The 72089-nt window shown below is 44.7% G+C and overlaps 1 protein-coding gene across 3 annotated transcripts; it reads right to left on the bottom strand.

The window, feature by feature from the left end:
- Positions 1-15600: 15600 nt before the first annotated feature.
- On the bottom strand, positions 15601-57142 carry ST8SIA3 (ST8 alpha-N-acetyl-neuraminide alpha-2,8-sialyltransferase 3). Of its 3 annotated transcripts, XR_011362388.1 has the most exons (5): positions 43766-43944; positions 31935-32057; positions 30752-31309; positions 21571-21930; positions 15601-15662 (listed from the first exon to the last, which is right to left on the bottom strand). XR_011362388.1 is itself a non-coding variant. In XM_069964804.1 (4 exons), exons 2-4 carry the CDS (start codon positions 32042-32044, stop codon positions 21648-21650), a joined length of 951 nt encoding a protein of 316 aa, XP_069820905.1. In that variant the 5' UTR covers positions 32045-32057; positions 57042-57142; the 3' UTR covers positions 19258-21647. The 3 variants fall into 3 exon arrangements, 2 of the variants coding, with proteins under 2 accessions (XP_069820905.1, XP_069820904.1); XM_069964804.1 differs by lacking the exons at positions 15601-15662; positions 43766-43944 and adding an exon at positions 57042-57142 and having other exon boundaries at positions 19258-21930; XM_069964803.1 differs by lacking the exon at positions 15601-15662 and having other exon boundaries at positions 19258-21930.
- Positions 57143-72089: the final 14947 nt, after the last annotated feature.

A 72089-nucleotide genomic window follows, 5' to 3' on the forward strand; every position in this document is an offset into this window, starting at 1 on the left:
CACTCTAAGGTTATGTTCACACACAGCATTTTGAGGGTTAAAAGGCAGAATTTTGATTACTAAGTTCTAAAAAAGTTTTTTAAAAAATGGCATATTGATATCTGAACAGTCCTAGGCCGCGTTCCCACCTTTACTGTATGTCACCACATGCAGCAGATGCCAGACTCTCATGCGGTAACCATGAGATGGGCATCTCTGACGAGGGCGACCGCAAGCTCGCTGAAACGCGTTAGATGTTTTTTTCTTTACATCGGCCTCCGTATCCACCAAAGTGACGTCACTGAACTGTGGATTCCTCCCGATCTACTCCACTACGTCGGGTGTAAGGTAGCAGCGGAGCCACCGGCCGGGGCTCGCTCCCGACCCCGATTGAAAGGACATCTACATTCTCCTCCAAGCTTTCAGGATCATTTCTCGGGCATTATTGCAGAGTATACACATGTGAACTATACATCGTCACGGCACTGAACAGGTAGGAACTACGAACTTAATCTACTAGCCATATATCACTCTATTGTAGGCTGTGCAACAGCTGATCTATATACCTAGAACAAACAGCTGCTTTCTATATAACCACCTAAATTTATCTGCATCTATTCTTTCTGGCCACACTACTTTCATACTACACATCCCCCGGGTACTATAGCGCTTTAGATCATATTGCTATTTTGGTTTAAAATTTTCTTTGAGGATACGGAGTCTTCAAGATCTATATAGCCGCATATTAGTCACCTTTCTGCAGTGCAGCGCCAACGTATGTTTAACTCCACGGAGTATACACTTTTTTTTGTTAAATTTTCACATTGACCAATGATTAGAGCCGTCTGCATATTGTCTGAGGGAATAGTGGTAGGTAATAGCTCCAGGCGTCACATTTACCACCGCCACACCAGACCTGACCAATACCACCGTACTGTGACTGGATAACACCCATACCAGACCTGAGCAATACCACCATACTGTGACTGGATAACACTGCCATACTAGCCCTAACCAATACCGCCATACTGTGACTGGATAACACCCATACCAGACCTGACCAATACCACCATACTATGACTGGATAACACCGCCATACCAGACCTGACCAATACTAACATACTGTGACTGAATAACACCGCCATACTAGACCTGATCAATACCACCATACTGTGACTGGATAACACCGTCATACTAGCCCTGACCAATACCACCATACTGTGACTGGATAACACCCATACCAGACCTGACCAATAACACCATACTATGACTGGATAACACCGCCACACCAGACCTGACCAATACTAACATACTGTGACTGAATAACACCGCCATACTAGCCCTGACCAATACCACCATACTGTGACTGGATAACACCGCCATACTAGCCCTGACCAATACCACCATACTGTGACTAGATAACACCGCCATACCAGACCTGACCAATACTGCCATACTGTGACTGGATAACTACGCCATACCAGACCTGACCAATACCACCATACTGTGACTGTATAACACCACCACACCAGCTCTGACCAATACCGCCATACTGTGACTGGATAACACCGCCATACCAGACCTGACCAATACTGCCATACTGTGACTGGATAACTACGCCATACCAGACCTGACCAATACCACCATACTGTGACTGTATAACACCACCACACCAGCTCTGACCAATACCGCCATACTGTGACTGGATAACACCGCCATACCAGACCTGACCAATAACGCCATACTGTGACTGGATAACACTGCCACACCAGCTCTGACCAATACCGCCATACTGTGACTGGATAACACCGCCACACCAGACCTGACCAATACTGCCATACTGTGACTGGATAGCAACGCCACACCAGACCTGCCCAATACCGCCATACTGTGACTGGATAACACTGCCACACCAGCCCTGACCAATACTGCCATATACTGTGACTGGATAACACCGCCATACCAGACCTGACCAATACCGCCATACTGTGACTGGATAACACTGCCATACCAGACCTGCCCAATACCGCCATACTGTGACTGGATAACACTGCCATACCAGACCTGCCCAATACCACCATACTGTGACTGGATATCACCGCCATACCAGACCTGACCAATACCAACCCCCCCCCCCCCCACTAAAAAAAAAAAAAAAAAAAAAAAGACACCAGATTTACTGACAAGTCTGAATGGGAGGTGGGAGATTAAAAAAGTTGTTTTTTCCCCCAGCTCCCCGGTGCTTCCCCCCTGCAAGGTGCTGCCCTAGGCACCGGACCACAGGTACCTAGTGGTAAATATGGTCCTGTATACAGTGATACCTCTGTTCTCAACCACAGTCCATTCTGGCAGGCAGTTTGAGAACCAAGCAGTTTTTTCCCCATAAGCAGTAATGTAAATTATTTTTTTTGGTTCCAGCATCCACCAATAGCTACTGCTGTGCCTGTAGGTTTTCATGGAGTGTAAGTGCAGGCACATTATAGCAGCAGTGTGTATAACCGAGTGTAAGTGCAGGCACATTATAGCAGCAGTGTGTGTATAGCTGAGTGTGACTGCAGGCACATTATAGCAGCAGTGTGTATAGCTGAGTGTGAGTTCAGGCACAATATAGCAGCAGTTTTTATAGCTGAGTGTAAGTGCAGGCACATTATAGCAGCAGTGTGTATAGCTGAGTGTAAGTGCAGGCACATTATAGCAGCAGTGTGTATAACCGAGTGTAAGTGCAGGCACATTATAGCAGCAGTGTGTGTATAGCTGAGTGTGACTGCAGGCACATTATAGCAGCAGTGTGTATAGCTGAGTGTGAGTGCAGGCACAATATAGCAGCAGTTTTTATAGCTGAGAGTAAGTGCAGGCACATTATAGCAGCAGTGTGTATAGCTGAGTGTAAGTGCAGGCACATTATAGCAGCAGTGTGTGTATAGCTGAGTGTGACTGCAGGCACATTATAGCAGCAGTGTGTATAGCTGAGTGTGAGTGCAGGCACAATATAGCAGCAGTTTGTATAGCTGAGTGTAAGTGCAGGCACATTATAGCAGCAGTGTGCATAGCTGAGTGTGAGTGCAGGCACATTATAGCAGCAGTGTGTATAGCTGAGTGTGAGTGCAGGCACATTATAGCAGGACTGGAGAGGATGGGAAACACAAGGGCTGACAGAGACTGCAGAGAGCATGAAGGAATGAGCAGGACATATGTGGGCACATACATGCAGCACTCTCTGTCTGGACATTATGAAGAGATTACCCCACAGTCCTGTCACCTGATGCAAGCCCCAGCCTGAAGTGGATCTGCTATGCTATGAGGTTAGACAAAGTAGTTTAATTTAGCGTCTAGTATAGTAAGGACGTTTAAAGCACTGGGGTCGGAGCTACCACCCCCAGAGCCGCACCCTGCCCCCTTGTAATGATTATCATTGGAGCAGGCCAATTCAGTGCTCTGGGGGCGGGGCTACAGTAACTTCATCTATGGACCTGGTAAACAATGAAGTGAAAGCAGCATTTGCAGCACCTTTTAACAGCCGATATGATATTGATGGGTTACCCCATACTGTAGTCGCAGAAAACCCTTTCAATGTATGGCAGGGATGGGGAACCTTTAGCTTTTAACCTTTGGAAAAAACTACAATTCCCATCATTTTATTTATTTACACTTTTTTTTTTTTTTTTAAGTTAATGAGTCTCTATCCCCAGGAGCTCACAATCTATTTTCTTGATCTCAATGATGACTATTTCAAAGGAAGCCAATATATGAAGCATAGGACAAAACTCATAGCCAATATACCCATTGGTCAGATGGATATCTAGGACCTCCCCCATCTGTAAGTGAATAGTGTGACCCCCCCCCCCCGAGCTATCAGTAAGTGCCCAGACTTATATCTAATACAAAAATATCTATAAGATATAAGTCACCATAGGACAATGGCTGCTCTTACTGGGCTTCTATCTATAGGACGCAGAGAAGGACCCTCCATCATCTCCAGTTGAGGGATACAGTATTGTAGACATCCATCATGCAGGTGACAGATAAGTGTCACATCAATTGTGTTATGTCAAGTGTTGCACTGGCGTCCATATGTTACTGGAGGACTCCTATAGAATCAGGGGGATTGTATGCATTGCTGCCTGCATTGATTTATTGTAGAGTGACACGTGGCCATTGTCTGTGCCACCAGAGGTCACTTAAAATTCAAGGGGAATATAAGAGGTGATTCCCCTTCACAGGTTATTATAGGGGTCTAGACTCTAGTGGCCCATATTCAATCCTACAGATCAGCCCTACAGCTGTTGAAAAAGTACAATTCCCATCATGCATTTACAGCCAAAGCCTTAGCATGATGGGAATTGTAGTTTTATTTCCACAGCAACTCCTAGTCAAAGGCCGGGGGTCCAGTATTAACCACTTTCACCAATCTCACAGGTTTAAACCTGGGGAATAAAGCCCCCAAAGGGGGCTTTATTCCCCGGGTTTCGACCTGTGGGATTGGTGAAAGTGAATTGTAGTTTTGCAACAGCTGGGGGGCTGAAGGTTCCTTTTTCCAATATAAAGCCAGAAGATCTTGTCTATGGGGACATACAGCTATAGAGCTGAATATCAAATGACTATATCAGGGGTATTCCCTAGGACCGTGATAGCGAACATATGACACGCGAACATATGACACTCGTAGCCATAGTCGCTGACACACGACCAGTCAGGTAGGGTAGTGTATGGGGAGGGATGGGGGTCAGGTGGGGTTGTGTGTGTGTGTATGTGAAACGGTCAGGTAGGGTAGTGTATGGGGAGAGATGGGGGTCAGGTGGGGTAGTGTATGGTGAGGGATGGGGGTCAGGTGGGGTAGTGTATGGGGAGAGATGGGGGTCAGGTTTGGTAGTGTATGGGGAGGGATGGGGGTCAGGTGGGGTAGTGTATGGGGAGGGATGGGGGTCAGGTGGGGTTGTGTGTGTGTGTGGAACGGTCAAGTAGGGTACTGTATGGGGAGGGATGGGGGTCAGGTGGGGTAGTGTATGGGGAGGGATGAGGGTCAGGTGGGGTAGTGTATGGGGAGGGATGGGGGTCTGGTGGGGTTGTTTGTGTGTGTGGAACGGTCAGGTGGGGTAGTGTATGGGGAGGGATGAAGGTCAGGTGGGGTTGTGTATGTGTGTGGAACGGTCAGGTAGGGTAGTGTATGGGGAGGGATGGGGGTCAGGTGGGGTAGTGTATGGTGAGGGATGGGGGTCAGTTGGGGTAGTGTATGGGGAGGGATGAGGGTCAGGTGGGGTAGTGTATGGGGAGGGATGAGGGTCAGGTGGGGTAGTGTATGGGGAGGGATGGGGGTCAGGTGGGGTATGGGTACTGCCCTAGGATATGGCATCACTTTATGGTCATCGGTATCCGACATCTAGGACTCCTCAAAACACCTTTCCACAGTATTTCTTTGTACAGGGGCACCCTTTCAATCACAGGATTGCTGGGGACCCAGAGCTCATAGGATGGGAGTATCCCTTTAAAAAATAGCAAATGTATTAAATACATGAAAACACGTTTAGCAGGAGGATAGAATTATAACAAGCGGCATAAAATGACAGCAGAACCTCATTGAGTATATGCTAAATGGCCGATGGCTAGTTCTGTAAAGGTATTTCTGCTGTCTGTACAAAGAACTAACTTCTACATAGGATTAAAGGAGATTTTCTAGGAATTATTTTCATAAAAAAAGTCCTGAACAGCAGTATTAAAGGGGTACTCCAAAGAAGAAAAAAACATTTTTAAACCAACTGGTATCAGAAGGTTATACAGATATGTAATTTACTTCTATTTGATAAAAATAAAATAAAAAAATTCTGTACTTCCAGGAAGTGGTGCATTCTTTCCAGTCTGACACAGTGCTCTCTGCTGCCACCTCTGTCTATGTTAGGAACTGTCCAGAGCAGCAGCAAATCCACATAGAAAACCTCTCCTACTCTGGACAGTTCCTGACGTGGACAGAGGTGGCAGCAGAGAGCACTTTAAGGACACAGTTGATTTTGGTTTTAAGGACAGAGGCAGTTTTCATTTTTGTGTTTTAGCTTTTTCCTTCTTGCCTTCTAAGGGCAGATTTGGTCGATTATCGCTCCGTGTAATGGAGACAACAATCAACCAATGAAGCGACCAGTTTAAGTTTAGGTTTGGTACATCACAACGTGTAATAGCAATGCACGACCGATAGCTGATGATTACCCAAACACCTGATACCTTACCTCTCCCCGCTCCCGATCTTCTCTCCTGTGCGCCGCAGCTTCTGGGTCCCAGCGGCTGCACCAATCACAGGCGGCGGCAATCGCAGGCTGCTGCTGCGGCGACTGGGGGGCTGCAGAGCACAGGAGAGAAGACCAAGAGCGTGGAGAGGTAAGGTATCAGGTGTTTGGGCAAGGGCTGCATAGACATCGATAACGACGTCCATGCAGCCCTTACTGCCCGATTATCAGGCCGTCTAATAGGTCCAGATCGGCGCTCGTTTACTGAAATGATCGGGCCGTAGTTGGCCCATGTAATAGGACCCTTAGAGCTAGGGCTGGCTGGGGCGTAATTTTTATGCCACAATCTTCAATTTTTATTAGTATCACATGTGTTAATATTATTGAAAAAAATATTTTTTTATTATATTTTACAATAAATAATGTGACAAAAATTTGCAATCCTGGAATATTATTCTTATAGCTTAACAGATCAGACCCTTGGGCAGGCTACGATATATATAATATGTTATAATATTATTTATTTATTTTTATGTGTTTGATTTGTAAAACAATAAAAGTGGGTGATTTAAGCTTTTATTGTGGGAGGGGCTATGTCATATTCTATTTTTTTTCAATACTTTTGTCATATTCTTTTTTTTTCCAATCATTAGATTGCATACACTGGTCAATGCTATGCCGCTGTCGAGCATTGAACAGTGTTATTGGCGCTCTGCACATAGAGTCTGCCTGAGGCCAGAGTAGTTTGATTCTACATGCACCCCTGGCAGTCACTGCACAGAATCAGTCTCCTTCCTCCTCTGGCAGCTGACAATATACAACAGTGTCTTTTAGCTCCCCTTAGAGACGGAGTATTTTCAGTTATACTGTCATGTAACTGCAGATGCTCAGGCCCGACAAACAGCAGGAAGAAAGTGACATAGAAAATGAAAGACACTAAAGAGTGGGAGGAGGGGGATGCAGCTGCAGTATCTAACTGTAAGGGGGAAAGGGAGCAGCAGGTGGACACATCCAATTGGCTCAAAATTTATGGCACATTTATGATGACACAAGAAGAAAAGCCCACCTACTAGGCAAAATGGAGACAGAACATATACATTTACTATCTATATAGTAGATATGTGATATAAGAGGGCTGCAGGTTACATCACTCCATGCCAACCCCAGGCCCGGGCCTCCAGCATGAGTATACTCCACCATTTGCCTGGTCCGGTGCTTGTGGTTTCTTAATAATCTTCATGTACAGCAATGCACACATAACATTTCTAAAGTTGGCTGTATGGTAGAATTAGAGGACATGTAGATATACATTAAAATACATTGATTGTTTTTTTTTTATCTCGCATGATCCATCATTTTGCTCAGTACTACATCACACAAGGTCGCCCCCAAGGTCACTGCACTTTAATGGTTCACCAGGTTCCCTTGTATGAAGAACATAGGATTCAACTTACAGTATAACCATGTCCCTATTATGGTGCCACACGTTCTCTACTCGGCTACTGACGCAGGGCTCCCCATCTACATGTACACTGCATCCATATATAGCTGACATACTCTGTGTCACTAGGGGGGTCATTACATGGTGATGAATGCAGATCACGTGGAGCAGAAGAGCAAATGAATACCATTTCAATGCTGCAGAGTATACATATAAATCATCTAGAGTCTATATAGCACAGCCGTGAGGATTGTAGAGAGTAGTCCTGCATCGGAACCAATATAACAGTTATACTGGGAGGTGTATGATATGTCATATCATGTAACTGGAGTCGATCTCCTTACTAGCAGCAGCTATCCCAATAATGAGACTATAGAGGGTGATAGATAATGGTAGGACTCATGAGAGCGATAAACACCCAATGGAGACTACTTTAAATGGTGCCAATGGAAATTCCATTTTCTCAGAGTACTAAGGTATCAGGGGTCAAATACTCAGGACCACCTTCAATTATCTGGCATGGAAAGCAGCTACACAGAGTACTTCTCTCTCTGGAGGACCTGACATGTCTGTAGAGCCCTTAGATGTTATTAGGCATCATGTAATACTTAGTTTCCCCTGTGGGGGCACTGCAGGGTAAATGAAAACCCACATAGATTACAACTGATCACTGGGGGGGGGGGGGGGTCACAGCAACCTGACCCTTATTTTTTAGGGTCCTTAAATGGGTTATCCAGTGTTCAAATAGTTTTTAATATATTGCCGCACTCTTAGTTTACATAATAAACATGTTATGCCTACCTCTCCGAGCTCCTCCGGTGTTCTGATGCGGCCTCTCCAGTTTCCCCTGCTGACTGCAGCTCTGCTACTTCCGAAACAAACTCATCTCCGGAGCATTAGTCCGCTCAGCCAATCACTGACTGAGACGGGACAGTGCCACGGTCAGTACTTGTTTGTCTCTGCAGCCAGTGGTGGACACCAGAGAGGCTGCATAGGGACACCTGGGGAGTGCGGGGAGGTAATCATATCATCTTTATTATGTTTACCAACAGTGCAGCAATATAAAAATTTTTTTGAACACTGGATAACCCCTCTAACCAGGGTCGGACTGCCCATCTGGCAATTCGGAAAATGCCAGATGGGTCGATGTGCTAAGTGGGACAGTCCATGAACACGTTGACGGTTGACGTTTCCCCAGCACAATACTCTTACTGCACTTCACAACATAGTAAGAAATTGGTTAAAGAAAGCTGTATAATTCAGACAACACCGTGCAGGAGAGGGGCCAGTCATCAGAGGTTCACAAGGTTTATCAGTCAACAACAACAAAAGCAGATGAGAATAGCAGTGTGTTAGGTGTGTCCTGCTGACTGATACGTGTACTGAGAGTGATAGATGTATTGTCAATACTATATATGTCCATTCTATTTTAAATATTGAACTATTTCTAGAATACCAGCTCTTTCTTCCGGGTGCCTTGCTTAGTCTGGCTTCTCCTCATTGGTCTGTCTGGCACCGGTGACCCCACCAGGAGTATTACTCCCACTAGCTTAGCTAATTGGATCTCCAAGGCACGCAAGCCCCCTTACCATGTCAAGGTGAAGGCACCATGAGGGAGCCCCTCCACCCTAACATGATTACCTGTCCCAAGCCTTAATTTACCTTTTCTTCACTAAAACCTAGCTAGAACAACTTTGAGCCTTTCCTGATGCCCTTCCTTGCCCAGGCCCGCCCTAGCCTGCTAACAGGGACCCTCTACTTGTCCTTTCCAGCACCATAATGCAGACCCTCAATGGCCGCCATTACTAATGTCTTCTGTGTCCTGTACAGATCAGTCATATAAATAACCCCCTAATGACCCCCTGTTCTGGGATGATGTACGGGGGAGCTGTGCCGTCCACCAGGCGTCCGTGACAAATGTGCAGGAATCTACCCCTCAGAAACCACAAGATGCCACAAGACAAGACAATTACTTTTTTTTCCCACTGGTTGACTCCTAATGGGTAAACTTTCTGTAAGGATGTAATAATCATGGAGAAAAAAATAAATAAAAAAGCACAGCTCCTTTCTTGCAAAAACAGCGCCACCCCTGTCCTCAGGTTGTGGGTGGTATTGCAACTCAGCTCCATTCACTTCAATAGAAATAAGCTACAAAACCCCACACCCAACCTGTGGACAAGATTAGCTCTGTTTATGAAAGAAAGCGGCCATGTTTTTCGAAGCTTGGACAACCCCTTTAATAGGATAACCCCTTACTGAATACTGAAGCCATTCTTTTATGTCAGATACAGCAACAAATTGTGGTGAGAAGATTCCCTCACTTCTGACCCCGCTGTAATCTGGACATAGAAGTGAGACCACTACCCACGACCACCACGTCATCATGGCTGGCATGACCACCAGGATGAGGGAAGGATAGGCTGCAATGGGTACAGTGCTGCCAGGGCCGTCCATGACACAATGTGTAGCTTAGCTTGTATTCTAAGGCTCGGCACTGCACAGTTGTTCCTGTCGTATTTGGTCCGTATGGACGTTAATTATACAAAGCCTTAGTAGTGCTCTACATGGGATTTAAACCTATAATGCTTAGTTCAACAATGCAGTAGATTAGTCAATGATCCTTTCAAGGAAATGTGAAGAATCTCCGCTTCTTTAGCTATTGACTTTCACAAAATCCCATCTGTTTTACCTTGTATATTAATGCGTTCTATGTATCTGTGGTCAGGGTGACTGCTCTTTCCATCAAGTGCCCTAATGCTCTGCTGAGTACTTTACTTCCACCTTGCCTTTTAGCGCGGACTATTAAGGAAGAGCTCCTTGTACCTTCTGATTGTGTTCTCCTATACCCCATTCAGTGCTTCACCAAAATTGTGCCCTTATCTACGCCTCTCTGCTCCGGCACTCAGCTAAGAGACAGAAGTGATGGCCGGGCTGGAGTGTTGTAATATGGGCTGAAATTGCAATGACAAGCTGGGGTGGACCTGCGCTACCACCTAATGGTGATAGCTTTGGGCCACTCCTGATTGTTGTTTTAGTGGTTCCCTAGTTTATACCCTTTAACTGCTCTACAGGGATCTGGATGACACTGCACTGGGCCACAAAGTCTCTACCTCTTAAGGCTCTATATTGTGGATGACCCCTTTAATGGAACAATTTTTTTTATAACCCAACACTAATCTCTACTTCTCCACAGGAGGGGGAGGTAGGGACAAGACACAACAGTGAGCCCTACAGCTGAGCCCACCCACTGTCCCTACCTACTTGCCTCAAACGGCCCTAGGTAGACGCGGACAACCACGAATACGGTCCCTGCTATGGTGTAAGTGAAACACAGAACCAGACAGACGAACAAACACCAAGGATAGTCGACAAGCCAAAGTCAAAACCAAACGGGCAACACAGTACACAATCAGTAAACAATCAGACAGTCAAAGGTTAGGCAGGAGGTCAGATAACAGGTCGAGCAAGCAGAGGAATTAGGAACGGGGATTGCAGGAATAGACAGGGGGAGCTGGGATCAGGATATGAACCTTAATAGCCAGCGCTGAGAGACTGGCTCAGCTTTCTTTTATGAGGATCAAGAGCACGGTCCGGATCACCATTGGACCGGCGCTCTGATCCTTAAGGTTCCAGACAGGCAGAGAAAAACGTCAATCAAAAAGACTTGCTCAGCTGCAGCAATCAAGTCTAAAAGAGCTTCGTGTAACTCTTGCATTGCCGGAAGCTGAGAAGCGATTGGGTGTGTCACACAAGAGCAAAAACCAGTCCCAGTTCACACCAGGATACTGCACATTCCTGACAGAGCCACTTGGTTTTCGTGTTGCTTAGTGATGGTCCAGACTAACGTTCCTTCGTAATGTTCCTATGCAAGGACATTGTCCCAGACCTACCTGGTCTTGTGGTGACTCTTCTGTGCTTCTGTGGTCCTAGTGTCGAACAACACCAAGGAGTGGAGTCTCTTACTCTCAACCCGATAAAAGGGTGTGAACTATTGTGGCAGGGAACTTCCAAGTTGCCACCCTAAAGCCCCTTTTACACGGCCGATTATCGGCAAGGAGCGTTGGTAAAGATGCTCCTTCGGGAAAGTGCATCGCTTGTCAGCTTATTGCATCTTGCTATTGACTGTGTATCACCCAGTGATCATTCGTGCAGCCCCGCCAAGCGATTACTTGATTACTACACGAGTGTTGATCCTGAGGATTGGCGCTTGCTTCCTTGTTTCCTTGCATGGCCCCATAAGGTCATGTAAAAGGACCCGTAGCATCATCCCAGTTGACAGCATCAGACATGGAAACTGAGTGATCTGGGAGGACGTAGCAGAGGTGAAGTTATTTAGGCATTAGGTCAGGTCTGGCAGGGTTTGTGCACATACAGGAGATAGACATGAGGTCAGGACAGGCGGAGTTTATTCAGAATCCAGTCACAGAAAGAGGTCAGGACAGGCGGAGTTTATTCAGAATCCAGTCACAGAAAGAGGTCAGGACAGGCGGAGTTTATTCAGAATCCAGTCACAGAAAGAGGTCAGGACAGGCGGAGTTTATTCAGAATCCAGTCACAGAAAGAGGTCAGGACAGGCAGCAGACAGAAGAATGGTCAAATAACAAAAGAAGCAGAAACTATGTTCACCTTTGCTCTCTATGGATAAAAACATGTATTACATAAAGGAGTCCCTTTAAAGGGAATGTGTCAACTAAATTTCTTTTACTGATTAGAGTCTAATAAAGATACTAAACCTTGTTCTTTTATTCTAATCTGTTTCTATTTTCTGACATTAACTGTTTTTTTTTATTTCACTTTTTGTACATTGTTATAGGGCGTCCATCTTGCCTGATCTGTTCTTAACAGCATTTAGTGACATGGTTTACAGCAAGACTCATGGACATAGATGACAATATGTAGACTTTGTCCACTTCAGATAAATGTGAAACATTATTGAGCATACTCTGTGACCTGTGAGGAGTTCATTCCACAGGGAGCTGCCATCTATCTAATGGTGTCACATGACACTGCAATGATGTACAGATTACTTTACAGCAGCCTCCTTTTATCACCACAGAAACAACAGGAAGTCTTAGCTTAGTTTTAGCCCCAGTGGTGAGAATAAAAACTACAAAATCTCAGGATTATTTTATAATATAGATAGAAAAATATATATATTTTTAGAAAAAAATATGTTTAACATAAAAACATTATGTAAAGTCATTTTCTGATGACACCTGGCAGAGCTGGAATTGAGGTGAAAGATTGCTTCATATCTTTGTCTCCTTGTATACATAAATCCTGACAGCAGCCGTGAATTAACACATAAGACATGACACTTTATTGCTCATTAGTATGTATTTGTTCTGGTGACACTACAGTATGATGAATGGATGAGAGAGCTGAATCTAGGAAAAATGCCATGTATGAGAGGAAATATCAGAGACTGGCGCTCTTCAGCAACGCTAATGGGACATACAGAACGGATCATGATTAATGCACATCAGTGATAAAAAAAAAAGGACCTACTTAAAGGGAATGTGTCATCAGAAAATTATCTAGTGTTTAAATCAAGTTTTTATGTTAAACATATCATAAAATATAAATATAAATATCATAAAATAATCCTGCAGTTCTCAGTCTGGCCACTAGACTTAATATTAAGACGAGATTTCCTGTTCTGCTTGTGGAATAAGGCTGCTGTAAAGTGATCCGTATAGAATTACAGTAAAGGGTGACACCAGTAGATAAAAAAGGACAAAAGAAGCCCTATCTCCCCCTCCCCTGTAGAATGACCTTTACACAGGTCACAGAGCATGCTTACAAATGTGTCCCATATAAAGAATAGGGTATGAAGATGTGTATTGTGTCTATGTCCATGAGGCTTGCTGTACAGCACGTGCCTAAATGCTGTTAAAAACAACTTAGGCACGATGGCTGTCCCTATAAAAATCTACAAAAAATTACAATCAGAAAATCTAAACAGATTTGAAAAAATACACCTGTTTCAGTATCTGTCATACTGTTTTTGATCAGTAACTAAAAAAAATCCAGGTGATACACTCATTTTGGCCACAACGCCCTACGAGTTCCTCTATCATGAAACTTCAAGGGGCTGTGCATCTATTCTGTTGAATAAATAAACATTTCTTGGCAAATAAAGTATTATAAATATTATTATAAAGTATAATAAAGTATTTTCTTACTTCCTCTTTTCCATGGTTTCTTTCTGTGATGCAAACTGTTTTGTTGTCTTCATTGCCTGATTTCTGTCAGGTGTACATCCTGTAATGGACTTCCTGTTCCTGCTGTACACTCTAGCTGGGATTTTAACCTACTCTATCCACCCTCTTCCATTGGAATGAATTTTAGAAATGATCTATTATATTATTATATGTAATTATTTAACATTTGCATTCCTTCTCTCCCTTTAGCACAGGTGATATGCACGGTCACATGACCGCCTTACAATGACGTGTAGACTTGGACCCGTAATTAGTCAGCACATGTGTGCTTTTGACTTGTGCAGTTGATTAGTCCGTGCATCCTTTTAATGTTTCACATGTTCATTACTCTATTGTAACCATGATTAAGCGCTGCTGCGCGAAACGCGTTGGTTTTAGAATATCATTTTAGTTCTTTTATTAAAGGTTATGTTTTAATCGTTTAACCTTCTCATCTACACGTATTGGGAGTGCTGGATCTCATACCTCTATGATTGTCCTGCACTGCAGCAGGGTATACTGTTTCACGTGGGGTGAAATGGCAGCTAGAATGTACAGCAGGAACAGACAGTTCATTACAGGATGTACACAAGTTGAGAGTGGAAAAGAGTGACAACTGAAGGGTAGTAAAATAACTTCTTACCAAAACATGTTTAAAGTTCCAAGGACCCCCCGTCTTCATTGTGCATATGGCCTATGTCGCTGAAGCTGCAGTACTGGAGTACTCCTGCCCTATACTCTACAGAGTTACTTTTTTTCCATTATTCTTTTATTACTATTCTGTATAATGCCATGATGGTGGCTTATGGTCAATATTTCGATAACCATACATCTTTACAAAGTTATAAACAGAGGGCTATTTCTCCTTGTTTTGGCCACCAGGGGAGAGCTGAAACCCCCCCTCAAACACATTAGATTGCCCAATCCTGCCAAAATCATCGGGTTCTGCCAACTTTCCTCTAATGCGTCTGGGAAACCTCACAACCCAACCTTCATGATAGATTTCAAAGGAGCAGGGAACATTTCTCTTTGACTAGGAACAAAAGAAGCACGAAACCTAAGTGAAGACCTCAAGAGCATACAAAGTACTGAGCTTAGGAGCATTAAACAAATAAGGGCAATGCAAAACCTAAAAGGTCATAAACAGAATTTCAAAATCAATGAACAACTTAAAAGCCAGCCTGCCGAGAGATCTCGAGTCGTGTAAATGTGATAGACTGATTTAATAATGACTTGTACTCTAGACGAGGCGGCCGCTGTGGCTTTTCTCCACTGAAATCTCCAAGAACAATTAACTAAATGAGTCAATTGTTTGGAAAGTGGAGACAATGATCAGCTCAGGAGCTTGTATTGAAAGATTTACCGAAAGGATATATAAATAGTCACAAGTTGAATGGAACATTTTTATCATTTAATTTTGGAAATGGGGACCATGGGATATTTTTATAAAGTTGATTTATTCTTTATTTGAGAAGCATTGAAGGATATGGTTGCCGAAATGAAATTTCCCAAAAAAAACCCTGATGAAGGAGGCATTATACAGCTGAAATACGTCGGAAATAAAATATTTGCTGTTCACTGTAGCCTCATTACCTCATTACTATAATCAATACTAAGAGGATACTGACGGGTGAAACCACCATTTTCTCCTCTTCTTGGATATACCTACTCCTAAGGATCCGACTTGTTTCTCACTCAGGCCCATCTGTACACAGAGAATAACCACAGCACGTCTGCACAATGACATCTTTATTAATAAAATCAATGCATTCATGACTGTGTTTTGGCACAGAAGTTCAAGTGTCGGCACATTACATCCATCGATTACTAAAAAAAACAAAACAAAACGAAGTGAAATCATTGCTGCTGTTTTTTTTTTTTTATTCACAAAATACTGATACAATTCAATATGTAGAAGACTTCTACAATGTAAGAAATCTAGATTCCAGAACAAACAAGAAAATATTTACATCAGCTTCAGAGAATACAGAATATGGCCTTCATAGAATGATTGTATAGTACAAGTCGCATAGAAAACACTGTACCCGATCTGTACAGACGAATGGGCAATGCCGGCGGACATTCACAGAGAAGCCAATGGGCGGTATCATTGTGCTGTGTGGGTAAAGCACATCACCTCCTAAAATAAAAACTACACATAGTCATTATTGAATGGCCCCTAGCAATTATTTTGCTAAAGGATATGTAAAATTCTACAATAATAAAAAACATAAAGCATAGTCACCATTTTGTGTATGCAGCTCCTACGCAAATGTATAACGTAGAATGATACTGCACCCATGCTCCCTTCCATCTGTCCCTTACTTCTTGTAAACATGTTCAGTAGGAACGGAGTATGAGTGTAGGACCAGACTACACAGAGGTTGTTTGTAGTCTGTTACCATGGAGACACAGATCTGCATAGAAACTGCTAAACAAAATGGAATGATTTTCAATAATTTTTTGTGTGATCTGTTTTGGAGAAATTATATTTTTTAATAAAAATACATATTTTTTTTTAGGTGCACATACTTTTCAAAGATTTCTGGAAATGCTGGGTGACAACCAATATGGCTACCATTACAGCTAGCATGGCTAGAAACAACAGGTTATGCCCATCTAAAAAACAAAATATAAAGGAAATTCAACATTTTTTAGAACCTTTTTCACCAAAACATATCACTAAATCAAAAAGTCTAATAGAATTTTTTTAGTAACTTGGAAGATGTGAATTATTATTATTATTTTAGGTGGGAATGTGCTTTATGAATACATTTTTGCTGTGTGCTTAAAGTGAACCCTTAAAATAAAACAAATAATAATGTAGGTATAGCAGAATCCCCACTATGTGTATAGACACGGACATGGGTTAACATGAGTGACAGCCTTAATGACCCTTTCAATTCCCTTTCACCCAACATTTTTAGATTTTATTATGTTTTTTTTTTCATCAGATGTAATCAACAACTGATCCCTATCCCGTATTGATCAATGGATCAAAAGTTTCACAGAGTGATCATACCACATCACAGTCAACAAAGGCTCTAAACACAAGATGGCGGTCTATGTGGGTAGACATATTGGCAATTATGGTATAGGTTCTCATTCTATACCATACTGGTAGTCATTTGGTTTTCCATGGACAAATGTTTTTGTTTTTTTGTGGTTACAGTGTGACAGCTAATATTTTCTCCATTAAGTTGAAGAGCTCTTCTGGCTGTTAGTGATTGGAAACATGACAGGTGTGCTAATGTTTTTGGAAGGCTGCCGGTCTCATGCACTGACAGCTTTTAGGCCCCTTTTAGGGATGCAAAAATTGTGTCTGTATTACCCTAGTTTTAAAAGGGCCTTACAAGGATCATTTCCCACCATGTTAGAGTGGTAGTGCATCACAACCACCTGTAATCCAAGTACCAGTATTAGAATTATAATTAAGCACCTGTGGACCCATACTAGACCCCTTCCAACCTTGTGTCCCCACACTAGACCATCTCCCCACCTTGTGGCCCCACACTAGACCACCTCCGCACCTTGTGGCCCCACACTAGACCATCTCCCCACCTTGTGGCCCCACACTAGACCATCTCCCCACCTTGTGGCCCTACACTAGACCACCTCTCCACCTTGTGGCCCTACACTAGACCATCTTTCCACCTTGTGGCCCTACACTAGACCATCTTTCCACCTTGTGGCACTACACTAGACCATCTTCCTCCTTGTGGCCCTACACTAGACCACTTCTGCACCTTGTGGCCCTATACTAGACCCCCTCCCCACCTTTGTGGCCCTACACTAGACCATCTTCCTACCTTGTGCCCCTACACTAGATGATCCCCCCACCTTGTGGCCCTATACTAGATGATCCCCCCACCTTGTGGCCCTACACTAGACCACCTTCCCACCTTGTGGCCCCACACTAGACCCTCTTCCCACCTTGTGGCCCCATGCTAGACCGCCTCCACACCTTGTGGTTCCACACTAGACCCAATCCCCACTGTGTGGCCCTACATTAGATAATATTTCCACCTTGTGACCCCACACTAGGCTCCCTCCCTACCTTTTGGCCCCAGACTAGACCAACTCTCCACCTTGTGGCCCCATACTAGTCCAGCTCCCACCGTGCGTTACAGTAGTGCTCTGGCTATGACACAAAAGAAAAACTTGGCACTTATGACTTATTTCATTGCAAAATTCACAGTGTGTATGAGCTATAAACTCCCTGTAATGTAGGAGATACTGCCCCAACTAATATCTACTGTGACTATTCTGCACTGTGGTGGGGCCAGAGGTGTATCATGGCCACCTAGTGGGGACATAGCTATAGGGGGCTCAGAGGCAATATCTGAGCCTGGGCTTTAGTGTCTAAGTGCATGAGTACTATGGCACATTTTAGTTTGGGGTCCCATTACAGATTGTACATTGGGGTCCAGACGCTTGACATTACTGTACAATGGTCAAGAAATGGTCAGATTGGAACACCCCTTTTTTCAAATTCTGAAACCACTTGAGAACAGAGCCCCAAAAAATGTCCTGCCAAAATCAGGACTGTTGGCAAATATACAGGTGCAAATGCAACCATGGCTCCTACGATGGGGAATTCATATGGCAGAGGGGTAGTTGGGCATCCACCGGCAGCCGGTTGCATCCACGACCTTTGCACTCCCTGTAAATATTCTTGGATATGTTGGTATATCCACAGGATAGATGTCTGATAGATACAGGTCCCACCACAGGGACCCCTCTGATCTTCTGGTCTGCCTGTGGCCACTGGAGGTGGTCAGGAACCCTAAAGGAGTAGAGCTTGCCGAGCTACACTGTTACATACTTCCCCTTTAGGTTGATGGGAGTTGTGTAGAACACATTGTTCAGCTCATTTTGGGTCCTTGATATAGATGAGCGAACTTGCCACATGAACCCAAACAATCAACATTTGAATCATGTTGCCTGGAGAAGGTGGATGCAGCCCAATGACTGCCTGGGGCTGTATCCATGTTTTTCAGGGAGTCTTTAGGCAGAATCCACCTTCTCCAGGCAGCAGGCTTCAAATGTCCATCGTTTGGGTTCGTGTGAACTTGAACTTTCAGCAAGTTCCCTCATCTCTAGACCTTGGCCACCTTTGCCCACCTCAAGGTGCCTGAACAGGGTTACGGGGAAAATGCATAAGCACTGCTCCATTCACAACCCCATTCTGTGAATATAAGGAGTGTTGGCAAGTATGGATGATTCCGAATCCCAAACTGTAAGGGCCCTATTCCACCAAACGATTATCGTTCAGATTATCGTTAAATCGTTAGAATCTCAAAAATAATCGTTGATCGCTTTCTAAGACCTGGACCTATTTTTATCGTTGCTCGTTCGCAAAACATTCGAAAATCGTTCGCATTGAAGACATCATTCGGTCGTTCGCAATAGATACGAGCTTAACAGCGAATAAATAGCGAAGAAAAAACGATCGCAATTACGATCATAAGTAACGATTAGCGCTCCATGGAAATGAGTGAACATTTTCAGGTCTTTCGCAATAGCGGTCGATTGAGATCGTAAATCGTTAACGATTATGCAAACGATAATCATCCGGTGGAATAGGGCCCTAAGTATGGAATATAAAAATGGCGCAAGCACATCAGAAAATATTGCAATACTACATTCCCCTAAAATACCATGAGACGCCCCCCGCTGTCTTTTTTTTTCCCATAGAACGTTTAGCATCATTTAACAGAAAAATTACAGACAAAAAAGACAGAAAAAAAAATTCTTAAATAGCGCAACGGAAGAGACGATGGCGCTTTCATAGACGTCAAAAGACGATTCCACCGTAAATACCTGGGTCTACAGAAAATACTGAATAATGTGCATCAGTGTGTGTGGAGTTGTGCAGGTCACCACATCGCCTACATTAAAGCTCGCATACATGATGACGATGGCGGAGTACCGGGATACTGGTAATGACATACATGACAATAAATAACTAGCAGCAGAAGCAGGAATGAAAAACAGTGTTTTTTCCTATAAAATACTTTCAGGCGTCATCCTCCGATTAGTGAAAACTCATTCCTCTGTTGCTAAAAGTGAAGAAGTGAAGCTCCGCCATGGATTAACATTGACTCTAGGGTGCGGAGTATCCTTATATGAACACATGCTTTAGGTTTATTTGATGATTTCCTTCTTTATTAGTTTATTTGATTCTATTTAGAAACCACAGGCAAGCTGCTGTTGACTGATCCAGTAATGTAAGTATAATATATTATGGTAGTATTTGGCCACTGCATTTGGCCTACTTGTTTATGGTTTACAGCAAAAAAGCCACCAATCGGGCCCCCAGTTCATTCTCAGCTGGACACCATTGCATTACTTTACTGAATTATAAAAAGACTCATACAGAGACCCGCAAATCCATCAACAGCTTGCTGACCTTTTTCAGGTGGAATTGATGATAAAAAATTTAAAAAATTCTAACAATATATTAGATGCAAAATAGAGGCAATGTTGGTCAAATGAGAAGCTTCACTTTCAGCATTACGCAGTATGGATATTACAGGCGTGTCAAACTTAAGGGGCCACAAGGGCTGTATGAAAAAGTCAAAGTCCGGTAAGGTGAAAGGTTATCCCTAGAGGTTCTGTTATGATGGGACAGCTAGGTGCCCTGCGGAGGTTGTCAGTAAGAGTCCATCTCACATGGTGATCTTGTAAGATGTCCAGTAAGTGTGACACAGAGCACCAACACCTTACACAACTGGTCTCTAATGCTAAAGAGTTCTGCCAATGTGTGAGAGCAGTCTGGTTTGTATTTAAAGATGGTAAACCCCTGTACATAGCTAGCCCTGCTCTCATCTGAATCTAGACAATGCTCTGTGAGCTCTACAGCCTGGACACCAGACTGATACATTGTACATAGCTAGTCCTGCTCTCAGCTGAGAAGTGATGCAATTGTATCCAGTCTAGACAATGCTCTGTGAGCTCTACAGCCTGGGCTCCAGACTGATACATTGTACATAGCTAGTCCTGCTCTCAGCTGAGAAGTGATATGATTGTATCCAGTCTATACAATGCTCTGTGAGCTCTACAGCCTGGACTCCAGACTGATACATTGTACATAGCTAGTCCTGCTCTCAGCTGAGAAGTGATACAATTGTATCCATTCTATACAATGCTCTGTGAGCTCTACAGCCTGAACCCCAGACTGATAAATTATACATAGCTAGTCCTGCTCTCAGCTGAGAAGTGATGCAATTGTATCCAGTCTAGACAATGCTCTGTGAGCTCTACAGCCTGGACCCCAGACTGATACATTGTACATAGCTAGTCCTGCTCTCAGCTGAGAAGTGATACAATTGTATCCAGTCTAGACAATGCTCTGTGAGCTGTACAGCCTGGACCCCAGACTGATACATTGTAGCAGACTAGCATAGGGATTCGTACAGTTTCTGCCAATATTTGTAGCTCACAGAGCATTGCCTAGACTAGATAAACCTGCATCCAATCCTTATAGAGAGCAGGACTAGCTATGTACAGGGTTATTCTCTCTGAATATGCTAATTCACTAAAATCAGAAAAAGGTGAAGAATTGAATCACAAAAAGTTGGATTTGTTAGTGTGTCACGAGACCCACCTCCACTTTTGGAGCAGTTGGGGAGCGGGTGACTGGGGCTAGAGATGGGTCCCGTCTGCCCCCCACCCCCTGGAGTCTGACACGCCTGACTTTCAGGAATCTACATTCTACGTCATCATGAAGTACATTGTTTTTTCGATGTCTCTTCGGTCCTATTGGGGCACTTTGATAACAGTTGGCACTTCATGTTTCCTGGTTTGTTCTTAGGCACAATGTGACAGCGTCAGCTTGGTCAGTCCCTCTCTGTGCATTTTGTAGAGCAGTTTGAACTCGGCCGGCAGCTGGTGCGATTCCTGCCATTTGGTGGTGAATTTGGTTCCTTTTTTGTCATAGTAATGATATGGAAGATCCTTCCCCGTATTGGGGTCCCAGCCGAAGGGCCAGAATCCATACAAGTGTATCTCATCACAGATGGAGGAGGCCAGGGTATACATGAGGATGCCGGTGCTCAGCCTCTTTGGGGACAGGTGCTTGTTCTTCCAATATCTAGAAGAAAAAAACACAAAAACATCAAAAAACACAAAGGAGACTTGGCTGCCGACCACTCATCAACTGGGTGTATGGTGATACCATAGAGGGTCCATGTGCCGCCATATGCTGCCTATAGCACTATATTGTCCACCACCTTAAAGGGATACTATGACATCAGGTAAAAAAATAACTGGAAGCATATAGTGTCTTCTCACCATTTACTACCGCTCAGTACTACAATCCCCAGAATGCACTGCTGTCCCTCCCACAGAGTCCCCCGCCCAGAGTTGTTGCAGAACATTTCAGTACACAGTAGACTATTGCTCTGCAGCCAACACTTGCTGTATTCATTCCCTGTCAGCTCCTCTGCCTGTGGCTGTAAACTCACCGCATAATGATATAGCATATACAGATGTGTCCAGTATTACCTTGTCTCTAATGTAGACATGCCTGTCATGACATTGCCAGCCTTTCCCAGTAATGTAACCTTAGAGGAAAACTCCAGCAAAATTTTATATTATTATTTTTTTAAATTATCTGGTGTAAGGAAGTTATATAGACTTGTAATTTACTTCTATTTAAAATTCTCAAGTCTTCCAGTACTTATTAGCTGCTGTATGTCCTGCAGGAAGTGGTATATTCTTTCCAGTCTGACACAGGGCTCTCTGCTGCCACCTCTGTCCATGTCAGGAACTGTTCAGAGCAGGAGAGGTTGTCTATGGGGATTTGCTACTGCTCTGGACAGTTCCTGACATGGACAGAGGTGGCAGCAGAGAGAACTGTGTTGGACTGGAGAGAATACACCATTTCCTGCAGAACATACAGCAGCTGATACGTACTGAAAGACTGGAGATTTTTAAAAAGAAGTGAATTACAAATCTATATAACTTTCTGGTACTAGCTGATTTTAACGAAAAAAAAATTCCAGAGTTTTCCTTTAAGTGTAAACACTGTAGGTCTATGGGAGGAAACATATACGGATGCTTTGGTAAAAGCTGACAAAATGACTGTAATCAAGAAAAGTACAAAACCCTTTTAACTTCTCAAAGACACATTCACTTTTGGACTTTCATAGGATGAACCCCCACTACACCGGAGGGTACACAGATCCAGACACTCTTTTATTGTATTAGCCCCTGAAGGAACATCTCTTGCTCGGGATGACATACTGTGATTGTATACCATATGATTGTCTATTCATTTACATAGGTGCCTTGTAATACTTCAGGTCCTCTACAACAAACTGTATAAAGAGGTAAACTATAATCCCCAACTCACACTAAAGGGGCGATCCAGGATTAGATGAACACCCAAAACAGCACTCTTCTTGCCTGCAGGTTGTGTGTAGTACAACAACTCCAACTTCAATGGAATTGAGCTGCAGTACCTCAGCCAGGCTGAGGACACCAGTGGCGCTGTCTTTTTTTTTTTTTTTTTTAAATCCTGGATATACCCTTTACATTACAAAATGCATAAATTTTGTGGTTTCTTGGCCACCTCTACCAGCTGGGGTCAGGGCTCAGAGGGCCAGTGGACCTTTCTTCTTCAGTTTTGAGTGGTGTTTAAATCTAAACCCATGTCTGGTCTGGTAGGCCACCATAATCTGGCAAAGTATGAAACAATTGTCACCACCATGCACAACAAAAATACTATACAATGCAGACCGCACAGTGTAAATACCACCATATACAATACCTACATACAATGACCAGATATCAGCTCTGCAGTCCCACAATCCTCGGCCACTATGATGAATCACCATTTTCAGAAGGGTGCACTATGTGACGGCACTAGTGATGAGCGAGTACTAAAATGCTCGGGTGCTCGTTACTCAAGACAAATATTTCCCGATACTCAGGTGCTCGTTTCGAGTAACAAACCCCATTGAAGTCAATGGGAAACTCGAGCATTTTTGCAGGGGACCAACAGGGAACAGGGAAGGTTGCCCGAAAACCTCAGAAGATGATGGAAACACCACAGAAATGGACAGGAAACAGCAGGGGTAGCATGTATGGACGCCTCTGAGGCTGCCTAATGGCAACATTACGCCAAATTCTGGGCAACAGCCTGGTGGTGGCCCTCAATACAATTTTGCTGACCCAGACCAAGATGGGCAAGGCACATGTTAGGAAAGCACACAACTAGGTGCAACTGGGAGGACTTTTGGTGTAGTCTATGGAGTCTGTGAGTACCAGGTATCAGGTGCTGTTTGTTTTAGAGCACCCAGGATAGGTGTAGCTGCACTACAGGTCCCAGCAAGCCAAGATACTACGGCCAAAATGAGAACTGGGGGGACTTTTGGTGTAGTCTATGGAGTCTGTGTGTACCAGGTATCAGGTGCTGTTTGTTTTGGAGCACCCGTTACACTGCACACTGCACATCCAGGATAGGTGTAGCTACACTACAGGTCCCAGCAAGCCAAGATGCTATGGCCAAAATGAGAACTGGGGGGACTTTTGGTGTAGTCTATGGAGTCTGTGTGTACCAGGTGCTGTATGTTTTAGAGCACCCGTTACACTGCACACTGCACATCCAGGATAGGTGTAGCTGTACTACAGGTCCCAGCAAGCCAAGGTACAGCAGCAAAAATGAGTACTGAGAGGACTTTAGGCAATTTCTTTGGGGTCTTTGTGGACAGACAGCAGCTCTCTCCCTAAGCTCATCCAGCCTGTGTCTGAAGCGTGATCTGTGAGCTGCTATTGACATGTAGGGTTCCCACGTGATGCTACAAGCTCCCAAAGACTCTCCTGCACTGGCGGAACTACCGCCGTAGCAGCCGTAGCGGCTGCTACGGGGCCCCGCCGCATCAGGGGGCCCGTGACGCGGGCCCCTGGAGCTGACATATCCTGCAGCACCCGGCGGCTGAGCATGCCTCCCGGGTGCTGTAGCCGGGGGCCGGTCCCGTGCTCCTCCCGACCCGGAGACTCCTTCCCCCACCCATCGGGAAAAGGAGTCACTGGGCCAGGAGGAGCACGGGACCGGTCCACAGCGCTCCTGTCACCCACCATCTGATGCGCGGCTGCCGTCTGATGCCGCGTCCTAGCCCCGGCAGCGTGCGTATCATAGAATTCTGTGTGGGCTTGTGCTGCGGCCGCGACTTCCGGTACAGAGACGTGTGCCGGAAGTCGCGGCCACAGGCCCACACAGAACTCTATGATACGCGCGCTGCCGGGGCTAGGACGCGGCATCAGACGGCAGCCACGCATCAGACGGGGTGACAGGAAAAAGGCTCGACGGGGGAGCGTGTTGTTAGGTGAGTTTTCTTTCTTTTTTTTAAACTTGCTTTCCTCGTTGGGGGGTCGGGTGGGGAGAAGGGGGCATCTATAAGGAAGGGGGGGGGAGAAGGGGGCATCTATAGGGGGGCATCTATAAGGAAGGGGGGGGGAAGGGGGCATCTATAGGGGGGCATCTATAAGGAAGGGGGGGGAGAAGGGGGCATCTATAGGGGGGAGAAGTGGGCATCTATAGGGGGGGAGAAGGGGGCATCTATAAGGAAGGGGGGGGAGAAGGAGGCATCTATAAGGAAGGGGGGGGGGAGAAGGGGGCATCTATAAGGAAGGGGGGGGAGAAGGGGGGGAGAAGAGAAGGGGGCATCTATAAGGAAGGGGGGGGAGAAGGGGGCATCTATAAGGAAGGGGGGGAGAAGAGAAGGGGGCATCTATAAGGAAGGGAGGGAAGAGAAGGGGGCATCTATAAGAAAGGGGGGGGAGAGAGGGGGCATCTATAAGGAAGGGGGGGAGAAGGGGGCATCTATAAGGAAGGGGGGAAGAGAAGGGGCATCTATAAGGAAGGGGGGGAAGAGAAGGGGGCATCTATAAGGAAGGGGGGAGAAGAGAAGGGGGCATCTATAAGGAAAGGGGGGGAAGAGAAGGGGGCATCTATAAGGAAGGGGGGGAGAGAAGGGGGCATCTATAAGGAAGGGGGGAGAAGGGGGCATCTATAAGGAAGGGGGGAGAAGGGGGCATCTATAAGGAAGGGGGCATCTATAAGGAAGGGGGGGAAGAGAATGGGGCATCTATAAGGAAGGGGGGGAAGAGAAGGGGGCATCTATAACGAAGGGGGGAAGAGAAGGGGCATCTATAAGGAAGGGGGGGAAGAGAAGGGGGCATCTATAAGGAAGGGGGGGAGAAGAGAAGGGGGCATCTATAAGGAAGGGGGGAGAAGAGAAGGGGGCATCTATAAGGAAGGGGGAAGAGAGGGGGGCATCTATAAGGAAGGGGGGGAGAGAAGGGGGCATCTATAAGGAAGGGGGGGAAGAGAAGGGGGCATCTATAAGGAAGGGGGGGGAGAAGGGGGCATCTATAAGGAAGGGGGGGAGGGGGACATCTATAAGGAATGGGGGGAGAAGAGAAGGGGGCATCTATAAGGAAGGGGGGGAGGGGGACATCTATAAGGAAGGGGGGGAGAGGGGGGCATCTATAAGGGAGGGGGGAGAGAGGGACTATCTATAAGGAAGGGGGGGCATCTATAAGGGGGGGGGGAGAGAGGGCCATCTATAAGGGGGGACACCATAGGGGGAGAGGGGGATATAAACGTACAACATTGGGGGAAAGGGGGCCATCTATAAGGGGACAATATAAGGGAAGAGGGGGCCATCTATAGGGGGGGCAACATAGGGGACCATCTATAAGGGGACAACATGGGGGGGCATCTATAAGGGGGACAGCGGCGGGGGCAACATAAGGAAGCTATCTATAAGGAGGGGTGACAGAGAGGAGGGCCATATACTAAAATTGGATCACATAGAGTCAGCCTACCCGCTAAATGTGGGTGTAAAGGGGCCAATACAGATGTGCAGTTAGTATAGAGATGAGGATGGTGCCAGAGTGAGGAGACTAATATGTCTGTCTGGCAGATTCTGTGGATTCGTGGCCCAGAGAAGTTCTCATAACGGCCCAGGGCAGATGGAAAAGAAAATGAAAAGGGAAGAACTCCGATCAGAGAAGACGTCTCCTGTAAGTCACCTGATGTAACTGTACTGTAATTTATATGGTGTACAGAACCTGTGTAGAGCTGAGTGTGTTGATGGCATAGTGGTCGATCGAAAGGGGGTGGGGCGGGGGGGGGGGGCCCCAATCAAAAGTTTGCTATGGGGCCCAGCCATTTCTAGTTACGCCCCTGCTCTCCTGCATGATGATTGGCTGAGAAAAAGCCACCAAACATGCAGGAAAAGGAAGAAGCCATTGTCTTGAGTATCGCGAGATGCTCGTCCAAGTAACGAGTACCATCGAGTACCCAAACTTTTACTGGAACGAGTACCAAGCTCGGACGAGCATGCTCGCTAATCTCTAGATGGCACATTAGAGAGTCTCTGTGCAAGGACCCAAACACTCGCCGTTTGACTCCAGAAAAACAACCTATGGCTGTATCCATGATTTTCAGGACTCCCAACTTCTCCAGAGTGAAAGGTGAGTGCTTGGGTTTGGATGAAGGTTGCCGAACCCAAGCTTTTGGGAAGTTTGCTCATCACTAGTCACAGGATCTATGGTTTCCAACTAAACTGGTGACAGTGGGGTGACGCTTATACTCACCCTATTTACAGCTCTTTATAAAGCGCCTCATCAATAACTGCAATAGGTGTCACCCTGACACATGATCTGTTATAGAATAGGGTGCGATATTATTTAAAGGGGTTATCCAGCCCTACAAAAACATGGATACTTTCTTCTAGAGACAGCATCTTCTCTCCAGGTCAGGTGTTGTTTGCAATTAAAGGGGTACTCCGGCCCGGGGTATTTTTAAGCTATGGCTGGGGAGGAGGTGGTTTTAGATGGTGGCGGTCACTTACATCCCCGGTTCCAGTACCGGGTCCCGGATCGCGCCACCCCGTACACCTGTCCCGCGGCCGCTTCCTTGTGTGAGCTGCGGCATGAGATGTGACGTCTCGAGGCAGCTCAGCTATTCAGAGGCCCAGGCGGATTCTGCTATGGCCGCTTTATGGCTGAGCTGCCTTGAGACGTCATGTCTCATGCCGCAACTCACACCAGGAATTGGCCGCGGGATGGGTGTACGGGGCAGCCCGATCCGGGACCCGGAGCTGGAACTGGGGAGGTAAGTGACTGCCGCCGTCTATAAACACCCCTTTCCTGGCCATAGCGGAAAAATAACCCCAGGCCAGAGGACCCCTTTAAGCTCCATTCACTTCAATGGAACGGAGTTACAAAGCCCCTGAAGAGCGGTGCTGTCTCTGGAAGAAAGTGGCCATGTCTTAGTAGTGATGGACAACCCCTTTAATTAAGGAAACAGCAGGTCCCCTTATATGTTCTTGATGATACATAATACAAATCCAGCACTGTTACATCTATATACCTCATCCAAGACCTCATGTAAGGCTAATCCAAATGGTATTATGCTCCCCCTATCCCCCCCCCCCCTTACAGCCGGGGTCATAGGGCATTTCATAACCAGCATCTACTATGGTTGGCCAATCTCAGTTATGGATCCTTCCAACTGTGGCAACGGAGACTCAATAAAGGTGGAGCAATGAAATTAGGACTGGCTGCGAGAGAGGACTATAAAAACGTAATGGATGGATGCTCGTAATAAAAACTGGCAAATCCGATTTGGTTGGGTTACAGATCTTGATGAAATGCCAAATCATATTTAAAGGCTGGAGTCCGAATCTGACAATGGGGAAAACAGAGAACGGGGAAATAATGGGAGATTATTAATGTGTCACATAGAGGTTCGTCAGTCGGCGGTGGACTCGGAGGCATGGGGTGGGGGGTACAGGTGTCAGCCCTACTGCGGCATACATCTCCTACAAGCAGTAACAACCTGGAGCTATATAGGAAACATAAGGGGAACTGACGTTTTATGAGTAAAATGATGGCTTAATAGGATTTTTCATGAAGTCAATGTAACAAAGCTAAGATGAGGTTTTACATAGGACTTAGCCCTGGACATTGTTAGATAGGATATATTTTTAAGAAATTCTGCTTTACTCAGAACCATTATAGCTACAAAGAGCGTCTCTCACTCTGGAGGACTAAACACATCCAGGCATAATATGAACAGACTGTGTAATACTCAATATCTCCTCTAGTAGTGCTGTGGGTGAACTGAACACTTTAGAATGGATTCCCCCATAAACTAAAGTAATAGAACACTGTTTGATTATCTGCAATTAAAAGGGGCTGTCCAGAAAGGACAACCCCTTTAAATAACATTTTCCGCTCCACTTCGATCCTCTATTATTATAGATATGATTACAGATAAGATTGATTGGTTAAAAAAAATGACTATATTTTTTTGCATGCACCTAGATAAATTCTCATACATATCATATCAGAGATATATTCTTCTCTTTGTGGAAATAAACAGTTGTGAGTTAACATTCACAGGAGGTAAGTGACAACACTATGGGGGAGATTTATCAAACATGGTGTAAAGTGAAACTGGCTCAGTTGCCCCTAGCAACCAATCAGATTCCACCTTTCATTCCTCATAGACTCTTTGGAAAATGAAAGGCGGAATCTGATTGGTTGCTAGGGGCAACTGAGCCAGTTTCACCTTACACCATGTTTGATAAATCTCCCCCTATATGCATTGCTGCTCACACTTACTACATTAGCTGTTAACTGAGAGGAGAGGCATACAGTGTAGACGATCAGCAACCTCTGCCTTTGATGGGAGTCCCCGCTCCTGTTTGAATCTAAATCTCATGTCAAATATAATCTGATGGCCAATTTGAGAGAAAGTGCATAGTGTCAAAGAGGCGTTCCTGGGCCGCTAAAGTGCTAAGTGCTGTAATGCCTCCTTGCTCCCCCTCCCATCCCTACTTGATTGACAATCAACTCAAAGCGAAGCCTCAGGCATTGACTTGGGAACGCCTCTTTGACATTTGGCACCAGAGAATAAAAGCATTTTTACTACATTCTGGAAGCACAGACTGATATATGAAAGGTACCATGTGTCTCCTTGACCTAACATTTATCTAATAGAGTAGCAGTTTGGAACTTTAATAGCAGCTGACAGATTCCCTTTAGGGTTCTCCTTCATCAATACTAGCTAACAGTCTCAATTTTGCTGGTGGTGTGCTACTCTGCTATCCATCAATCCACTGCTACTCTGTTTCCAAGCCCAGTACATTTCTAAATTGGGTGAGAGGCAATGCATATAGTGTTCACATTGGTAGGACCAGGTGCTTGAATGTACAGTACAGTAAGGTGAGGTGAGCAGCGATGCATACAGGGGCATATCTGCATTGCTGCTGTAAGGGCTCAGCATTGCACCTGCTGTAAGGTGGATAAGCAGTGATGCATACAGTGGCATACATGCATTGCTGCTGTAAGAGCCCAGCATTGCACCTGTTGTAAGGTGGATGAGCAGTGATGCATACAGTGGCATACATGCATTGCTGCTGTAAGAGCCCAGCATTGCACCTGCTGTAAGGTGGATAAGCAGTGATGCATTCAGTGGCATACATGCATTGCTGCTGTAAGGGCTCAGCATTGCACCTGTTGTAAGGTGGATGAGCAGTGATGCATACAGTGGCATATCTGCATTGCTGCTGTAAGGGCTCAGCATTGCACTTGCTGTAAGGTGGATAAGCAGTGATGCATACAGTGGCATACATGCATTGCAGCTGTAAGGGCTCAGCATTGCACCTGCTGTAAGGGGGGTAAGCAGTGATTCCTACAGTAATGTATGCTTTGCTATCCAAGTCACATTTGCCGGGTCAGGAGTGTCCTGCATGTATTGCTGCTCGAAGATATCTGCATGGCATGCACATTTTTATAGCTCCCTACTCTTGAAGCCACCGACTATAATGACTGGGCATTGATGGAATCACTGATCCCTACCAATAAGAGCTAGAATTTCGACAGTCTCCTACCTGTTGACATGCTGCATGATATTCCCAGGCCAAGCTAACTGGACTTTGAGCTGTTCCCGATGTTCAACAAAAAAGTCGACCAATGTTCTGGTGACCGTTGCCGAAGTATGAAAGAAAAATGCCGGGATCCACAGTATGGCCCCATCCAACTTTTTCAAATGTAAGAAGAAATTGTTGCGATCTTGGATAGTCAGGAGGTTGTTGTAATATTTCTCCAGGATGCTGGGGTTGAACGTGGTCAGATTCGTTTTCCTCCCCACGTCTTTCTGAAAAGCTTCGGTCGGAGCAAAGTTACAACGAAAGACAAAGTCGGCGCTGTCTATTTCGGCCCCGCACTGACTCTCCGTCAGGATGCCGCTGTTCCCTATCACGGCACATATGTTATAGTGTTTATTGATGATGGGCGAGATGTCCGGAAGAAGCGATCGGAAGTTATTGCTTATAGAGAATACGTATTTGTGACTGGAGTAGTCGTAATGCATTAGCTGACCAGTTCGTACACTGTTCTTGGTCAGGGAAAAATTTCGGATGACATCCACATTCTGAAGGATCTCTCTCCTTAAGTAAAAAAAAAAAAAAAGTTAGAAAAATTTACTATGACTGTCTCAAGACCTCAACATTCAAACTTCAACATTCAGACCCCAATCTCAAATATTCATACTCCATTATTCTGAGCCCAGACCAGAACCGACTTCACAGGATTTAAAGGGGAACTCCAGTGATTGTTTTTTTTTCTTTTAAATCATCTGGTGTTAGAAAGTTACATAGATTTGTAATTTACTTTTATTAAAAAATGTCAAGTCTTCCACTACTTATCAGCTGCTGTATGTCCTGCAGGAAGTGGTGTATTCTTTTCTTTTTGAAACAGTGCTCTCTGCTGCCACCTCTGTCCATGTCAGGAACTGTCCAGAGCAGTAGTAAATCCCCTTACAAAACCTCTCCTGCTCTGGCAGTTCCTGTCACAGCCAGACTGGACAGACTGTGCCAGACTGGAAAGAATGCACATACAGCAGCTGATAAGTACTGGAAGATTTTAGATTAAAAAAAAAAAGTACCCCTTTAAAGTTTAAACTTCACATCCCACAATTCAGGCCTCGAATTTTAGACACCATAATTCAGATGACTGTGGTTCAGATTAATTGTTTTCTCTAGGTAATAAATAGGTAATCCGTGAGTCACTCACCTCTGACGGGCAAACGCTGTCCGGTTGAACACCCACTTGGCCGGTTTCTCCTGTAGTTCTTGTGTGAGGGAATTTGTTATCGGAACAAAGGAAGGATCCAAAAACTTCATTGCAAATTGGGACCTGGCAGAATATAAGAGATTACCATGACTACTATATGTATGAGGGACTAGGCCCCACCGTCATATCTGTATAGCGTCTCCAGGTCTAGGTGTCCTCCTGTGCAGCAGAGGGTCACTGAGGCCTCCTCACATACAGGTCCCTCTGTGCCCCCTGCTCTAACACCCCTGGTAGGGATACAGCTAGGAGGCTCATGGTATCAGAACCCGCCTCTCCATAGATATTACAGACCATTCCCAGCACTATATTCACATTTCACATATTTACTACAAAATGTGCAGGAAGTATGGGGCTCATGCTGAGGGGTCTCTGGCTCATGCTGAGGGGTCTCTGGCTCATACTGAGGGGTCTCAGGCCCATGCTGAGGGGTCTCTGGCCCATGCCGAGGGGTTTCTGACTCATACTGAGGGGTCTCAGGCCCATGCTGAGGGGTCTCTGGCCCATGCTGAGGGGTCTCTGGCCCATGCTGAGGGGTCTCTGGCCCATGCTGAGGGGTCTCTGGCTCATTCTGAGGGGTCTCTGGCTCAAACTGAGGGGTTTCTGGCTCATACTTAGGGGTCTCTGCCTCATGCTGAGGGGTCTCTGGCTCATGCTGAGGGGTCTCTGGCCCATGCTGAGAGTCTCTGGCTCATGCTGAGGGGTCTCTGGCCCCTGCTGAGGGGTCTCTGGCTCATGCTGAGGGGTCTCTTGCTCGTGCTGAGGGGTCTCTGGCCCATGCTGAGGGATCTCTTGCTCGTGCTGAGGGGTCTCTGGCTCATGCTGAGGGGTCTCTGGCTTATGTCTCTGGATCATACTTAGGGGTCTCTGGCTTATACTTAGGGGTCTCTGGCTCATCCTGAGGGGTCTCTGGCCCATGCTGAGGGGTCTCTCGCTCGTGCTGAGAGGTCTCTCGCTCGTGCTGAGGGGTCTCCTCACACACAGGTACCTCTGTTCCCCCTGCTCTAACACCCCTGGTAGGGATACAGCTAGGAGGCTCATGGTATCAGAACCCGCCTCTCCATAGATATTACAGACCATTCCCAGCACCATATTCACATCTCACATATTTACTACAAAATGTGCAGGAAGTATGGGGCTCATGCTGAGGGGTCTCTGGCTCATGCTGAGGGGTCTCTGGCCCATGCTGAGAGTCTCTGGCTCATGCTGAGGGGTCTCTGGCCCCTGCTGAGGGGTCTCTGGCTCATGCTGAGGGGTCTCTTGCTCGTGCTGAGGGGTCTCTGGCCCATGCTGAGGGATCTCTTGCTCGTGCTGAGGGGTCTCTGGCTCATGCTGAGGGGTCTCTGGCTTATGTCTCTGGATCATACTTAGGGGTCTCTGGCTTATACTTAGGGGTCTCTGGCTCATCCTGAGGGGTCTCTGGCCCATGCTGAGGGGTCTCTCGCTCGTGCTGAGAGGTCTCTCGCTCGTGCTGAGGGGTCTCCTCACGCACAGGTACCTCTGTTCCCCCTGCTCTAACACCCCTGGTAGGGATACAGCTAGGAGGCTCATGGTATCAGAACCCGCCTCTCCATAGATATTACAGACCATTCCCAGCACCATATTCACATCTCACATATTTACTGCAAAATGTGCAGGAAGTATGGGGCTCATGCTGAGGGGTCTCTGGCTCATGCTGAGGGGTCTCTGGCCCATGCTGAGAGTCTCTGGCTCATGCTGAGGGGTCTCTGGCCCCTGCTGAGGGGTCTCTGGCTCATGCTGAGGGGTCTCTTGCTCGTGCTGAGGGGTCTCTGGCCCATGCTGAGGGATCTCTTGCTCGTGCTGAGGGGTCTCTGGCTCATGCTGAGGGGTCTCTGGCTTATGTCTCTGGATCATACTTAGGGGTCTCTGGCTTATACTTAGGGGTCTCTGGCTCATCCTGAGGGGTCTCTGGCCCATGCTGAGGGGTCTCTCGCTCGTGCTGAGAGGTCTCTCGCTCGTGCTGAGGGGTCTCCTCACACACAGGTACCTCTGTTCCCCCTGCTCTAACACCCCTGGTAGGGATACAGCTAGGAGGCTCATGGTATCAGAACCCGCCTCTCCATAGATATTACAGACCATTCCCAGCACCATATTCACATCTCACATATTTACTACAAAATGTGCAGGAAGTATGGGGCTCATGCTGAGGGGTCTCTGGCTCATGCTGAGGGGTCTTTTGTTCGTGCTGAGGGGTTTCTGGCCCATAATATTTTGCAAATAAATATACACTTAGCAAACTCCTGATCTGCTGCTCTTTTCCTTCTCCATTGTTGACAGCTCACTGTCTAGGTTACCGACCACCACTCTGCTAGAAAAGCAGTGGTCAGGTTGGTGTATAGAGATAAAGTATAAATACTCCATAATATTTGTATAAATATGTATACAATAAATATATGTATACCAGCCAGACCACTGACTTGCTTCTGGCCCCATTCACTGTGTAGTGCCGAACAGCTGAACAGCCTATTTTAGCCGGAAAACCCCTTTAATTTTCAATACAAGCTTTCTACTCTACCAAAACACACTGTAACAACTCTTAGCAGCAACATTTTAAAAGGGGTTTCCAGGATTAGAAGAAACACAACGCCACCTCTGTCCTTAGGTTGTGTGTGGTGTTACAACTCAGCTCCATTCACTTCAATGCAACTTATCTGCAAACCCCCACACCCAACCTGAGGACAGGAGGGGCGCTGTCTCTGGAAGAAGGTGGACATTTTTTTTCTAAACCTGGACAACCCTTTAAACACAATAGGGGAAGATTTATCAAACATGGTGTAAAGTGAAACTGGCTCAGTTGCCCCTAGCAACCAATCAGATTCCACTTTTCATTCCTCACAGACTCTTTGGAAAATGAAAGGTGGAATCTGATTGGTTGCTAGGGGCGACTGAGCCAGTTTCACTTGTTTGAAAAATCTCTCCAAATGTGAACATTCACTAAACAATATGCACCAGTATTGTATGACGACCATAGCATACATCAAACTTAATGTATCTTTTCTTGCTATCTTAACCCTTTCACGACCTGGAGTCATTGATGCATCAGTGCCCAGGTCGTTTTTGGACATTAGCTTATGGGATCATAATAATCCCAAAAGCTGATGTCCCTATGTCTGCCCCCTCTCCTCTGTCCCCTGCCGCTGTTACTATTTTGTGACAGCGGCGGGGGAGAGAGGGGAGGGGGCAGAGCTCACGGCCGCACGCCCGGCGCATGTCCTGCCTTACCTCTCTTGTTCCCTCCCCTCGCCAGCCTCCGTAGCCAGGAAACCGGAAACCTGAGGCTTCCGGTTTCCATGGCTACCATCTGGGCTCTGCGATCACTTCGCAGAGCCCCGATGGACACCGGACAGAGAATTCTTCCTCTGTAGAGGGAGAATTCTTTGTCAGGAGACCTATAGATGCTACGGTCGTGCTGACAGCAGTATCTATAGGGTTAACTCTCTGCACCGTGGATGACACAGGCGCAGCTCCTGCGCCTGTGTCATCCTGGATCATAAAATAATGTCGCTGCAGCATCAGGCATAAGCTGCAGCGACGTTAATTTACTGTGGAACGGCGGGAGGGGGTTAATATTTGTAAGCTGTCTAGAAAATGAGGCAATGGCATGCTGGGGGATGTAGTTTTGCATCAGGTTGGGGATCACTGCTCTAGAACAGCATTCCGCTGCTGGGAAACTACAAGTCCCAGCAGGTCCTGACCAGTTTCTAAATAATGAAAGTTTCCAATGGCCGCTAATTCCCTATAACAGGGGTAGGGAACCTTGGCTCTCCAGCTGTAGCAAAACTACAACTCTCATCATGCATGCTAAATCTTTGGCTGTCCAGGCATGATGGAGGGCCAAGATTCCCTACCCTATAAGCTGTAATATCCTCACACATTGTGCGGCTGGATAATAATCTGATGATAATTTCCCAGCGCTGGCGGTGAGATTGGCGGCCATAGAATACAGCTCATCCCCAGCTGTTCCGGCACAATGACTTGTGCGCTCTCCAGTTGTTTCGCTTAATCTGCTCAAACCAGAGGATTTATGTGATCCATGTGACTGGAATTGCGCTGGTGCTGCTGGTAAGCGCTCCCATTTAATCTAAACAGGAACAGCAGCTGCCAAAGGCCAGATTACAAGCGTTTTTACAGTGTGTTCTCCTAAAGGACTACAATAAAGAACGGGGGAGGGGCGGATGCTGCGGACCTGAGATACAAAGACTCTGCGCCTCTCTCCAAGGCGACTTACAAAGGTTTCCATCCTAATGCAGGTGAATAACACACGGCCCGAGCCAAGGACCTGAGACATTGTATCCAGTGTCGGAATGTATGACCGTACAGCGTTCCTTTATATGAGATGCTCTGATGACCTCTGTGACCAGAGATAGAGGCTCAGATACATAGAACGCTATGTGCCAAATACAGGGCTTTGACTGTCTAGGCATGATGGGAATTGTAGTTTTGCAAGGGCCTCAGGTTTGACGTCACTACTACTACAGTTATGCCGCTTTGTTTTCTCCCCCTTAAAGGGGTACTCCAGTGATTTTATTTTATTTTATTTTTTTTCTTCAAATCAACTGGTGTCAGAAAGTTTTAAAGATTTGTAATTTACTTCTATTAAAAAATAAATAAATTAAGTGTTATAGAGCTTATCAGCTGCTGTATGCCCCGCAGGAAGTGGTGTATTCTTTCCAGTCTGACACAGTGCTCTGTGCTGCCACCTCTGTCCATGTCAGGAACTGCCCAGAGCAGTAGTAAACCCTCATAGGAAACCTCCCCTGCTCTCCAAACTGGAGAGAATAAACCCCGTACTGCAGGACATACTGCAGCTGGTAAGTACTGGAAGACTTGAGAGTTTATTTCAATAGAAGTAGATGACAAATCTGTGGCGCTTTCTGACACCAGTTGATGTGAAAGTTTTTTTTTTTATGCTGGAGTACCCCTTTATATAAGCTGGTTACACTTCCCAAACCAGTCCTGGCCATACCCTCATAGCTATATAGTAATGGTTATAGTTCCCCTCTCCCAGCCCTGGTAATGTGCTAGTCCAGTAGTCACAACCATAGTATCAGGCTGATGCTATACTGCCAGTCTCACAACCATAGTATCAGGCTGATGCCATACTGCCAGTCTCACAACCATAGTATCAGGCTGATGCTATACTGCCAGTCTCACAACCATAGTATCAGGCTGATGCCATACTGCCAGTCTCAGAACCATAGTATCAGGATGATGCCATACTGCCAGTCTCACAACCATAGTATCAGGCTGATGCCATACTGCCAGTCTCACAACCACAGTATCAGGCTGATGCCATACTGCCAGTCTCACAACCACAGTATCAGGATGATGCCATACTGCCAGTCTCACAACCATAGTATTAGGATGATGCCATATTGCCAGTCTCACAACCATAGTATCAGGCTGATGCCATACTGCCAGTCTCACAACCACAGTATCAGGCTGATGCCATACTGCCAGTCTCACAACCATAGTATCAGGCTGATGCCATACTGCCAGTCTCACAACCATAGTATCAGGCTGATGCCATACTGCCAGTCTCACAACCATAGTATCAGGCTGATGCCATACTGCCAGTCTCACAACCACAGTATCAGGCTGATGCCATATTGCCAGTCTCACAACCATAGTATCAGGTTGATGCCATACTGCCAGTCTCATGACCATAGTATCAGGATGATGCCATACTGCCAGTCTCATGACCATAGTATCAGGCTGATGCTATACTGCCAGTCTCACAACCATAGTATCAGGATGATGCCATACTTCCAGTCTCACAACCATAGTATCAGGCTGATGCCATACTGCTAATCTCACAACCATAGTATCAGGCTGATGCCATACGGCCAGTCTCACAACCATAGTATCAGGCTGATGCCATACTGCCAGTCTCACAACCATAGCCCCAGTCAATTTCTTTTTTCCACATAGCTGGTGTGCCAGTCCAATGGTCATCATATTGCCAACTGCATAGTCATGGCCATAGAAAGTGCAAAGTACCAGTCTCACATTCACAGTCATAGTGCCAGTCTTATAGTCATGACAATGGTTCCAGTCTCATAGTCATACATATACTTCCAGTCTCATAGAAAAAGCCACAGGGCCAGTCTCTTGGTCATGACCATAGTGCCAGTCTTATTGTCAATATCATAGTGCCAATCTCATCATCAGGAGCATAGTGCCAGTCTTACAGTCATGGCCACAGTACCAGTCTCATAGCTATGGCTGTAGTCTCATAGTCACTGTCATAGTACCAACTTTAAAGACAAAGCCACAACATCAATATCATCGCCATAACCGTAGTGCCAGTCTTATAGAAAGAGACATAGGGCCAGCCTTATAGTTATAGCCAAAGTGGTAGTGTCAGAAGCGTGGCCATTGTGCCAGTCTCATAGTCATGACCGTAATGCAAATTTCATACTCACAGCCGTAGTGCCCATCCCATAATTTAAAGCCATCCTGCAAGTCTCATGGATAAACTCACAGTGCCAGTCTGGTAGTTATAGTCACAGTGTTAATCTCATAGTTATAGTGCCAATCTCATAGTCATAGCCACAGTGCCAATCTCATAGTCATAGCCACAGTGCCAATCTTATAGTTATAGTGCCAATCTCATAGTTATAGTGCCAATCTCATAGTCATAGCCACAGTGCCAATCTCATAGTCATAGCCACAGTGCCAATCTCATAGTTATAGCCACAGTGCCAATCTCATAGTTATAGTGCCAATTTCATAGTTATAGCCACAGTGCCAATCTCATAGTCATAGTGCCAATCTTATAGTCATAGCCACAGTGCCAATCTCATAGTTATAGTGCCAATCTCATAGTCATAGCCACAGTGCCAATCTCATAGTTATAGCCACAGTGCCAATCTCATAGTTATAACCACAGTGCCAATCTCATAGTTATACCCACAGCGCCAATCTCATAGTTATAACCACAGTGCCAATCTCATAGTTATAACCACAGTGCCAATCTTACAGTTATAGTGCCAATCTCATAGTTATAACCATAGTGCCAATCTAATAGTTATAGTGCCAATCTCATAGTTATAGCCACAGTGCCAATATCATATTTACAGTTATAGTGCCAATCTCATAGTCATAGCCACAGTGCCAATCTCATAGTTATAAACACAGTGCCAATCTAATAGTTATAGTGCCAATCTCATAGTTATAGCCACAGTGCCAATATCATATTTACAGTTATAGTGCCAATCTCATAGTCATAGTTATAGTGCCAATCTCATAGTCATAGCCACAGTACCAATCTCATAGTTATAGCCACAGTGCCAATCTCATAGTTATAGCCACAGTGCCAATCTCATAGTTATAGTGCCAATCTCATAGTCATAGCCACAGTACCAATCTCATAGTTATAGCCACAGTGCCAATCTCATAGTTATAGCCACAGTGGCAATCTCATAGTTATAACCACAGTGCCAATATCATAGTTATAGCCACAGTGCCAATCTCATAGTTATAGCCACAGTGCCAATATCATATTCACAGTTATAGTGCCAATCTCATAGTCATAGTTATAGTGCCAATCTCATAGTCATAGTTATAGTGCCAATCTCATAGCTATAACCACAGTGCCAATCTCATAGTTATAGCCACAGTGCCAATCTCAAAGTTATAGCCACAGTGTCAATATCATATTCACAGTTATAGTGCCAATCTCATAGTCATAGCCACAGTACCAATCTCATAGTTATAACCGCAGTACCAATCTCATAGTTATAACCACAGTGCCAATCTCATAGTTATAGCCACAGTGCCAATCTCATAGTTATAGCCACAGTGCCAATCTCATAGTTATAACCACAGTGCCAATCTCATAGTTATACCCACAGCGCCAATCTCATAGTTATAACCACAGTGCCAATCTCATAGTTATAACCACAGTGCCAATCTTACAGTTATAGTGCCAATCTCATAGTTATAACCATAGTGCCAATCTAATAGTTATAGTGCCAATCTCATAGTTATAGCCACAGTGCCAATATCATATTTACAGTTATAGTGCCAATCTCATAGTCATAGCCACAGTGCCAATCTCATAGTTATAAACACAGTGCCAATCTAATAGTTATAGTGCCAATCTCATAGTTATAGCCACAGTGCCAATATCATATTTACAGTTATAGTGCCAATCTCATAGTCATAGTTATAGTGCCAATCTCATAGTCATAGCCACAGTACCAATCTCATAGTTATAGCCACAGTGCCAATCTCATAGTTATAGCCACAGTGCCAATCTCATAGTTATAGTGCCAATCTCATAGTCATAGCCACAGTACCAATCTCATAGTTATAGCCACAGTGCCAATCTCATAGTTATAGCCACAGTGGCAATCTCATAGTTATAACCACAGTGCCAATATCATAGTTATAGCCACAGTGCCAATCTCATAGTTATAGCCACAGTGCCAATATCATATTCACAGTTATAGTGCCAATCTCATAGTCATAGTTATAGTGCCAATCTCATAGTCATAGTTATAGTGCCAATCTCATAGCTATAACCACAGTGCCAATCTCATAGTTATAGCCACAGTGCCAATCTCAAAGTTATAGCCACAGTGTCAATATCATATTCACAGTTATAGTGCCAATCTCATAGTCATAGCCACAGTACCAATCTCATAGTTATAACCACAGTACCAATCTCATAGTTATAACCACAGTGCCAATCTCATAGTTATAGCCACAGTGCCAATCTCATAGTTATAGCCACAGTGCCAATCTCATAGTTATAGCCACAGTGCCAATCTCATAGTTATAACCACAGTGCCAATCTCATAGTTATAGCCACAGTGCCAATCTCATAGTTATAACCACAGTGCCAATCTCATAGTCATAGTTATAGTGCCAATCTTATAGTCATAGCCACAGTACCAATCTCATAGTTATAACCACAGTGCCAATCTCATAGTTATACCACAGTGCCAATCTCATAGTAATAGTTATAGTGCCAATCTCATAGTCATAGTTATAGTGCCAATCTCATAGTTATACCACAGTGCCAATCTCATAGTAATAGTTATAGTGCCAATCTCATAGTCATAGTTATAGTGTCAATCTCATAGTTATAACCACAGTGCCAATCTCATAGTTATAGCCACAGTGCCAATCTCATATTTATGGACATAGTGCCTTCAGACACATTCATAGTTATGGCCAATGTGCCAGTCTGACCAGTATAATGGTTGCGGTCTGTGTGGCCACCTCTATGGAAGCTACACAGCAGGTCAATGGCTCCAAAGACACATTGTGGCAAGTCATAGGGACCTTCTGTGCTCTGAAAAGACTAACTAAACTAGATACAATTGTAGCAAACACTCAGCTGTCAGATGCTTATGCAAGTGTGTGATATTCAGATGTATGCAGGAATGCTCCTATTCACTGACAGCAAGAAAAGATCTTGATGATAGTAAGAAATTAAGAACATAGGGGGAGATTTATCAAAGGGTGTAAAATTAAAACTGGTACAAACTACCCACAGCAAGTCTAAATTTTACACCCTTTGATAAATGTCCCCCATAGTGATTAAACTATCTCTGCAATAAAGGGGTACTCTAGCTAAATGTTTCTTTTTTCTTCAAATCAACTGGTGTCAGAAAGTGCCAGAGATTTGTAAGTGACTTCTATTACAAAAAAAAAAACTTCAGTCTTCCTGTACTTATCAGCTTCTGTATGTCCTGCAGGAAGTGATGTATTCTTTCCAGTCTGACACAGTGCTCTCTGCTGCCACCTCTGTTCATGTCAGGTACTGTCCAGAGCAGAAGCAAATCCCCATAGAAAACCTCTCCTGCTCTTCAGATTGGAAAGAATACTGCACTTCCTGTAGGACATACAGCAGCTGATAAGTACTAGAAGACATGAGATTTTTTTTTAAATAGAGGTTAATTACAAATTAATGGCACTTTCGGGCAGCAGCTGATTTGAATTTTTTTTTATTTTGCTAGAGTACCCCTTTAACACAGAAAAATCCTTTATGCTTTTATGCTCAAGTCTGACTAGGCCTGATGTCATCAGTGTAAACTATATGTAATTCTATAGACTATGGGGGAGATTTATCAAACATGGTGTAAAGTGAAACTGGCTCAGTCGCCCCTAGCAACCAATCAGATTCCACCTTTCATTTTCCAAAGAGTCTGTGAGGAATGAAAGGTGGAATCTGATTGGTTGCTAGGGGCAACTGGGCCAGTTTCACTTTACACCATGTTTGATAAATCTCCCCCTATATCTATACAACCTAGTAGGTACAGAATATACACTGGTCATTTTCATTCACAATGCTGCTGGTTACTGGAAACAGTCAGCATGCTTGTCATCTGATGTATATATATATATATATATATATATATATATATATATATTGTGACTGCATACTTCCCATAAGGCAAATCATCAACACAAACTCACAGACAGAGCCTGTTTAAAAATTTAAAGAATTCCAACTCTGAGGTCTGACAGAATTATGAATGCAGCTCTAGAGCATACTACAGGCTGTGACTCAGGACAAAGTGACAACATATCTTACTTCCATATATATTACACATCCCATAAGGTGAGAAGAAGAGTCACATAAGGTAGATAGGACTATGGGGCACCTTACATGCACCAGTTTATGTGACTTTTTGGAGTGTTTTATAGATATCAACACCATGGGGGAGATTTATCAAACATGGTGTAAAGTGAAACCGGCTCAGTTGCCCCTAGCAACCAATCAGATTCCACCTTTCATTTTCCAAAGAGTCTGTGAGAAGGTGGAATCTGACTGGTTGCTAGGGGCAACTGAGCTAGTCTCACTTTACAGCATGTTTGAGAAATCTCCCCCCAGGTTTTTTTTCCTTTATTATAAATTATAACAAGTTGCATCTGAGTTCCATCTGTGCCAAGGAAAGCTGGGTACTAGTACCAGTCAGATACCTGTATACACCTCTCCTGCTAGATAACTTGTATCTAGTGCCGCTTAACCTGTGGCTTTACAGCTGTTGCAAAACTACAACTCCCATCATGCCCTGACAGCCTTCGGCTGTCAGGGCATGATGGGAGTTGTAGTTTTGCCACAGCCAGAAGCCACAGGTTGGGCAGCACTACATACAAGTTATCTAGCAGGAGAGGTGTATACAGGTATCTGACTGGTACTAGTACCCAGCTTTCCTTGGCACAGATGGAACTCAGAAGCAACTTCTTACAAGGCTGTCAGGGCATGATGGGAGTTGTAGTTTTGCAACAGCCGGAAGCCACACACTGCTAGTTTGACTCCTTTGACTCCTATGCTCTATGACCAACAACACTGGCATCCAACCCCTGGCTATCCAGCTGTTGCAGAACTACAACTCCCAGCATGTCCTGACCATTGGAAAGCTCTAGAATCCAGTGATTTGGAATCAGCACCTGGGACAGCAGCAGCAGCACCTCCACCACCTATCATGTCTACAAGCAAAGCAGCCAGAGAAGGGTTAACTCCTCCATGATGTCACTTGCCAGACAGGGAGGAGCTGGTCATTATACCATTATACATGATGACCTCTTATAATGAGTGCCCCCATGGTGCACAGCCCACTGCGCCTGCGCCAGGATGATGGCCATGGAATATATATGAGGCAGGGACCATGATGTACAATGTGAGCATCCATCTATAGGGGGACATAAAGACCCTGACAGCCCCCCTCCTCTCCCCCACCCTAATATACAATGTAGCCCCCCTCCCCCATACAATGTATCAATGTGTTACCTACCTGAATCCTGCATGGAACATGTACATCCTGGGGCCCCCAGCACTGGCATACTTGGGGGTGGTGAAGATGTTGTCCTTCTTCAGGGACACATAGCTGATGAGGGAGAGGATGAGGAGGGCAACGCTCAGCATCACCAGACCCAGCACACTTGCCACCCGCACCATCTTGCAGATTCTCATCCCTGCTCAATGCAGCAACCACATAAGAACTAGGTCGATGGGGGAGACAAGAAATAATAAGGAGATAATCCACAGGGAGAGCCCAGAGCCTGGGAGATTTAGCAGGAAGATGGAGGGCAGAGCTGCACAGGGGAAATGGCAGCTGATGCGTCTGTGCTGCTGCTGGGAGCCCCCCTCATTGTGCCCTGCCAGCTGCCAGCCTGCCCAGAAGAATAGATGGAGGCCACTGCATGCTACTCATCTAGGGGGAGAAGAAGAAGATGCAAAGGAAAACCCCCATACAGCCCAGAAATCCCCTTCACACAGCCCGGCTCTCCATATGGATTGTAGGAGGAGGCAGGGGGCATGCGTAGTACAGCTGAGGCACAAGGGTTTCCTCTGCCAAGGAGGATGCCACAGGAGGGATGGTGCCTGCACAGCCCAGGATTCTCTGCACACACTGCCTGATCATTGCCACAGAATGGGGATAACAAGTAGATGATATGATGGAGAAATGGTCATGTGACCAAAGAAGGAAATAATAATAATAATAATAATAATAATAATAATAATAATAATACATAGCTCATAATAATACAATAATAATAATAATACAGGCTCATAAACGTAATAATAATAGCTCATAATAATAATAGCAGCTAATAATAATAATAATAATACAGCAGGCTCATAAACTTTTGCTTATGTACAGTAATGTTCTTATTTACAGTTTAAGGATATTGTGTTTATAGGTTTATATTTATTGTTTATAAATAAAAACAAAAAAACAAAACAAGAACATAATAATAATAGAACATAATAGTAAAATCCCCCCATGGAACATGCTTATAGGTTTTAGCGATGAGCGAACATCCCGATGTTCGGTTCGGATGCCGAACATGAACATAAAAAAAAATGATCGTGTTCGTTGAACGTTCACAGACAAATAAACTTACAGTAGAAGCGTTCACACATGCGTACAGATTATCAGGTGGAAAGCGAAAATTGTGCAGTTGCGTACAGTGCGAGGTAAACGTTCCCATGTTCAAAAATGATCGTTATAACCATTCCGCTTATCAAGCAAATTGTTTGTGATCGGCCAAAATGAACAATTAGCATCATGTTCGTATGGACATACGAACATTTACAAACACGTTCACTCGTCACTAATCGTTTTTGTACTTTGTGTTTAATGTTTATTTATTTGATTTGATTTACTACTACTACACAGTCTTGTCCATCATGTCTGCTACTGTCATATTGTTTTGCTGCTGCTAGGATCCCTACACTGCTCAGGATAAATAGAAATCATCTATAACCTAAGACTGAGCTTCTGAGGGATGTCATACACAACTTTTGTTTCACACTGAATATACAGTGGTCTCTCAACGTACAATGGTCTCAGGTTACAATATTTCGAACATGCAATGGTCCTTTTGGAATATCGTAACTTGAGACCAGGCACAACAACTGTTAAGGACCATGAAAATCCTGTGGATAGGGGACAAGATAGTTTTTACCCAGACAAATTCTTTAATTCTTTCTTATTTTGGGAGATGACATTTTGGGGCCTTCAGAACCAATTACCAGTCTTCCATAGCTTTTTGGTCTCGATACATTGGAGGAGATTTATCAAACATGGTGTAAAGTGAAACTGGACCATCTGCCCCTAGCAACCAATCAGATTCCACCTTTCATTTTCCAAAGAGTCTGTGAGGAATGAAAGGTGGAATCTGATTGGTTGCTAGGGGCAACTGGGCCAGTTTCACTTTACGCCATGTTTGATAAATCTCTATTTTCAACATACAATGGTCATCGTGGAACCAATCCATATTGTAACCACTATATGGACCACTATATTAGGACAGAATTGAATATAATGGCCAATTCTATTTAAATGGGAAATCCACTCATCTGTAGTTATGCCCTTATTCCATAAAATAAAAAAAAACAAAAGGTGCTCGATGCTCGGATGAGCATCTTGCGAAAATGGCATCATCCTTTTCCTTTAAGTCTGGGAGCACTTTCTCAGCCAATAAACATGCAGGAGACTCTTTGGTACACCCTGCGATCACGTGGGACCCATACATATTCATAGCAGCGATTGGTTGGCCAGATCAGATGACCCTGGTATATAAAAATGTGCGCTGGCGGGGCTCGGCCCGCATGCTGGAAGAGAATAGGGACAGAGCTGCTGTTGGTCAGGGAGAGTGTTAGGGAGGGAATTAGCGTTCCTGTAGGCAGGGATACTAGACAAAGAACACAACAGCCCTTGTAAGGGCTTCAAATCTTTATTTTTTTTTTTATTACTCCAGGCTGCTGGCTGGGACTTGCAGTACAGCTAACACGATTTTACCAGCACACTGTGGTGATCGACTGCTGGCAGAAAAGGGACAGCAGGTGTTGCATACAGACCCCTAAGAAGTGCTCAGTATTATTATATTTTTTGTGACTGGTTCTGCTGTTGTACATTGTATTGCTGTGATTTGTAGTACAGCTGCCAAGAACCTCACTTCTCATTGTCCTGTTTAAGAGGTGGCATACACCATAAAGCATCACTTACACACAGACTCTATACAACCTCCAAAAACCAGTCTGACCAGTATCTGTTGTCATCTGCAGCCAGTCTGCAGGGTTGCTTTCTTTTGTTAGTGCAGCCATATCCAACCTCACTGCTCATTGTCCTGTGTAAGAGGTGGCATACACCATATAGCACCGCTTACACACAGACTACATCCATCCATGCATGCTGCCCCTGCTGTTTCCTGTCCATTTCCGTGTTGTTTCCATCATTTTCTGAGGTTGACAGGCCTTCACGCAACCTTCTTTGGGACGAGCTTGGGTCCCCTGCAAAAATGCTTAAGTTTCCCATTGACTTCAATGGGGTTCGTTACTCGAAACGAGCACCAGAGCATCGGGAAACATTGGTCTCGAGTACCGAGCACCCAAGCATTTTAGTACTCCCTCATCACTACTCACATCACTTGCCAGGAATAGTCTGTGGCCATTTGGGCAATGCAGCCTATAGGAACGTGTTTACTGTATGCCACAAAGTCTGACCCTAGAAGAGTAGCAGGTGCTATGGGCCCCCATATCCAATAGGGCCCAACCTCTATTTAGTGGAAAGTTTCTCATGTCCTCAACCTTACTGCTAAGGGCGGTCATGAGTGGAATGGTGGTAATAGTAATAATAAAAAGGTGACTACTCTCTAGTATAGCAGGAATAAGGAGGAGGCCTACAGTGGTCATCTATTCTGTGATTGTAGCAGGGCAAATTCAGTTTGGTAAAATAGGAAAACTAGTTGTCACATACAGCAATGTCAGCGCTGTACTAACTGTTCCCTACTATGGTGATGACCACTCAGTGTATGAGCTGAATGATTCCCCGATTCCTGTGAGGTGTCTCTCGCAAGTTCCTTGCTGGTCCCCATAACACAGCTGCTGGACTGGTGTAGATATTGTAGGGCAGCTGGTATTCACTTTATTGTATGTCTTTGTTATGTCAGGGTACCATGTAAGACCGCACCTGCCTCCGTGCGGTCCGATCGGCAATCTGCTCTCTGGGTCTGCAAAGCCAGGCTCAATGAGCAGATCGCCTATCACGCTGATCAATGCTATGCCTATAGCATAGCAATGATCAGTGTGTGAAAGAAATTATTGTATGTAAAAGTCCCCCAGGGGGACTTAAAATGTGCTAAAAAAAAAGTGAAAATCATTATTACACTACCGCAAAGCCCCTCCCCCAATAAAAGCCCCCCCCCCTTTCCCATTATATAAATAAAACTTATAAAAATAAATAAAAAATAAACATACAATATACCGTATCATGCGTAATTGTAAAGAGCGAAAAAAGTGCCAGGACACTTTATTAATAAATAATTGCAAAAAAAAAGGATTTAATAAAAAAAAACTATATATAACATTAGCGAATCTGTGTAAACCTGCATATGGTTGTGTTCGGATTGACCTATAGAATAGTGGTATCATGCCGCTTTTACCGTATAGTGCATTACGTAGACACAGGAACCCCCCAAACGTTACCAAATTGCATTCTTTTTTTCAATTTCACCAATTTCTATTTTCATAAATAATATATTTGGGATTCCGTCATACATGTTATGGCAAAATGAAAGACGCCAATTCAAAGTACAACTATTCCTGTATAAAACAACATGGCCCTGTAGATAGAAAACTGAAAGTGCTAGAGATCTTAGAAGGGGAGGAGGAAAAAACGAAAACACAAAAATTGTCGCAGTCCACTGGGTCATTTTGGGCCTGGTCCTTAAAGGGTTAAGAAAACTGATGCATATTGATCCGTTTTTTTTTTATAATGGAAGTCAGTGAAAAAATGGATCAAAACGGATGCACACAATTAAATCCGGTTTTCCATCAGTTTCCTGTCCCTTTTTTTGCAAAAAACGGATTAAGGCTATGTTCACACGCTGTGAACATCCGGCCGTTCCGTGACCTCGGCTGGGTCACGGAACGGCCGGTCTCAGCCCAGGTCATCCCAGCCGGTACTTAAGTACCGGCTGGGTGTTCTTTCCGGACGCGGAACTCTGATGCGGGCGCATCAGCACGCGCCCGCATCAGAGCTTTCCATAGCCCACAGTGAAGCAAGCGGCCGGAGCTGCTGTGTGAACTGACAGGTCTCTCTGTGGCCGGAATTCACCGAATTCCGGCCGCAGAAAACTGACATATCAGTTTTTTCCGGCACCGCATGGGATCCCGGCCGGAGCACATACGATGTGTGTACGCTCAGGCCGTGATCCCATTGAAAATAAGGCATTGTTCCACCCCTCAAAACTACGACCGTAGTTCTGTGGCGAGAAATACGGCCAGAGTTTTATGTAGTGTGAACATAGCCTAAAAAAGCAAAGCTGGTCATCACCCTCTTCTGAGCCTATGACATTGTCCTCTACTAATCAGAGTCTGAGTGTTCACCAGTCCTCTCTCTACTAATGGGAACCTTCCCTGAAGAATATAAAAAGGTGGACAAAAAGAGAAAGAAGCGTTACACATCACACCTATGGCTGACACTAATGCCTCTCAGCTACATCTAAAAACCAACGCCAGGGTGTTGGTATATAATTTGATCAAACCATATTGCCTCATGTACCACGTGCAGGTCCCCTGGTTCAAATCAGTCCCTACACTAACTCAACACCGTGTCAGTCAGCGACCGCCAACCCCGAAAAGCAAGTGCAAGCAGGGAAGGGAGGCCATGGAATGGCCCTGCAACCCCTAATGTCACAAGACCAATCCCCAAGGGCCCCCCCCCAAACCCAGAGTGGGCCAGGGGACCTGCAGGTGGTACATGGAGCAATATGGTTTGATCAAATTATATACCAACATCCTAGCGTTGGTTTTTAAATGTAGCCGAGAGGCATTAGTGTCAGCCATAGGTGTGAGGTGCAGCAGCTCCTTTCTCTCCTTGTCAACATAAAAAGGTGGATTGAGTCAGGTCTAAGGGAGAGTAGGAGCCTGGCCTCTCGTACTCTTTAGGGATTATGTCAGCTAGTGTTCCAGTCAGTTCCTGTGTTCCTGCCAGCCATACAATGGTCTTCCAATTCAACAACCTCTGAGGCTATACAAGTTCACACTATGAGGACCCATGATGCTTTTGTCTCTACATCTTCGTCCCGGGTTGGAGAAACTGTGTTTTTTTTTTGCTTCAGGGCCCCCTGGCTTCACGGTATTCCTTCAGGCCTTCCGTCAGAGATGGTACAGAGCGGCTTCAATGCCGTTGGTTGTGTTACTGCATACGTCCCTCTAGGTATCTGTTGATCAAATCTTCAGAGTTGTCCTATGATTTCTCTCCCATCTATCAAGTCTAGTGATGAGCGAATAGTGAGATATTCTAATATTTTCGATATTCGTACGAATATCCCGTGAATATTTGATCGAATATTCGATCCCATTAAAGTCTATGGGAACAAGTATTCGATTAGTGAAAAACGTCTATTTGACCATTTGGAGGGTAAAATCGGAAGCTGGGGGACTTGAATGCTTATCGAATATATATCGAATATTCGCGGGATATTCGTACGAATATCGAACATCTCACTATTCGATCGAATATCTATTCGATCGAACAGTATTTGCTCATCACTAATCAAGTTACAGCAAGCCACACTGTGCAGGTCCTAATCAGTAGAGTCTGATGCTAATTGTATACCTTAACCCCTTAGTGACCGCCGATACTGCTTTTTACGGCGGTCACTAAGGGGCCTTATTCTGCTGCCAGAGCTGCCAGGTAGCTAAGGGGTTGGGGCAGTGTGTGGGGTCCGTCCCGGCTGCCCCCGGCTGCTACCGAAGATCGCCGCTATTAACGTTATAGCGGCGGCTGTTGGTAACGGGCATTGCCGGCGCCGCCGCTGCCTTTCATCTCCCCCCGACGTCAATCCACGGCGGGGGAGATGAAATAAGTGTGTCCCAGACCTCAGATCAGCCCCCCCTAGTGCCCCGGTAACTAACCCCCCCTCCCCCCGGGACCATCATTTCCAAGATGGCCGCCGCCATCGCTGTGAACAGACTATGTCCGTTCACAGCAATGGAAAAGTAAAAATGAATGAAAGCCCCATGCTCTCCGCCACCGGAGGTAGCACAGATCATGGGGCAGTGATGGGGGACCCCCCTGTGGGGTCCCGATACAAGCGATCAGCGGTGTATACTAGATACCGCTGATTGCTTGTGCCATGTGCAGCCCGGCACTTTTTATCCCCTGTCACCATAAATGATTGGTGACAGGGGATAAAAAGTGATGTGTCCGTCCCCCCCAAGTCGCCCCCCCCCCCAGTCACCTCCCTACCCCTTATACTTTACCTGATCCAGGGAGGTCCTTCCTCCTCGACGTCCAGGCTGGTTCTGAAGTGCGCATGAGCGTCAGAACCAGCCATCTTTGAAAATTTGGTCTCTGTCACTGAACTATGATTACTGTGATAGAAAATATCACAGTAATCATAGTAATACAGTGAAAATGAATGTGTAAAAGTACAAAAAAGTGAAAAACATACAAAAAAATAAAACACACACTTTTTATTATAGTAATAATTGCAGTTTACTCCCAAATTACCAGTAACCATCGCACGTTGCCCATAACCACCCCAGGTTGCCCATAACAACCGCACGTTGCCCATAACAACCGCATGTTGCCCGTTACCACCGCACATTGCCCGTAACCACCGAACATTGCCTGTAACCACCGCACGTTGAACGTAACCACCCCAAATTCACAGTGACCCCCTCCAGATTGTCTGTAATCACCCCATATTGCCCGTAACCACCCCAAATTACATGTACCCACCCCAGATTACCTATAAACACTTCAGTTTATCAGTAACAATCCCAGTTTGTCTGTAACCCCCCCAGGTTGCACATAACCCCCCCAGGTTGCCCGTAATCACGCCAGATTACATGTAACCCCCCAGAGTGCACATAACCACCGCAGGTTGCCTCTGACCCCCGCAGGTTGCCTCTGACCATGCGTCGTTGCCTCTGACCACGCCACGTTGCCTCTGACCACCGCAGGTTGCCTCTGACTACCACAGGTTGCCTCTGACCACGCCACATTGCCCTTGACCACCCCAGGTTGCCTCTGACCACCGCAGGTTGCCTCTGACCACGCCACGTTGCCTCTGACCACCGCAGGTTGCCTCTGACCACTGCAGGTTGCCTCTGACCACACCACGTTGCCTCTGACCACCGCAGGTTGCCTCTGACCCCCGCACTTTGCCTCTGACCACACCACGTTGCCTCTGACCACGCCACGTTGCCTCTGACCACCGCAGGTTGCCTCTGACTACCGCAGGTTGCCTCTGACCACCGCACATTGCCTCTGACCAGGCCACCTTGCCTCTGACCATCGCACGTTGCCTCTGACCTCCGCCCATTGCCTCTGACCACCGCTCGTTGCCTCTGACCATGCCACGTTGCCTCTGACCACGCCACATTGCCTCTGACCACGCCACATTGCCTCTGACCACAGCAGGATGCCTCTGACTACCGCAGGTTGCCTCTGACCACCGCAGGTTGCCTCTGACCACCACACGTTGCCTCTGACCACCCCAAATTGCCAATGACCCCCTCCAGATTGCAGTAACCATGCCAGATTACAGGTACCCACCCCAGATTACCTATAAGCACTTCAGTTTATCCATAACCACCCCACGTTGCCCGTAACCATCCCAGATTGTCTGTAACCACAGCTCGTTGCCCGTAACCACCCCACGTTGCCCGTAACCACCCCACGTTGCCTGTAACCACCCCAGATTGTGTGTAACAACAGCACGTTGCCCGTAACCACCCCATGTTGCCCTTAACCACTCCACGTTGCCTGTAACCACCCGAGGTTGCCGTAACCACAGCAGGTTGCCCATGACCACCCCATGTTGTCCGTATCCACCCTAGATTACCCATAACCACCTCCAGATTACCCAAAACCACCCCCAGATTACCCGTAACCACCCCAGACTGCCCGTAACCACCCCACATTACCTGTAATCTTATTTTCTTTATTTTATTTTAGTAACTGCGCTATTCTAATAACCATTACTAGCTGCGGTTTTGCTCCAGTAAATTGGCACTTCCTTCCTTCTGAGCCCTGCTGTGTGCCCATACAGTGGTTTATGCCCACATATGGGGTACCGTTTTACTCAGGAGAACCTGCGTTACAGATTTTGGGGTACATTTTCTCTCCTGTTCCTCGGGAAATTGAGAAATTTCAAAGTAAACCAACATATTATTGGAAAAATTCGAGTTTTTCATTTTTACTGGCCAATTTTGAATACTTTCCTCTAATACCTGTGGAGTCAAAATGGTCACCACACCCCAAGATGAATTCTTTGAGGGGTGTAATTTCCAAAATGGGGTGTCTTTTGGGGGGATTCTATTCTGCTAGCCCTACAGGGGCTCTGCAAACGCACCTGGCGCTCAGAAACTTCTTCAGAAAAATCTGCACTGAAAATGCTAAATGACACTCCTTCCCTTCTGAGCCCTGCTCTGTGCCCATACAGGGGTTTATGCCCACATATGGGGTACCGTTCTACTCAGGAGAACCTGCGTTACAGATTTTGGGGTGAATTTTCTCTCCTATTCCTCGTGAAATTCAGCAATTTCAAACTAAAGGAACATATTATTGGAAAAATTCGAGTTTTTCATTTTTACTGTCTACTTTTGAATACAATCCTCTAATACCTGTGGGGTCAAAATGCTCACCACACCCCAAAATGAATTCTCTGAGGGGTGTACTTTCCAAAATGGAGTGACATATTGGGAAATTTTACTCCGCTGGCACTACAGGGGCGCTGCAAACGCACCTGGCGCTCGGAAATTTCTTCAGCAAAATCTGGATTGAAAAAGCTAATTGGCGCTCCTTTCCTTCTGAGGCCTCCTGTGTGCCCATACAGTGGTTTATACCGACATATGAGGTACCTTTTTACTCAGGAGAACCTGCGTTACAAATTTTGGGGTACTTTTTTCTCTTGTTCCTCGTAAAATTGAGAAATTTCAAACTAAAAGAACATAATATTGGAAAAATTTGTGTTTTTCATTTTTACCGTCTAATTTTGAATACTTTCTTCTAATACCTGTGGTGTCAAAATGCTCACCGGACACCAAGATGAATTCTTTGAGGGGAGTACTTTCCAAAATGGGGTGACTTATGGCGAGATTTTACTCTGCTGGCACTACAGGGGCGCTGCAAACACACCTGGCGCTCGGAAACTTCTGCAGCAAAATCTGCACTGAAAAAGCTAATTGGCGCTCCTTCCCTTCTGAGCCCTCCTGTGTGCCCATACAGTGGTTTACGCCCACATATGGGGTACCATAGTACTCAGGAGAACCTGCGTTACAAATTTTGGGGTCCTTTTTTTTCTCTTGTTCCTCGTGAAATTGAGAAATTTCAAACTAAACGAACATATTATTGGAAGAATTCGAGTTTTTCATTTTTACTGTCTAATTTTGAATACTTTCCTGTAATACCTGTGGGGTCAAAATAATCACCACACACCAAGATGAATTCTTTGAGGGGTGCACTTTCCAAAATGGGGCGACTTATGGTTTTTTTTCTCTCTGCTGACACTACAGGGGCACTGCAAACGCACCTGGCGCTCAGAAACTTCTTCAGCAAAATCTGCATTGGAAAAGCTAATTGGCGCTCCTTCCTTCTGAGCCCGGCTGTGTGCCCATACAGTGGTTTACGCCCACATATGGGGTACCGTTGTATTCAAGAGAACCTGCGTTACAAATTTTGGGGTGCTTTTTCTCTCATGTTCCTTTTAAAAATGAGAAACTTTAATCTAAACGTATATATTATTGTAAAATTTAAATTTTCAATTTTTTACGGCCTAATTGTGAATACTTTCCTCCAGCCCCTGTAGGGTCAAAATGCTCATTATACCCCAAGATCAATTCTTTAAGGTGTGTAGTTTCCAAAATGGGGTCACTTATGGGGGTTTTCAGGATACCAGACTTCTAAATCCATTTAAAAAAACTGGTCCCTAAAAAAAAATCAGATTTGGAAACTTTCACGAAAATGTGATAATTTGCTGATAAATTTCTAAGCCCCATAACACCCTAAAAAAGTAAAATATGTTTTTGAAATGAAGCCAGAATAAAGAAGACATATTGGTAATGTGACTTAGTAACTAATTTATGTGCTACGACTCTTTTTTTTAGAAGCAGAGAATTTCAAAGTTCATAAAATACTAATTTTTTTAATTTTTCATGATATTTTGATGTCTTTCACAAAAAACACACAAAGTAGTGACCAAATTTTGCCATTAACATAAAGTGCCATATGTGACAAAAAAACAATCTCAGAATCGCTAGCATGCGTTAAAGCATCACTGAGCTATAAGAGCATAAAGTGAGACAGGTCAGATTTTGAAAAATTAGCCTGGTCATTAAGGCCCAAACTAGCTGCAGCACGAAGGAGTTAAAGGGGTACTTTACTAAAAAAAAAAAAAAAAAAAATTGACAACTGGTGAAAGAAAGTGCCAGAGATTTTTAATTTATTTCTATTAAAAAATCTTATAAGCTGCTGTATGTCCTGCAGGAAGTGGTATTCTTTCCAGCGTGGAGAGCAGGAGAGGGTTTCTATGAGGATTTGCTCCTGCTATGGACAGTTCCTGACATGGACAGAGGTGGCAGAAGAGAAAACTGTGTCAGACTGGAAAGAATACACCAGTTCCTGCAGAACATACAGCAGCTGATAAGTACTGGAATACTGGAGATTTTTTTCATAGAAGTAAATTACAAATCTCTGGCAATTTCTGGCACCAGTTAATTTAAAAGAATTTTTTTTTTGGGGGGGGGGGGGGAACTACCCCTTTAAGTAGTCACTTCTCTAAAGTCACTATCCTAAGTTTCCCTTCAAATTTCTCTCGGGTCTAATTCTTCCGTGGCCACCACATCCTTTATGGTGTTTTAAGACAGAGATTTATGTGACAGATGTTTGAAGCCAAAGTCAGGGACAGACTATAAACAGGGATCTGGTCTTAAAGAAAAGACTGAGATTTCTCCTCTTCTCAAATCCATTCCTGGCTTTGCCTTCACAAATCTGTCAGATAAATCTCTCTCTCTAAACACTCCATAACACCCTTGTCTAAGTGCAAGCATGACACAACTTAGTAACCGTGTCCTTGACCACAATGTTCTGCTGTAGAAATAGTTATCTGTTCTCTGGTTCTGTGAACTGTTACTATTTCCCCTTAAAGTGGTTGTCCAACATTTTTTTCTTATTGGAAATGTGAATAATATGTAATCTGTCCCTTTCCCTTAGTGGTTTTCTCTAACCTTTTCTCACCTCTGTGTCCCCGGGCCTCCTCCTCTGTTGCTGCTTTTTGGATTTGTGTTTGTTTACATAAAGAACTTCCAGGTCACAGGGTTCAGCAGTGACATCACAGCTCTGCGAGCCTATAACTCCACCCCCTCCTCTGAATCTAGCTCCACCCACTCTACCTATAGGCAGGGAAGTGTCTGTATTCCTACAAGTGTAATTGAGCAGCACGGTGGCTCAGTGTCTGGCAATTATTTCTATTATCCAATAAACCAGATTTCTGAATCCTTTATCTGTTGTAGGGCCAGGGCCGATTCTGTGGTCTCTGCAAACCTCAGTCGGCCGCCCCCTCGCTAGCAGACCCCCCCACCTCGGAAGCCATATCACCTGTTCCCCCCACCCCCACCCCCGCGTGCGCGACCCAATCACCACAGCACGGCCCCCACCGACCCCGGGCACTTACCGCAGCCTAGAGGTCGTTGAGAGTTGCCGGGTGACATCGCGGTGGCCCCGCGGGACAAAGAGACAGCAGTGAGCGTGGGCGGCGGGCTGGCTGTGGCAGGACAGGTGAGCGGCTGCTGTCATTTTTGTTAAGTGAAACTTAACTAAAATGACAGCAGGGGGGACATTATGCCGTCCTCTGCCGGACCGCTAAGTCTGCCGCATGAGGCGGAATGCCTCATGGCAGAAGCGGCCCTGTGTAGGACTACAAACCCCAGCACACATGTACATGTTAGGAGTTGAAGTCCTGTAATACATATACACTACAGTAGCCATCCTACAGGTGGGTGTGGGGGTCCTATGAGACAGGATTCTAGTGCAAGTTTACCTCAGCAATAGGTAGAATGGTGAGTGACATGAGGTGAAGTATTATCTCTCCTCCCCAGATTACACTGCCCTAACACTGTACATCTTAATGGTACAATAATAAAAACATAGAGGAAGATGTATCACAGCCCGTGCAGGGGAGCAGTCGCCCATAGCAACCAATCAGATTGCTTCTTTCATTTTTAAAAAAGGCCTCTAAAAATGAAACCTAGAATCTGACTGGTTGCTATGGGCAACTGTTTCCCTGTTCCTCTGCACAAGTTTTAATAAATCACCCCCATAGTTTCTTTATTTATATATCTCCAACCTATTCTGCAGCGCTGTACAGAGATTGTAGTCACTCACACTGGTCACTGTCCTCATTGGGGCTCACAATGTTTTGGAGAGTGTGATAAAATCCAAGCAGACATTGGGGGACAACATGGCTAACCTCTGTGCCCCCCACAGCAGGGCTAACCTCTGTGCCCCCCACAGCAGGGCTAACCTCTGTGCCCCCCACAGCAGGGCTAACCTCTGTGCCCCCCACAGCAGGGCTATCAGCTCCTGGTCTCCTCCATGTTATGCTGCCATTACTGCTTCAGTTTCAACTGGGCTCAGATGTTAACTCCTCCTACAGGGGTGGGGCTAAAGAAATGTGGATGCATGCCCCACCCTCCTGATGACTCACTGTTCCCTCATTGACAGGAACAGGAAACAGAAAGGGAACGTGACATCACAGGAAGTAAAGAAAGTACAAGCAGAGTGGTCATGTGACTATGCCTGAGATCACAATAAGAAGAAGTGTATGTAGAAACACTTACAGAGGTCAGTGCCATGCTAGTTTATTGAAAAATCCTGGAAAACCCCTTTAATGTTTACTCTTGTTCTGTGTACTGAAGATCAGGCATCTGCTCTAGGCAACCAAGGCCTAGGTATTAAACCCATCCAGATCTCTCACTCACTGAGTGTCAGCATTAAGTTCACTGGGAAGCTGCAGTTCTGGCTCTTGAATGCTGAGCTGTGACCAAGCTCCTTGAACACATGGGGGCTGGGTTCACACTATGTATATTTCAGGCAGTATTTGGTCCTCATGTCAGGTCCTCATAGCAACCAAAACCAGGAGTGGATTGAAAACACAGAAAGGATCTGTTCACACAATGTTGAAATTGAGTGGATGGCCGCCATATAACAGTAAATAACGGCCATTATTTCAATACCACAGCCGTTGTTTTAAAATAACAGCAAATATTTGCCATTAAATGACGGCCATCCACTCAATTACAACATTATGTGAACAGAGCCTTTCTGTGTTTTCAATCCACTCCTGGTTTTGGTTGCTACACAGCCTCACAAATACAGCCTCAAATATACATAGTGTGAACCCAGCCTCAGTCTGTACTCTTGGGCGTCTGTGCTTCTAGTTCCAGTTCCTGGTGTCCTGTTGCTCCACATATACATCTGGTCTTCCTGGTCTTGTTCTACACCTACATTTGGTCTTCCTGGATTTTCTTCACAATTACATCCAGTCTTCCTGGTCTTGTTCCACATCTACTGTACATCTGGTCTTCCTGGTCTTGTTCTACACCTACATCTGGTCTTCCTGGTCTTCATCTACATCTAGTCTTCCTGGTCTTGTTCTACACCTACATTTGGTCTTCCGGGTCTTTCTTCACAATTACATCCAGTCTTCCTGGTCTTGTTCCACATCTACTGTACATCTGGTCTTCCTGGTCTTCCTGGTCTTCCTGGTCTTGTTCTACACCTACATCTGGTCTTCCTGGTCTTCATCTACATTTGGTCTTCCTGGTCTTGTTCTACAGCTACATCTGGTCTTCCTAGTCTTGCTTAACCCTCACATCTGGTCTTCCTGGTCTTGCCCTACATTTGGTCTTCTTGGTCTTGTTTCACACCTACATCTGGTCTTCCCAGTCTTATTCCATACTTACATGGGCTGGTCTTCCTGGTCTTGTTCCACACATACATTTGGTCTCCCTGGTCTTGCTCTACACCTACATCTGTCTTTCTGGTCTTGTTCCACATCTACATCTGATCTTCCTGGTCTTACTTTACATCTGGTCTTCCTGGCCTTGTTCTACCCCTACATCTGTTATTCTGGTCTTGTTCCACATCTACATCTGATCTTCCTGGTCTTACTTTACATCTGGTCTTCCTGGTCTTGTTCTACAGCTACATCTGGTCTTCCTGGTCTTCATCTACATTTGGTCGTCCTGGTCTTGTTCTACAGCTACATCTGGTCTTTCTAGTCTTGCTTCACCCCCACATCTGGTCTTCCTGGTCTTGCCCTACATTTGGTCTTCCTGGTCTTGTTTCACACCTACATCTGGTCTTCCCAGTCTTATTCCATACCTACATCTGCTGGTCTTCCTGGTCTTGTTCCACACCTACATTTGGTCTCCCTGGTCTTGCTCTACACTTACTTCTGGTTTTCCTAGTCTTGCTCCACACTTACATCTGGTCTTCCTGGTCTTGTTCTACACCTGCATCTGTCTTTCTGGTCTTGTTCCACATCTACATCTGATCTTCCTGGTCTTACTTTACATCTGGTCTTCCTGGTCTTTTTCCACACCTACATCTGTTCTTCTTGGTTTTGCTTCTTCATGTCCTGTTTTTGTTGACCCATTTAGCTGCCAACTAATGACCATTCTAAAGATCCTCCTGACCTTTAAATCCTCCTGCAATGAATTTCGGGGACTTCTAGATTCTGTAACCCAATCTATCAATGCAAAACTGGTTGCAGTCTAAGGATCCATTATTTGGGCTATGGAGCTCAAAACACAATTATTCATTACAGATTATTTAACAAGTAACAATGAGAAACTCCATAGTCTTCCTGGACATAAACACAATATGGAGGCTATAATTTTCACCTATTTGACATGAAATCCACAGGTTTTCAATCACAAGGCATGTAAAGAGTCTTCAGGACAACAATATGCAAATCTTAACAAGCCCCTGTCTATGTATTGACTATTGGGTTCCTTTACTGATCCTATTCCCCAAACCACAGAACATGTGTATCCTCAATAACATCTAAAAGATTGCTTGTATTTTATTTTACAGAAATCTTTAATTTGTTGATCAATAGCTCCCTTGTTAATCGCTCTTTGAAACATTACATCCATTTAAATTCTGAGGGCGACCACAGTGTGTTATCCTGTTTGGGCTGCTATTATAGTACACTGTAATAACATGTGTTCTGTATGTGGCTGCCCAGTAGGCAAGTGCACCCTATTAGTTATTAATGTAATCTGAGTGAGATTATTATACTAGACAAACAACTAATAAACAAAAACAGCATAAAATTCTGCATGGGTTGGAAAAATAGGCAATGCAGGCAGATGGAAGATGGAAGACCTTGGGCACCATTGAGAGACCATAATCACAAACAGTTGACAATAAGCATATGTAGGTTGAAAGACAATTGCAGCTGTGTAAGAAGTTTAAAAGTGGGTGTGGAGCATCCAAACTCTGCTACATTATGTTCTGTTTTTGAAGATTTACAAATAAATGGGGAACATTGAGGCCTGTAGATACAGTGGTCGACCAAGGAAACCGGCCTAAAGACATGTCGTGCTTATTCCCCTTCATAGTTGGAAGCTGTCTAGCAATACCATCAGCACAGAGGTGGCAGACACCCGCAGGACACAGGTACACCCTACAGATTGGAAAAATCTGGCCAGATGTGTTCTTCATGGAAGAACTTCAGCCAAAAAGCCAGACCTTTCAAAGTGGAAACAAGGCCAAGCAACTCAACTATGTACGTAAACATAGGAACTGAGGTGCAGCAGAAGCTCTGGGCTGAGGAGTCACAATGTGAAGTATATAGCTGTAACAGAAGGCAAGTTGTTCACTGTACAATGATGAGTGGAGGTTCCTTGTAAGTTTGAGGTTGCAAATGGAGTTTGGTCTTCAATACTGAGTAAGACATGCAGATACCGAGCCATTTACAACCTGCTCCTAGGCTATAGCTGTGTGTACTCTTGCCAGCTCTGTTGCTGCTGGGTTGCTTCTCCTCATCCAGGCCTGCTATTTAAAAACCAACCAGGCCTCTCACTCTTTGTCTGAGTGTCAACATGTAGAAGAGATGGGGGCTTTCCTCACTATGTCCAAATGGGTGGTGGGCCTGCCTTCAGTCAATATCCGACTGAATTACCAATATCCGACTCAATTCCCCTATGACAATGGAAATACCAAAGCCAAGTATCCATCCACAGACAGCTGTTTCGGGGTGTTGCCCCTCATCAGTGTGGAGCAAAATTCTAGCTAGGTGGGAGCAAAGCCTAGTAAAGCTATACAGTAAACAGATTACTGATCTTCCAAAGAACCCAAAGATGTTAGCCAGTTAAAACGCTCAACATGCACCCTATGAAATATCAATATGCAAAAAAGTATGCAGAGCTTAAGTTACAATTCTCAAAACACAGGACCAGCCAGATATCCCTCCAGGGAACCACCTAGCCAAGAGATGGCTCCAAGTATGGCTTGGTCCAGGTCCCTCCTCCTGGGCAACTCCTTTTTGGATAAGAGAAACCCAAGGTGCCCTAACTCCTATCATGCAGGGGTCTCCGCTACAACCTGTTGGTTTGGCAGCGCTTTCTCCAACCCACACAACTAGACTAATACCCTAATACCCTGAATACACATGAGCACCTCCCTCTGGGCAAAGACTGTATCCACCAGCCCTCGGCCACAACAGGAAACCCCATTGGAAATCCCAGCTCCCTTCTTGGAGGAATTCTGAAATCATTACAACCTAAGTTATGGCAGCAACATCCACATCTGTCTGGTATTTCTAGAAAGTTCCAGTGGACTCTACATATAACATTACAGACATTGTAGTACTTTTGATATGCTAAAGTGACAGTAGTGTAATGCATTCCTATCCAGATATTAAGGGTCCTATTAACCGAAGTGATTTGTAACAATTGACAATCGCGAACAAAATCGTTTATTGTTAACCGAAAATCATTTACGATATTACACAGAGCGATAATCATTAGGTACGATCATTACTACCATCTTTTACCCCATTTGATCTCAGCAAATGAAGGAACGAAGTGAAATTACACTGAACAATTAGTGAACGAATTCGAAATTACAGCGAACTGTTAACAATGATTTTAGTGTCAGCACCAAACGAACGATGAACGATTTCTCATTGGTTATTGCCTGCATTTACACTAAAGGGGATGGCAACTTTGTAGTAAAATAGTTCAGTGTACAGTATTAGTAGGTGTACTCACTCTACTGTATATACTGACAGCCGCTCTCTGTGTACCTCATAAAGGTAAAATCAGACTCCCCCTCCAGGCTGTGCTGCTCTGCTCTGTGGTAAGTCTGTCCATAAGATGGCCGACCATAAGATGTCCATAAGATGTCCCCGCCCCCCAGTGTCCTCCATAGGGATATACAAGCTTAGTGGTGGACACTGGGAGCAGAGCATGGTCACATGTAGGGATGGTCCGAACCCGCCGAGGTTCGGGTTCGGCTAAACCCGAGCGCTCGGCATCGGATTCCCGCTGTCTGCCCGCTCTGTGCCTATGGCTATGGCTGTATCCCAGTTTTCCAGGCGTTCCTCCCGCTGGATCAGCCAGCTGCACGGAGCGGGCAGACAGCGGTAATCATTGCGGAGGGTTCGGGTTCGAACGATCCCCGTCCGAACCAGGTTCGGACCATCACAGGTCACATGCTTCTCCATGTTGCCCATCTTATGGACAGACTCACCACAGAGCAGGGCAGCACACCCTGGAGGAGGAGTGTCTGATTTTAGCTCATTTTAAGGTACACAGGGGGCTGCAATTTTTTTATAAAGTGGCCAACATCTTTTAATTCGAATGATATAATGATAATTCGCACAATAATCATGCGATAGGGCCCTAACTCAGCATAACTCCTATACAGGCCATACTGGCATCTTCAAGGTCTAATATTACTTCAATAATAGAAGTAAACAAATCATTAGTGAGGGGTTGGTGGTTCCATTACTGGGGCTCAGTTCACATGGTACAGGCATGATCTGGTTTCATCTGCCTCCAGACACCTTATACAGTGGATAAGCTTTACATGTCCAATTATATGGAAAATATATGTAATAATGGCAAAAAAAGCGGATAGATTTGTCAGGGCTCAGTGTGTAGAAACATCTGCTCTATCTGCATGAGGCATGTATTCCATATATGTGATACCCGTAGCTTGTTGCAGTTATGGCACTGATGGCACTGACGGTGATTACAGAGCTGTCACCATCCTGGAGAAGACGACCTCTGGTTATCTCCACTAACAAGAGAAACCCGTTGAGGGGCCATTTCACCAAAGTAATTGGCTTATTGCATATTAATTAGTGAAAGTCTCGATTCGTCCCTTGTCCCTGGAGGAGTGACCCGGAGCGGCCTGGTGCAGGATGATTGAACCAGGCCCGGTCACCCCTATAGGCCATATACAGGACTATATACGGGCTACTGCTGACTCCAGCACAAGAGCAATCTCTGCAGAATAAAGCCTCAAATGTTGCATTTAGCGCCGAGTTTGTTGTGTGAAAGTGGCCGATAAATGAGACCACGAACCGATGGACATTAGACCTGACCCCTCCAGCTAAGGGGATTGTTGCCTAGCAACCAATCAACCAGAGAATTCCCGCTGCCCTCTTTGCTCTATGTGTTCATTCTTGTAGCCTGCAGACTCTTTCAATCAATTTTGGCTCTTCAATACCTGATTAGATATCCGGGCAATGATATTCTGAATATTTCATATATTTTTTCCCCTACAAATTGAATTTTGGGGGGTAATTTTACTTTCTAATGCGTCATTATCTTATATATTATTTTTTCTTTGTATTAGGTAACGTCAGAGTTATTTTTGTCCTATTTAGTCGTTTTTTTTCCCTGTAAATTTTACTTTTTATATTTTCATACTTATAATGCCTAGGCCAAATTATTAATGATCTTTAAAGTCACCGCTGAAAGCAAACAAACAAAAAAGTTTTAAAAAATATATATATTCATGGCATGAAACAATAACTATTCTTTTAAATTTAGTTATTTTTTTTTATTAAAAATTAAAATTAAAAATTATTATTAATATTGCATTTTTTATTATTACATTTTATGTTATTATCATTGTAACAATCATGATACTTGAAGGAGAACCCCAGTGCTGGTGCCGGTATCCTGCAGCCACTTCTGGGTCTGAGCAGGGATGTGGGATGTGATGTGTTACGCCTGCTCAGATGCGGCCAAGACCGGGTCATTGGAGCTGTGGGAACGGGCCAGGAGACGCGCAGAGACTGGGAACAGGCCCCAGGTGAGTTAACTGTTTTTTTTTTTCATAGTGGTCGCCCCATACGGTAGGGATGTGGCCATTTTTGAGCTCCCCCACCGCATGGGGTGACCATACCCGGTGTATAAGACGACCCTGGATTTCTAAGAAGATTTTTCGGGGTTAAAAAGTCGTCTTATACGCCGGAAAATACGGTATTACAATTATTATTTTAAAATTATAGTGCTTGAAAAAGCCCTATACAGTGGTACCTCTGTTCTTAAACTGCTCTGAACTCAGTTCTCAAACAGTATTTTTAAGGAAATTTTGCTTCAGTTCTCAAACTCTTGCTCGGTTATCAAACACTTTTTTTGGCACACAGTCTTGAAGTACAGTAATACCACGGTGTTCAAACGCATCTGAATTCAAACTGTTCGGTATTCCCACTGTTCGGTATTCCCACGAAAATTTACCCGGAAGTAATGTTCGGAATTTGAACTTTGCTCGATATCCTAACATTTTTGCGAGTGTGGATGATGGGTTGTACATGGTGAGTTCAGCACTGGAGAGGCTTCACATACAGTACAGTACTGTATAAGACTGCTGGAGTGCATATACAGTACATTAGTAGTACAGTCAGTGCACCACCATCTCCCATCATGTACAGTATAAGATTGCTGGAGTACATATACAGTACAGTAGTAGTACAGTCAGTGCACCACCATCCCCCATCATGTACAGTATAAGATTGCTGGAGTGCATATACAGTACAGTAGTAGTACAGTCAGTGCACCACCATCCCCCATCATGTACAGTATAAGATTGCTGGAGTGCATATACAGTACAGTAGTAGTACAGTCAGTGCACCACCATCTCCCATCCTGTACTGTATAAGATTGCTGGAATGCATATACAGTACAGTAGTAGTACAGTCAGTGCACCACCATCTCCCATCCTGTACTGTATAAGATTGCTGGAATGCATATACAGTACAGTAGTAGTACAGTCAGTGCACCACCATCTCCCATCCTGTACTGTATAAGACTGCTGGAATGCATATACAGTACAGTAGTAGTACAGTCAGTGCACCACCATCTCCCATCCTGTACAGTATAAGACTGCTGAGTGCATATACAGTACAGTAGTAGTACAGTCAGTGCACCACCATCTCCCATCCTGTACAGTACTGTATAAGACTGCTGGAATGCATATACAGTACAGTAGTAGTACAGTCAGTGCACAACCATCTCCCATCCTGTACTGTATAAGACTGCTGGAATGCATATACAGTACAGTAGTAGTACAGTCAGTGCACCACCATCTCCCATCCTGTAATGTATGAGATTGCTGGAGTGCATATACAGTACAGTAGTAGTACAGTCAGTGCACCACCATCTCCCATCCTGTACTGTATAAGATTGCTGGAGTGCATATATAGTACAGTAGTAGTACAGTCAGTGCACCACCATCTCCCATCCTGTACTGTATAAGATTGCTGGAGTGCATATACAGTACAGTAGTAGTACAGTCAGTGCACCACCATCTCCCATCCATTACAGTGCTGGGGTTGGTGGAAATGTATACAATAAAGGATGCGTGAGGAGTTAGTGACTACTGTACTAGAATTGCTGGTTTTGTTTACCATTTCTTGTCCTGTACCGTATATAGTGCTGCTCTGTAATGTCCTGTACAGTATATAGTGCTTTTCTGTAATGTCCTGTACAGTATATAGTGCTGCTCTGTAATGTCCTGTGCAGTATAGTGCTGCTCTGTAATGTCCTGTACAGTATATAGTGCTGCTCTGTAATGTCCTGTACTGTATATAGTGCTGCTCTGTAATGTCCTGTATAGTATATAGTGCTGCTCTGTAATGTCCTGTTTAGTATATAGTGCTGTTCTGTAATATCCTGTACAGTATATAGTGCCACTCTGTAATGTCCTGTACAGTATATAGTGCTGTTCTGTAATATCCTGTACAGTATATAGTGCTGTTCTGTAATGTCCTGTACAGTATATAGTGCTGCTCTGTAATGTCCTGTACAGTATATAGTGCTGCTCTGTAATGTAGTGTACAGTATATAGTGCTGTTATGTCATGTGCTATAGGAGTCCAGTGGGTGATCCTCATCAATGACTTTTTCTGAATAAACACTCATGCAGGGAGGGTTGTCATTTACTAATTAGGACCACCCCCCTGGACTCCTTATATGGAGTTTACATGTAAAAACTTTACAAAATTTTATATAAATTTTGGGGGAATTAGTCTGAGGTTTGTAATTTTTTAGAAGGTCATGTCTGGGGATTGTAATTCTTATTTAGGGGTCTGGCCTGTAGACTAGTCTATGTAAATGAGCTGCTTCATGCATCACTTCTGGAAATTTCCCTAGATTGGCTTGCTAACACTGTAGATGATGCAGAAGATGAAGCGCCATTTGTTTAAATCGTCTGATATCACAGCAGCAGACGGTCTGTCCGCAGGTTGCCTTAGGTTCTAGGAAGAATAGAATACAGAACATTAAATTTCGTAGACATGAGTCTCGGCTGCAGCAGTACTAGGTGTTCCTCCCAAGAAGGAAACATTTGGAATATTGCAAGAAATTCATCATAAAAAACGCTTTTATGGCGCTCTGTATCTTCACAGGTATATGTGTGTCACCGCTTTACAACGTATAAAAATGCCAGATTTATGACTTGCAGGGGTATATTGATCTCCTTACATGAGTATTTCGGATAGATTCTCCCTTTATAGCTATGTTTCCCTTATTACCCCTGAAGTCATTTTGTCCTTTGCTTTATTTGGTCAGGAAGCAGATACTGGCGTATGGATTAGCATGTTAGTCGCAGGTAGTGTTGAGCCAACTTGCCAAACATTCAGATTTGGCAACGTTCTACGAGACCAAACACTAGGGATTTGACTCCCAGCATCTGGTGAAGTTGGATGCTGCCTTAGGGCTGCCAGGAAAACATGGATACAGCCTATTGGCTATGGTTATATTCATGTTTTTCAGGACTCCTTAGAGCAGCATCCAACGTCTCCAGATGTCGGGAGTCAAATGCCAAACATTCGGGTTCGGAGAACATTGCAGAATCTGAACAGATTGGCAGTTTCACTCAACACTAGCCACAGGATGTAGCTGTATATACATGGAAACCCTCCCCTCATCATATTACAGTGGCCATATGTAAATCATCAGCAGTTTTTGATAGATCTATTTTTTTTTTTTTTTTTTAATTATTGTAAAATGGAGACCATCAACAAGCTGCTGTTTGTCGACCTGTTGACTTTAATGTTTGGTCCTTATACTTGTTAGAAACCATCAACACCGCTCCTTCAGCCGATAATCAGGAAGTATAAGGGTGCCGTCACACGTACCGGATCCACAGCGCATTTCACGCTGAGATTCTGCAGCTAAACCTGCTGCGAATCCATATAGTGTAATGGGTCTATGGGGTTACATATCCACAGCGGAAGTTTCATTCCGCTGCGGATATGTAACCCGGCCCCTTTAACCCCTCACTGCCCAAAGCCCATAGCCCGCTGCCCGGAGCATATATTACCTGCTCAGCCCCGTGGCTGCATGTGAGGCTCCCGTCAGTCCCCATCAGCCAATCAGTGCTGCTGTGCACTGATTGGCTGATGGGGATTGACGGGAGCCTCACATGTAGCCGTGGCACCAAGCAGGTAATATATGCTGCCGTGTTACACATCCGCAGCGGAATGAAAATTCCACTGCGAGTATGTAACCCCATTCAACTTCACAATACATGGATGCAAACTTGCAGCGTAAAATCCGCTACGTGTGAAGCTACCCTAAAAGTGACAGCGATTAGTTTGGAACAGCTTTAAATTTTATCGCTATCGGCAGCACATTTTCCTATGTAAACATACATATATATATACATATATCTGTGCTGTCCGTTTCCAGATGACACATGCAGTGCATACATACCTAGTGACTGCTGTGTGATCCGGCGTCCATCCTTCCAGCTCTCCCATCCTGCTCTCTCGTCAGGTCACTGCCTCCCCCAGAATGATGCAAGTATGGCTCATATCCTTGTAAGATGTGTCATTTTGTCAAACCAGGGGAGCTTTACTGATACAGATTATTCACCCTAATTCTGTATTGAAGAGATACTCTGCTGCCACCTCTGTCTAGAGCAGGAGAGGTTTTCCATGGGGATTTTCTACTACTCTATACAGTTCCTGACATGGACAGAGGTGGCAGCACTGGAAAGAATACACCACTTCCTGCAGGACACACAGCAGCTGATAAGTACTGGATATTTTTAAATAGAAGTAATTCCCACATCTGTATAACCTTATGACACCACTTAATCTGATTTCCCCCCTTTCAGAGTATCCCTTTAAACTATATACATTACAACAAAGACCGTTATTTATATGATTTTTTTTTTGCATTGAATATTGCAAATCCTAAGCCGTCTGCATGGATCTCATCCAGGGGAGATGTCTTTAGCCACCAAAAATTGCAATATATCTAACTCAGTGAAACAAAACATAATAGTCCCATAGCATCTTTAGAAGTGATGGGTATCGAAAGGGCCAAAAAGCCAATATGAAATCTTGGACATTATGTCTTAAATTGAGAAGTTTATTGGATTTTGCCCCTCAATATTAGGGCTCCGGCCCACTCCGACTTTAAAAGGGAAATTACGTTCCATTATTATTTATTTATTATTTATTTTATTTATTATTTATCCATGAAAATTGCAACCAAGTGTGTCTCTTGCTGTAAGCTGTATTTTATTGTCATTAGGCCATGTGCACTGGGAATGACACCCTGTTCCTCTCAGACATCTAGCTATATAAGATTGTAATGAATATGCCTAATGTTGGGTAACTGCTCATCCTTACCAGAGCAATAGGTGAAATCGAACGTGACCGACCCTTCTCTTTCTGCACTTTAGACAGTTAGCCCAATTTACTGAAGTTGACCATTTGTGATGGCAGTGTATGGGCAACTTTGGACTATGTCTTATTTTTAGAGACCGCTTGTTCGTCATTGTTCGTCCGATTGTTCGTCATTTGAAAACCAATGGCTGAAGACGTTGGATGCAGCACTAGGGGGTCCAGGGAAACATGGATACAGACATTTATTTGCAAAGTCCAAGTGGATATCATGTGTCTTTAACTGTAAATGCTAAGAAGAAAAAAAAAACAGGTTCTTAGCATACCAGATAGTGTGTACTATCCCACCCCAATAAGGTGACTCTAACAGGATGGACCCCACACTATAGATATGCCTCTGCAGGGCTAGCAGTAGGGGTTCTATTAAACGGAGCGATTTTTAACAATTAACGACTAACGATAACCGATCACAAACTAGATTGTTTTTCGTTAACCTGAAATTGTTCACCATATTACACAGAACGATGGTCGTTAGTTACGATCGTTTTTGCGATTGTTACTATGATCATTTATTCCTTCTGATCCCGGCAAAACAATGAACAATGTGCAATTACTCTGAATGGTTGGTGAAAAAATGCGGAACTTGAGCGAACGAATGTGGAATTACAGTGAGCGATTAACGATAATTTTAGGTTCAGATGTAAATCAACGATCAACGATATACGAACGATTTTTTGATTGTTGCCTGCAATTACACAGAACGATTATCGTTTAAGTTTGAACGATATAACGATTTCTTGCACGATAAACGTCCCATGTTATGGTGCCCTACGCCTACAAATTCTGACCATGTGGGATCCAGCTCTTCCCAGCTCAAATCACCCATGGAGGCACACCTCCCTCCCCCACACACACATATATAACAGGGAAAAAACTAAAATAAAACTACTACCGAGCCACCCGAACCCAGATTCAGCCTGAAGTTTGCAAAAAGTTCGGTTCGCTACCAAACCAAACTTTCTGCAAAGTTCGGGAAGATGGAGCTGTTCATGGAAAAAAAAAAATTAAAAAAAATAAACTCACCTGTCCACAGTCCCCCGGTGGCTCCTGGTGGCTCTTTGGTCCTGGCCTCTTCTGTGGTGAAGGCCCACTCATCCTGTCATGGGCTGATTAGGACGGAGCAGCACCGCAGCCTGTGATTAGCTGAGTGGACTGTCACTCTTGTCACACAAAACAGCGCCAAACAAAAACTGTGGCGCTGTCTGGTCCCAATCAGCCTGTGGCTGAGGGGGCTGTAATTCTTGTCTCTACAGTGACAGCCCTCTCAGCTAATCATAGGCCATGATGCTGTCCCGTCCCAGTCAGCCTGTAATTGGCTGAGCGGGCTTTCACTCCTAAGACAAGAGTGACGGCCCACTCAGCCAATCACAGGCTGTGGTGCTTTTCTGTCCTAATCAGCCTGTAATTGGCTGAGCAGCTCTTCACCGTAGAAGACGCCAGGACGGGACCAGAGGAGAAGGACCAGAGGGAGCATGATCATGTAAATATAAGGAGCGGCCTTTAGAAACCGCCTTAAAACAGCTAAATTCCTGCAGGCTTTAAGTTGTTTTATTGCAGTCTGTTAAAATTCAGTTCGTCACGAGCCCAAACTTTACATTAATTTTTGGCGAACCTTACGAAACAAACTTTTAAGCTCTTAAGCTCTTAGATTAGCCCATGGAGCATGGGATATCCTGTGGGATCCCTCAAGACAACCTGACCGTGAAGCAGCTGTGGCATCACTGAGCCCGGCCTGCCCACAGCTTCTGTCAACTGGTGGTGTTCTCTCTGGGCCTATCCAAGTGGGCAGAATATACTCCCTCTCTAGATAGCCTATGAATGGTAGGGTGGAGGGAGTCATTATTTGTTAAAATCTTTTCTGGGGTCGGATCGATGAGCATCAGCCTATCAGAGCCAGACTTGTTATGCTCCGACTCCAGCTGCTCAACACAAACTTCAGGGGAGGCAGGAGTGGTAAGAAGATGCACAGTAGGGGGACAGTGAATATGGGAGGATGGAGCTACGCGGCCAACTACGGAGGGGGGAGGGAGGTATACAGTATGGGGGAACAACTACAGAGGGGGAGGGAGGTATACAGTATAGGGACTACCTGTAGAAGGGGATGTATACAGTATGGGGGAACAACTACAAAGGGGGAGGGAGGTATACAGTATGGGGCTACCTGCAGGGGGGAGATGCATATAGTATGGGGGAACAACTACAAAGGGGGGAGAGAGGTATAAAGTATGGAGGCCTAACTACAGGAAACTTACAGTATGGAAGCCTACTACCATATATAGTGGGGCTACAGTGTAGGGGCATACTGAGTTTCTCCTAAAATAAGACCTACCCTAACTCTTTTTTCGGAGAAAAAAATAATATAAGACCCGTCTTACTTTTGGAAAAAAAACAGGTAGTATCATGGCCTGCTACAATTACAGTTATTGGGATCATTACTATTTGGGAAAAACATCTACTGTAGGATATCCCGACTGGATGCACAACAGAGCAGAAAATAATATTCTCCAGAAACTGCAAGAACCTCTCTTATATGACACTAAAGGGCATACAAAAAAAAGCGCTGAATAATCTGTTGGCGCTATACAGATAAACATTATTATTATTATTATTAATAGAAAAGTCCAGACCTTGGATTACCATACAGAAGACAGTTCAAGTAGATCAGGGATCATTTCACCTCTATACATAATAGTTATGGTATTAAAAGGGTAAAAGAGAAACAGAAAAAAACCTGTACCAGTCAATGATCATATACTCATTCTGTTAAATCTATAAACTTATTGAATTTTCCTCTTTAATATCGGTGAATATAAAAAGGGGAATTATGCTCCATTATTGAGTATTTTAGTTATTCATGACCATAAAACGTGTCTTTTTCTACACGGACTATTTTATTGGCATTGTAGCGTGCTGCATTGTAACAATATAATAGGGACCATGGCGATGAAATGATCAGTCGCTATGATTAAGGAGGCATCGGGCGCCTGAGACTCATAAGCCTATGTATTTGCTACCTTTAAAGTTTTCTAAGTGATCCCTCCTGGCGCTGGACAAGATTTTTTTATTTTTTTTTCCCTCAATGATTTCCACAAGGTTTCTAGAAGGTCACAGCTGAGAAACCTGTCTCCTTTAAGTAAAAGATGACGCTTTATCTTAAAGATGACACGAAACTCCTGGGTGATCTACGGCTTCTAAATCCAGTTTACAATCAATGTCTAATGGAGTCCTCCAAAAACGATGAAAAAAAAAAGTCACAAGGTTAATAGAGCGTTGGCCCCTGTTTAATTGAAAAAATGAGTGAAATATCATAAAGGATGGAGATGGCTGATTTTATGGAGGGACGTTACATCTTAACATCTTATAATCAAGCCCAATG

The sequence above is a fragment of the Dendropsophus ebraccatus genome, chromosome 3, assembly GCF_027789765.1.
Source record: "Dendropsophus ebraccatus isolate aDenEbr1 chromosome 3, aDenEbr1.pat, whole genome shotgun sequence".
Taxonomy (NCBI): domain Eukaryota; kingdom Metazoa; phylum Chordata; class Amphibia; order Anura; family Hylidae; genus Dendropsophus; species Dendropsophus ebraccatus.

Excerpts from the sequence above, each read along its gene's own strand:
- ST8SIA3 (XM_069964803.1), bottom strand. The coding sequence starts at position 43,944 with ATGAGAATCTGCAAGATGGTGCGGGTGGCAAGTGTGCTGGGTCTGGTG. Across the intron at positions 32,058-43,765 it reads ATGTTCCATGCAGGATTCAG|GTCCCAATTTGCAATGAAGT; the intron begins GTAGGTAACACA and ends ATATTCTGCCAG. Across the intron at positions 21,931-30,751 it reads ATCATGCAGCATGTCAACAG|ATATTGGAAGAACAAGCACC; the intron begins GTAGGAGACTGT and ends TTTTTCTTCTAG.